The following is a 72,089-nucleotide window of genomic DNA, read 5'->3' as shown; positions in this document are numbered from 1 at the left end:
GAGAATTTTGCTTGCATTTACAGTCTCATGAACGCATTTAACATGCCCCATTTTGCTGAGTCAGGTTACTGGGCCTCTTGTTTAGTACATTACCATGCAAAAAACAGTAGGCAGTCAGCATTTTCTTGATTACCCTCTGTAGTCAGGAAAGTGACCAGGTCTGTCCTAACCCTCCCCAAGACAACTAAACGACAAGAGGATGACCTCTCAGGTTAGGTTGGCTGTTGATTTGCGCCTGCATTGTTAGAAATGTTTCCATAGAGAAAGGGAGTAGTTGGCAACGATCATCTCTCTGGGTAGTTCATGGACAGCCCCGTATTCAATATGCTAGTCTAATTTTGGAGTACAAATTCCAGTTTTTGGACTTGAAAAGAGAGTTGCAATCATTGTAGGGTGGTGCACCATGGCAGCAGGGTCTGTGGGTGTTCACCCAGACTGCCACCAGTGCTATTTTAAAGGCCGTTCAAAACAGCTGAGTGAAGACATCCCCATGACATCTGTAGCTACTCCGTGTGAACTAAACGCTTTGGCAGATCAAGGGTTGGCTTTAACAAAGTAATATTCATTTCTGATTATAGTATTGATATGAGTCCAACGAGGAAAATTAGAAGAATGTGTTGAAAGATGTAAAGGTCACCTTCAGCTTCCCATCTCAGCAAGCATCACTGTTTTGGTATATTTTCTCAGTCTCTGTTCCAGTGTTTCATATGTTTTATGATTCTACTCTTAAAACATTTATAGTCAGCAAGTTCCATGATAATAAAGTACTACTAAGAAGCAGGATAGATTGCAATATTTACACTTCAAAATCTTTTCAAATACTGTGACTTGGGAATATTTCACCTATTTCCATGTTTTAGTCTCATAAATAACAAGAAATTTTGAATAAAATTTGTGATTATTTCATCTAAAAGAGGAGCTCTACATACAATGTCGAAATTAGCAAATATTTTAGGGCTCTGCAGTTTCCTGATCTGAGCTGGATATGAGGATTAAATTTTATTCATCACCCTGTTCACATTAAAAAAATTATATATATACATATATATGTATTTATTTTTTAAGGTTATAATATAATTATATCAACTCCCCTTCTCTTTCCTCTTTCCAGTCTCTCCCATATATCCTCCACCTTGGACTCTTTCGAATTCACGGCCTCTTTTATTTAGTTGTTGTTACACACCACACACACACACACACACACACACACACACACACACACACATATAAATATGTAAATACAGCTCTCTCAGTCTGTGAAACGTTACTTGTCGGCATGTTTTCAGGGATGATCACTTGGTCCTGAATAACCAGTTGGGGTGCTCTTGCCTGGGGAAGACTGTTCTTTCTGTTCTCAGCACTTCTTGTTTCCTGCAGCTCTTTGTCTGGGGTGCGGTCCTCTTGAGCCTTCCCTGTCCCATGTCAGCTTGTCTGTCAGTCGGTGTTGTCGTTGCTCAGGTCTGGTCTTGGCAGCCATGCTGATGAGACATCATGGGTGCAGCTACTCTGACATGTCCAGGAACCACAGTTTCACAGAAAACCCCCTGTAACTTTGTCTTCTGCAGTCTTTCTGCCTCCGTTTTTGCAAAGATCCCTGAGTCCTAAGTTCCCACCTATTTATTGTTACTATAATTTATAAAATCATTTTCAATTTGACATTAGGATTACGTCTTTGTATTTATTTTCTTATTTTCTTTCTTGACTATTAATGGGATGAATCTTTTCCAGATTATTGACAGTTTTTTTCTTTTTTTTGTTCATATACTTTGTTTATTATTCTGTGTAAATCTTTGTAAAATCTAAAAAAAAAAACAAAAAACCCCACTAATTAATTGAAAAGGAAGGTTTTTAGTATAGTAGTGAGTAAGAGGGTTAGTGTTCCAGGTATTTCTACTCTATGATTACACTCAGGTGTTACTGTTTTGCAGTGTGGATGTTGTTTTATTGTATTTATGGTTGTGTGGCACTGAAAGCCAGAGTTAGTCAAAATGAGAAAGATCTGCCAGAATTCTGCCAGTTATATATCAAGGCATGAGGCTAAGGCCTTGAGTGAAGAGCTGGAAATCCATAATCCATAATCCATAATCTGTAAGTGCTGGAGCTAGAGTTGTAGTTTTAATTATCTCAGACACATTAAATGTGTTGTCTGCGTCTTTTAATCTTTCGAACAACACTATGAGATAAATGACCCCTTTATCAGCTGTGTGAAGACCTGTTTAGAGAGGAACAGTAGCCTCTCAAGTCACAGGGCTGGTCTAAGGATTTCGATGATAGGTAGAGAGTTTTTCAAAGCATATGGTCTTTTTCATCATAAACCTGGTGAAATTCTGACCAAACTGAACTCAGCACAGCAGGGAGAGGGGTGTTTTTGTTTGTTTCTTTGTTACAGCTTTTTCCTTTCTGATTGCTTTTGTTTTACATAGATTTATACCAAAAGAGCTTAACAATGCAGGACAAGCTGCCTTTGTCTTTCCATTTTCTCTGGCTAAGACAAAGTTTGAGGATTCACAGAGTTCCATTTTCTCTCTCTGTTCTCACTTATTTGTGCATCTCTAGGCAAGGACAATTATGTTGAATGTTACTTTGGTAGACGGAGGAACCAGGAGAAGACATGTAACCTCATCTCCTAAAGTGACTGTGATCATCCTTAGAAGTCTGAGAATTACATTTTTAGAAATATTTTTTAAATTATGGATTTAAGAAGTTCACCTCCCACTCATCAGCTCCCACTACTACCCGTCTTCCTTGGAGATAGGGTCAGGTGCTACTCCCCCTTTGTCTTCAACAGCACAAACTCTTGTGAGGATCCAGGCTAGGTCTTTGAATGTTGGGGTTAACATTGGAAAGAGAGACAGGATCAGCACACACAGATACACACACTACACACACACACACACACACACACACACACACACTACACACACACACACACACTACACACACACACACACACACACTACACACACACACACTACACACACACACACACACACACACTACACACACACACACACACATGCACTTTTCCTTCCTAATCACTTGCCCTCCTCTTCCCCTTTCAACCCCTCCCTTGTCGCTATTTTTAGCTAGATCAACTTCTTACTTGAGATAGCTCCCTTTTATTTCTAGAATTATCTATTCTTCACCATATCTGATCATTATAGAGGTGTACATGCGGATTGTGATGGAAAATTTTTTTGATAAGTGAGCCCCTGAGAACTTTTGAGGACTTTGCTTCCCGCAGCCCTGGAGTTTAACTGTTAATTACCAACTGATCACTTGCCTCTTCTTTACAATTTTAATTGCTTCTTTGGAGCGAGGCAGAGATTCGTTAGTTTCTCACGGTCTTAATCATTGACAGTATTTGAGGTCAGCTTCCACAAACCCACTGCCTATGTGCCGCACACTCCGGTTCCCATTTCCGCACCACACTCTTTTGATCCTCTCCCATTTGGTTCTCGGGTTCTCTAGTTCAGTGGAGAGGGAGAAAGCATCAGGTGGAGACTTCCACAACTTTAGAGACCTAAAAATGATGAATTCTGATGATTGGCTGCTGCGGACCACAGGAATATATCATAAGAACTCAGCTGGTTATGGCAAAGTCACTACCTGGAGGAATCAGGGAGTTCCTCCAGAGGAAGCCAAATTCCAAGGAGTTTTTGGTGTTGCTTGGCTTGTTATATATCAGCTGTCTTCTGTTATGAAAATCATGTATACCTTCATAGTTTTCCCAATTGACTTTTCCCTAAGAAGGGCTAATAGTGTGGACTGATCACTCTCTGGACATACACATTCCAGGCATTTGGAGAACAGCCTCAGGAAAGGCTTTCTCTGGAATCAGATATCTCCTTTGGCCACTTTCAAGGACTAAGGAGACACCACCCAGGTGGTCGCCCAATTTCCGAGGACTAACAGTGATAATAACCCACAATTGGCTTCAGCCTTATTAGGATAAACTCTCGGGCCTACCCCATGGTTCCAAGGTGGAAAGTCCTTGATTCTCTGGTTATACCCTCCCTCACACACACAGCTCTAGTTATATGGTGGCCCCTGAAGCAGCCATCTCTTAGAGTCACAGAATCTTAAATCTGAAGGGCACATTAATGATCATCTAGCAGAATACTTTCTCAGAGTGATTGATATATATATATATATATATATATATATATATATATATATATATATTCCTCAAAGACCATGTGACTAAACCAGGGTTAGAACCTTAGATTTCCTATCTTGACTTTTAACTGCCTTGACTAGCTCAGGACTCCTGAAATGCTACTGTCTTTACATTTTCCCATGTAACATCGCTTGGTGTTGCTCAAAATTGCATTCTGCTGGAGTTGACTTATTGATGATTATTTTCCACTGAGGCAATATTAAAATTGTATATTGGTGTATTCCTAATCAGCAATTTACCATCAATTAAAACAGATGTGATTAAATTATTACTAGTCTGCAATCATTTTTAAAAATGTATGCCATCCTCCAAGTCCTGGTAAAGTGACCTATATGTGTAGGCTGATCGAAAACAAGATTCTGACAGAAGCTTGTGTAAGAAAAAGACAATTGAAATGAATCTAATATTCTAAAATGTAATTTTTGGCATTTGAAGAAAATCTTCAGATAGTCCTTGGTCTTGGAAGAGACCATCCTTAGTCCTGAGATGCATGTCCAGCCTTACCTAGTGGGGACATAAGAGAGGAGGGAGGATATCATGCCTTTGATCCCAGCACTCGGGAGGCAGAGCCAGGCGGATCTCTGTGAATTGGAGGCCAGCCTGGGCTACCAAGTGAGTTCCAGGAAAGGCGCAAAGCTACACAGAGAAACCCTGTCTCGAAAAAACAAAAAAAAAAAAAGAAAGAAAGAAAGAAAGAAAGAAAAGAAAATCACGTGGGGCTCATCCTGCAGTAGTAGAATTCTAGAGTTTCAATCAAGAGAAAGCTAGGGGTGGGTGTCAGACTTTATTTAAAGTTCATATTAAGGAAACATGGGTTTTTAAAGACCTATGTTAAAAGACCCAGGGACTAGGGTCATCTCAGTGACAGCACATTTCCCTAGGGTTCGTGTCTCAGTAACGCAGGACAAACTTAAGCAAAGAGGAAATCAAGCTTGATCAAGACTGATCTGAGTAGAGGTCACTGTAAAAAGTGGCCCAGTGGCCTGCGTACTGTCTCTGCAGCCACTAGGTGGTATCCAGATGCCCCCAAACCATCCCATCCCCGGAGTGAGTCCCTTTGGGCTGGTCTCTGCCGTAGGTAGCAAAGTACAGACTGCAGGATCTGGCGAGGTGAGGGCTGAGAAGCCTTCTCCAGCGCTCTGCAGGGCCGGTGACCTTAGAGGAGGGGGAGGCGGCCTGGGTGCAGGAGGTTCAGAACCCCTCTTGCCGGCCAGGGGAAAGGACTGAACATTCCCGGTGGCACACGCCTGGGGCCCCCGCGGGGGCTGGGACACCGGAGGTGGCGATAGGGTGGGCGGCAGGCTGGGAGTCTCTTCCAGCTGGAGAGTGGGAGTGACAGAAGCCGCTGACAGGGAGGGGGCAGGCGAGACACTCCATGCCCGTCTGGTGGGCGAGGGCTGCCGCGGTTTCCCCGGCTGCTGTGGTTTGCCTGGCTGTCTGACAGCCGCAGGGCTGGAGTCTCTGTCCCCAGCCCTAGTTGGGTGAAGCAATGCCCCACCTCAGTGTCCCAACATACTGTATTCAAGTATGCTTGGTGTAACAAGCCTACCCTTATACCTACTGGGCCGAAGTCCTTTAGGACAAGCCATTAACCTCCTACCTCCCCCACACTCTTCCTTAACCCAGGGCTTGGCCTATGGACGAACAATAATTTTAGAAACAGTTTAACGCTTAAAGATTTAAAGCAGTTCACTCAGAATCTGCGAAGGAGAAATGTCTATCAGCAATACAGTCAATCCACGTGCAAATTCCATATGTATGTCAAATTTAACTGTCCCTGACTGTTAGTAAATTGGGAAGAAAATACTGAATATTTAGAGCATATCTATCTGGACGATTTGCCAAGGTTTAAGACAAGGAAGAAATTTCAAATAAAACACGAGTTTATATTTATAATACTAAAATTTTAAAGAGACCATTACATGTATTCAGATAGGAACTTTATATAGATTTGGGAAAGCCAATAACAGTAGCCATTTGGGAAATGTACAGGCTATGGGTAATTTACTTTAATTTCAATAGTGTCTATATTACTTGACTTCTTTTTGACAAGGAGAAAATATCACTAAAAAAAACCCCAAAACTCATGCATTTGCCTGGAATTCATGATGATGTGGCTTCCACCCCCAGCACAGCAAGAGACATCCAAACAAAATGCAGACAATGGGAGAGAGAAAGCAATAAGTATGTAAGTGGGGATGTGATAAAGGGCTTCCATCTTTACAAAAAGCTCTTGCAAGTTAGAAAAGAAATTAAGATTCACACAGGAGATGAACACAGTAGACCAAAATCTCACCCAAGAGGAAAACCAAATGAAATATTTTAAAAAAGCAAAAAGTTTTTTTTTTAAAGCTTTTAGCCAGGAAATGAAAATTAATATAAGCTACAACTTTCAAGTGTCATCTTATTTAGATTGCAGAGACACAGTGACATGTGTCCTGTGGTGCTTTTGTACACCACCAGTGGAAATCTTAACTGCAACAGCTCTGGAAAGTTCTTTCACAATAGCTACCAAGAATGTCTGATGTTGTAATTCCAGTCTGGGAGTCTTGCCTAGGAAAGGCTCGGTGCAATGTTATTTATTTGAAAAAAAAAAAGAAAAAAGAAAACAATCAAAATGCCTAAAAATAAGAAAATGCTGTCTACTGTCCATTTTCACTGAGGAAAGCCCTGTGCATTCATTAAACGGTGATAACAAAGGCAATATGGTGCTCATGATATTCTCCTGAAGGAATAAATGTAAAAGCATCACCTAAGTTGTGTTTATGGACTTAGGTATGAACAACTCATACGTAAGATGGGAAGAAAACACACCACATAGATTGTATGTCTTTTAGCTTTGAATTCTTCTGTAGTTAGCAGTTCTCTATAATTTATAGTCAAATCCAACTTCATTCTACTTGTATCACACTGCGAGGCCCTGCTGCAGGTTTTGGGCATGGACTTGGATAGAAATGGAGAAGGCCTCTCATTTTGTAACATTTTTATTATATTGGGATAAATATGATAAATAAACTAATTACAGATTTGTGGAAAGAACCAAGAGAGATGAGGAGATTCCTGATTAGGATGATGCTTTGGTGATTTCACTGAGGTGGAGACATCTGAGCTGATGCCTGAAGATTTACAAGAAGGATGAGAGTGCTTCAGGCAAATTGAACCTAGACAGGGGTGGGAAAGAGTCATTTATGAGTCATGGAAAGACCACCAGTGCTCTGAATTTAAAGATGACCTTCAAAAGTCCGGAAGAGGTCAGACTTTTAGCCTGTGAGCCTCTAGCAATTGTTGATTTGCTTTATTGTAAACATAACTGGAGTCTACTGAGCATTGCTAGTCTCCTGAGTAGAGGACAGTACATTTTAAAGGATGGAGGGAGAGGCAGAACTTCCTAAGAGTGTGTCTGAGGAAATGTGGACCGGGAGGAGGGTTGCCTTTGCTTTCAGATGAGATACTCCAGACTGGGTCATTTCCTGAAATGCAAGACTATAAAATCAAGATTTGGTCAGGAGACTCAAGTTAGCATATGCCCCCGCTAAGAAGAAAAGAATTTAACTTACTCTGCACTGTGACCCAAATCAGTCACCATACGGGTCCTACTCTTGCTACTAAGCCTGTTGTCCATTGGTGCCTAACTCACAATGATCTGCAAGAGTGGACTACCATCTCCCCACTACCGGCTCTCCTGTTTTCTCACTCATTCAAAGGAATATTTTAACAGAATCTACACAAAAAAATTTGTCACAAATCAGGTAATTAGGCAATACCCCTTAACTGTTGATTTCTGTATGTGGCTTGCTGCAGGACCTATGAGGCTAACACTGCAGCATTTTTGGGAAAGATCTGTGAAAAGTGAACTATGCCGATAAGCAAAAATATCCGAATGATAACTGTTAAGCAGTTTTTAAATTGCACTAAGAGCTTTATGACCTCATGCCACCATAATTATCCTTCCTGTGCTTTGTAACAACTTTGAGGCTATATGCAAACAACAGATATTTAGCCATATTTAAGCACTTTTTAAAATTTTATTTTATTGTTACTTTGATTGAGTCTTTGTGGATTTCACATCATGCATTCTGTTCCTACTTACCTCCCAGTCTCCTCACATCTGCCCCCTGCCTTTGAAATCCCCCCAATCAAAACTAAACTTAAAAGAAAAACCAAAAACCAAACAAAACTAAGAAATGAAAAAAAGACCAAAACCAAAAACAAAATTTAAAAAAGAAAAATAGAAGAATTTTGTTGTGGAAGCTGTAGTGTGGTCCATCGACTCACACAGTTTACCCTTTAGTCCATTTATCTTTACTTGGAAGTGTTCATTGCCACAGCTCATGAAGCCTCTGGCTTCTGCTACACCTACACCACTGGTAATGGGCCCTCACTGGGGCTCCTCTTGGATATCCTGTTGTTGTCCTGTGTCATGGAGTTCTTGCAATTCTGGACCTGTAGGTTTGTGCCCTTCATATGCTCCAACAGTGCATAGATGAGGCAGATGTTGGGTGGACCAACTCATAGCCCTGGTTCTGGGCCTGGGTGCTAGTCGGGTTGGTCAGCTTGCTAGCTTTCCCTCATCATCATTACTTGGGCAAACTCTCCAGCACTTCCTTGGCTCTCACCTAATGTAGCCTACAGCTCCATAGGGACCAGTTCTCCTGCTCTCTGGCCCTGAGATCTGGGTCCCCCTCACTCACATTACCAGGGCCAGCTCTTCTGTTTTGCCAAGGTAAGGTGCAAGGTCCTCTCTCCTGATTGCTATAGGGGGACTGTGAGGTGAGGATCAGCTTTCCTGCTTTCACCCACTCCAGGCTGGCTCATGTGCACCCTGGACAACAGGGTCAGCTGTAGTGTGCTGCCCAGGCTGGGTGCAGGGCCTGCTTCCCTGTGTGCTGCAGCTGGTGTGGGGCAGGGCTAGTTCTCCCATTCTTGTCATCCCAGGGCCAGCTCTGTCACCTGCTGCAGATGGGAATGGGTGAGGAGGGAAGGGCATCTTTCCCTCACGCATGCCACCACATGGCAGATGAGGGGGAGTGGGGTCAGCTCTCCTGCTCTCATGCCCTCAGGGTTGGCTCAGCTGTGTCCCCGACCACAGGGTCAGCTCCTGTGTGCTTCCTAGGTGAGGTACATGCCTATGATGAGGAGTGGTGTCATCTTTCCCAAGTGCACAGATGAGCTCTCCCCTGAGGGGTAGGGCCAGGTTGCCTGCTCTGTTATCCAGTGAGGTGCAGGACCAGCTATCCCAGGGCCAGCGAAAGGAGGAACCGACTCAGCACAGCGTGGTTCCAATGACCTCCATGCTAACATGGGCCATGGACATTACCACAGACCCTAGTGTAGCAGGACTATGGACTCAGACAGGGCCCTCAGCAGCAGCTAGGGTCTGGATGCCACCATGGCCCTGGTGGCAGCACTGGCCACCCAGATCAGCATGGACCTGGCGGCAGCATGGCCCCTGGGCACCAACATGGTCCCAGGTGGCTGGCTAGACCCTGCGCATCTGAAAAGACCTCAATGGCAACCTGAGACACAGACACCACCCAGACCCTGTCCTCCATAGGACTGTGGACCCAGCCATGGCCCTAGGCAGCATCCTGTGCCCGAATGTCACCATGGCTCCAGGTGACAGCACTGGCCACCTAGATCAGCAAGGTCCTGGATGAAACATGGTTCTTGGAAACCTACATGATCCAAGGAGGCTGACCAGGTGCTAGTCATCCACATTACCCTTGGTGACAACAGAAGCCATGGAGGGCAACTCAGACCCTGGCTGCTGTAGGCCCACAGACCCAGACATGGACCTTTGCACCAGCCCTGGCCTGGGTGATACCATGGCCCTGGGTGGCAGCATAGGCCACTCAGGTCAGGATGTCCCTGGTGGCAGCATGGCCCTCAAATACCCTCATGGCCACAGGTTGAGGCCCAGACCCCAGGTATCTATGTGGCTGTTGGTGGAAGTTTCTGTCACACCCACATCTCCCAAATAACCACTAAGCGGTTTAATATTAATTATAAATGTTCAGTCTATAGCTCTGGCTTGTTACTAGCTAACTTTTTCATTTACATTAAACTGTATTTCTTATCTGTGCTTTGCCACATGGCTTGGTACCTTTTCTCAGTATAGCATGCCCATCTTGCTTCTCTCTGTGTCTGCTGGCATCAGACTCCACCCTTCTTCCCTCCAGCATTCTCGGTTTGGCTCTCTTGCTTAACCTTATTCTGTTCAGCTATTGGTCAATCAGCTTCTTTGTCAAACCAATCACAGTGACATACATTCAGACAGTATAAAGGGATATTCCACATTTCCCTCTTTTTGGCTAATTAAAAAGGAAGGCTTTAACTTTAACATAGTAAAATTATATACAACAAAAACAGTTATCAAGTAAGAATTAGTTACAATATCTAGTCTACTTGTATTGGACAAAATTAGAGAAAATATCCTATTATCTTTTTTATCTTTGTGACTCTAAAGTTTTTTACTTAATTTACTTTTTATCATAACTAAGGGAAACTTTAACTTCATCCAAGACCTCAGAAAGGTGAAATGTTACCTAACCACAAGGATATTTGGCTGCCTAAACAGTCACCCTAAACTCTTCTGTAACATTGGGGCATCCAACTTTGGCCTATAGGCCTAGAATATCTGACAGACTTTTCTGGAAGCAGGGAATTTTGAAGGACTGTCTTACCTTGTCTTGGCAAAGTCTGGTAGTCACTTTTTTTTTTTTTTGCATCCTGCTGGTCCAGTTTGGACAGTATACTGTCAGTAATTGAGACAAGGGCAGTTTCTTTGCTCAAATGGCTAGCTTCTGCCTTAAAGAAGGCACACTCCATATGAAAGTTCTTTGATGCCCATCATCTTCTTTTGAAGTAAATTGGTGCTGTCAGGAGCAGATGTGTCTCATTGTCAAGAAAAGTCTTACATCATTAAAACATTTTTAAATGCCATATTTTGTACATCTCTTAAGTCTTTGAAGACTACCCATCTATCTAAACTATGTCTATTTGACCTTAATAACATATCTAACACGGTTACAAGTTTGATTGTTATAGAAGACTAAATACTAACCTGCATTTCTTTATTATCCTAAATAGTTCGTAATAATAACTTTCAAGGATTAGAAATTTATATTACTTTGTTAAATGAGCTGTATAAGTATAATACCTTAAACAAGAGTAGAAACCCATATACAGAATAACAAAAATAACCCCAAATTTGTATCAATATATAAAAATACCTTAAATAAGAGTAAAAACATATATACAGTATAACAAAAATAACCTTAAATTTGTATCAATATACAAAAATCCACACCAATGTAAAATTAAGACTAGTAGTTGCTTTTTTAGTTTAAAAGTAAATTCAATAATCTATCTTTTTATACTATCATTTCTATATCCCCCCTTTTTCTTTTCAGAATGAGATCCCTGAATCTAATCTCCTTTGCTTAGTTTCCTCCCTGACTATGACCAATAACAACTTGCAACTAACACCCCTAGAAGATGATAAACATCTGTAATCCACAAAACAACCAAAACCTACCCACCCTACCTCTTAGGAACGTGGATGTTGTGTTCTTAAAGTTACTTCTTCTTGTCTGGGGATGATGGCATCTTTAGGGAACCTGAAAAAAATAAGATAATGATCAAGTCCTGAGAGAATTAGCTGTTGTCCAGTCTTGGTGCTCAGATTGGAGGGGTTGCCCAGGCAGCCAGGCAATCCAGGCAGCAGAGTCACATGGGCTGCTACTGTGCAGGCTGAGGGCACCTGCAGTGGCTAGTGTGTAGCTGGGGGTGTAGGGAGTGCAGTGGTGGCAGCAGCAGTAGAAGCCAAAGTGGGTGTGAGAGGGTGTCACTGGTAGTGGGTAGTTGTGACTGTGGCATTTGGGGCTTGGGTCACAAAACCTGCAACTTACAGGGGTTTGGGTGGAGGGTGGGGAAAGCTTCCTGAGCAATGTCTGTGGCAGTGGATGAGAGCTGGCAGCTTTGCCATGTGATCTAATGCCACACATTGGATGCCAGATGAAGTGTTTATCTAATTATTCTTTTATTAATAGAAATTTGGGAGTCTATCAGGGTAAAAGCCTTATTGATCAGAGAAGCTGCAGAGAAGCAACCAGTGACCTTCTCTCTCTCTCTCCTTCCTCCATCTTAGACAAAAGGAAGGAGATGTTACAAAATAATCTTTTTGTACACTATGAAGATGTGTCTTTGCCAAGGCGCATTTGATTGGTTTAATAAAAGAGCTAACTGGCCAGTAGCTAGGCAGGAGGTACAGGCAGGACAGCAAGACACAGAGGACACTGGGAAGAAGAAGGGTGGAGTCTTAGGAGTCTTCAGAGATGTAGAAAGAAGCAAGATGAATGCGCTGTGTTGAAAGAAAGTACCACCATATGGCAGAGGGTAGATAAGAAATATGGGTTATTTTGAAATGTAAGAGTCAGCTAGTAACAAGCCTGAGCTATTTATAATTCGTATTGTCTCCATGTCAGTTGTTTGGAAACTGGCAGGTGGGAAAAAACCTCCACCTACATGTGGCCACAGACATCCATACAGACCCTGGCTGTGGTAGGACCATGGACCCAGATATGGTCCAAGGCAGCAGCCCAGCCCAGATGTCACCATGGTCCCAGGTGGCAGCACAGGCAACCTGGGTGAACATGGCCCCCCACAGTAGTGTGGCACTCAGACACCAACATGGCCCCAGGTGGTGGCCCAGACCACAGCAACCAGTAGTGACAGGTGCCACAGACATCAACACAGGCCCTCTCAACTGCTCCAGTGTCCCAGATCAAGACCCGGCCCCTGGTCATAGCCCATACCTAGACATCTCTCTGGACTTGGTTGGCCAGCTGTCCATTCACTTCAGCCAATTCCTCACTACCCTCACCTCTCCAGATCCTCCTCTCTCCCCAGCCCATGACCCATTCCACCTCTCCCTCTTTTCCACTTCCCCACTCTGTACTCTCTCACCAGAATGGTGCCCAACTACCCAGTGCCAGGGCTCTTGGTTGGATCACGGGTGGCCCTTGGTTGACCATTGCCTGCCCCAGCCATAAGGAATGCCACAGAGCTGTTGCCTTTCCTCTGTCCTGTGCCTGTGCCCAGAGACCTCAGGTAGTACTTGATATGATGATACCTGATCACTTGGCAACCAGGCTCCTGGTTGATTGTGACCTCTACAGACCAAAAAGTCTGGGACCTTAAACATATTATTTGGAAATATTTTTATTTCTGCAGAGAAGATTGTGGGGTCTTCAGATTGCTGAGCATGAAACTCTAGAGTTGCCTTTGGTCCTGTGTGCTTATTTTATCATAGTGGGTATACTATGATTAAAAGATTAATCAACTGTCATTGAACATTTAATATCATTCATAGAGCCTGTGACACCTTCAGGTTTCCATCACCCCTCTTCATTTCCTTAAAATTTCCCAATATTGGAAAGAACAGTATCTTCTCATGTCATTTTACTATTTTACTGTGTAGATGGTCTTTAACATTCACTGGAAGTTTTGGTGGATGGTGAAACAGTAGGATTCTCCCACTACCTGAAATATTAGTGTGTGGTTTGACAGTATCCACCTGTAGCCCAAGCACTTGGGAGGCTGAGGCAGGAGGATTCCCTAAGTCCAGGACCAGCCTGAGCAGCATAGTAACATGGTAATAAGACCAGTCTGAAACGGGGCAGGAGGGGCAGCGGGGCAAATGCTTTGAGGCTCTGGAATCGCTTCAGATTCTCCAGCGCCATTTGTCATTGTGTCTTTTCGGTTCACTTTCAGCTCTTTGATGAGCTCGGATTGTTCTCTTTGTTAATTCAGAAGCCTACAGATGATGAAAAGATCACACATTCAGCAGGTCACACCTAAAACACTTTCCAAATTAAAAAAAAAATAGACCTGATAGTCTAGTCTAAAAGTAGAGCTAGTGGACAACACAAACTCATACTTGGAAAGAGGACCAAGTGTGGAGTCAGATGTTTGACTTGGTCACTAAATAGTTAAGCACATGGCCTCAAGATGTCAGGAACAGGTAAGATAAAGCCAATATATTGAAAGTACTATCCCAAATTATTTGTTGAAAATATTTGTCTTTTTAATGACATAGGACCTAAAGATACACACACACACACACACACACACACACACACACACACTGTAGCTTGATAGTTTTTATACTTCTGTCAACAGAGTGTGCTAGTCATCATGTGTAAACATGGATAAAAATGTACTCTCTGTTTGATTAGGAATGTGCACATCCTTTGGTAGATGTGGGTAACAGATGTCTTTTGGGTAACAGATGTCTTGGCTTTTACAGACTAATTGGCAAAGAGGGAGAAAAAGGGAGATAATTAAAGGGGTGGGAAGAGACAGGAGAAAAGTGCAGTCTTCGTGTTGGGGAAAGATCTAATAGACCTCCTTAGTATGGGTAATTGCCTCTCTCTTCACCCTCATTTACTGTCTTATACCATATGACTTAAGGAGAAGTATAAGATAAAGAACCACAAGGAAGGCCTGCTATCTGCTAACAATCAGCTTTATCTTGCCATGGAGTATTCTAAAACAACTGACTCATTTCACATCAGGTTTTAAAAAACAAAGTAGGAAAGCATAAATCAAATCAATAATGGCAACTTCCATTTTAATTGGCAGCTTATGAATCTGTGCTGAGGATGGTTGGTGTAAACATTCTCTAATTATATAAATGCAACCACTGAGTGGACGGGTGAGAAGCGAAAGATGAGAGATAGAATATGGTATGTGTTACTTTTACATTTTAGGTCTCGTTTAGTTTGCTGGATGCTCCTTGTCCGTTCAGCAGTCCAGACCCAGCGTAAGTGGAGCCATTGAACAGATGTTTGAGCCCATCACCATTAACAAATCCTCAATTTTGTCTGTGTTTTCTATCCTGCAAGGTTTAAGGTGAAGTGGTGTTTTCTATGTCTTACTAAAGTCTAGCTTATCCTGGTTTGTGCCTTTTACTTTAAATTGAAGGAAATTTTATAGTTTGTTAAGAAATCAATAGAAATGGCAAATCACTCTGTGATTAGAAATACTATCTGTTTTTTATGAAGAGCCAGTCAGTGCTTTGAAGAGAAATATAGGGGATGTGGGTGGGAGGTCCTCAGAGGGTTACTTACTGTAGAATTTAGATACACTGCAAAGGCAGATTATTTGTTCTAGTTGCAAGGCACATGGTACTGTGTTTTGTTTGACCACCTGTCCTGTCAGTAGGCTGGTAGATAGAATTTGCCTAAAAATATCCACCCTGCCTTAAATTTCATTGAAATAATACAGATCAAAATTTCAGATATTAGTAATAATGACTAACTTATTTCTGTTATATTAACATTGTATTTTATTTAGCCTCTAGAAACTAGTGGGGTGACCAGAATAGTTCCTAACACCATGGCAGCTTCGGTGGGATAGAAACAAGATCACTTGTGTAGTCTAGAGACTGGTACATTCAGTCAATTACTTGATTTTTTTATGCCTCATTTCATATCTGTAAAATGCAGGTAACTGGCAATCAAGTTCCCCTGGGAACTGGACACCATGATAAGTGCATGTGAGATTACCATGTGCTTAAATGTTGAGTGGTTGATGGCTGTTTTCATTCAGTGGGTCCATACATACCTTAGTTGGTTTCCTTGACTTCCTGGCTTAGCTCCTTCTGGAAACAAAAAAATTAAGATAAAAAAATCTATTTATTTTTATTTTATAAGTATGGTTCTTTTTCTTGCCTATATGTCTGGGCACCATGTGCATGCAGTGCCTGGGAAGGCCAGAAAAGAGTGATGGATACATTGGAACTGGAGCTACACATAATCATTTGGGTGATGGGAAGCAAATCCAGGTCCTGTGCAAGAGAGCCAAGTGTTCTTAGCTGCTGAGACAGCTCTCCAGCCTAGAGAATTTAATATTCTGATGACCTTAGTGACACAGGGTTTGAGATAGTATGTCAAAGAGCTAGTCTACCCACTTTCAGCCCCTTACATATGAGCGTATGGACCAGTCATAGAGCGGCAAGTCTTTTTCATGCTTTATAATATCAGCTTTCCATGAACTGCTAATTTAGAGTCATTGTATCTGTCAAATGCAGATAGTGCTCTACAGGGATGTCAAGATTTCTGGGCTTAGCGCCCTTACTTTGGTTCACTTGTAGAGGACACTGTGCCTCCCCAACGTCAGCCAGAAAGTGAAGGACAAAGCCAAGCCAGAGGTCCTCCTTTCCTGTGTCTACTGGCTGTGGTAAAAGTTAAGAAATGCATCAAAGCTTATCAAAACAGTACAGACCAACCTGAGTTGTTATTCCTTCACTACTAACTTTCTTCTGTTACATTAGATTTATAGTCTATTCCCAGTTGCTGAAAACTAGTGGGATCAGAGAAAAGTCTAGCCTGGACCTTGAAAAGCATAAGGATACCCAGTCCCACTGGCAGAGCAGAGAGACACACATTTGTCAGGCCCTTTAAACGGCTGTTGCCTCCTGCTTCCTGCAGCTATTCTTGCAGGGTTTATGGAGGACTGTTGATGGTTTCTGTAAGAAAACTAGTTTTACTCTTTTGAATGTTAGGAGCGGTGGTTACTAATGCTTGTGTCATACTTCCTATGTGTCAGAAAGAAGCACAACAGATTGATATGATTAATTTACTCTCCACAGCAACACGATGAGGCAGTATGTTGCCATTGTAGTTATCACCTTTCAGATGAGGCCCAGAGGGACTAAGTAATGTCCAAGATGACAAAGCTTGTGCAATCAGGTGTTAAAGACACTTGACAGGTTGGGAAATGCTGTGATTCCACAGTCAGAGACACCCGGGTTAATGACTGCTCTTTGTAGGCTCTCTCTTTTATGTAAGGAACCTGACTTAATATGCTTTGGTGGGTGTTGAAGTTTTTGAGAGAGTCTCACTAGGTAGCCCTGGCTGGCCTGGAACTTGCAGAGGTCCATCTGCCTCTGCCTCCTGAGTGCTGGGATTAAAGGTGTGCTCCACCTTAACACGTGTTTTAGTCTCTTTGGTTGTGAGCCTTAACCTTTCATGGCTGCACCGTCTCTCTAGCCTCCAGAAATTAACACATTTCTTAATCACTAGGTTTTGTACACCTGGCTGTCTGGATTCTCAGCCAACTTAGAATATGTGATTCTCTTACAGCTCATTACTATCAATAAAAAGAGTATTTATTCATGATTACTCATTTATAAATTGAATATTTTGTTAGTATAAAATTAGGTCTAGTTTTAGCAATTAGAAATTTAAAAACTAATTTTATTAACTGATAATATAGCAAAGTTTTGGATATTAAGATAATTGGGGGTAGTTATTATTTAACAAAATATTCACTTTTTGAAACATTTAAAGTCACAATGGAAATATTTAGAATTGTAATATTTAGAAATGATAAGCTGAAATATAAATATGAATAAATTACAACCTCTGGACTCTATACTGACTTCATATCAAGACAGAAATATCAAATCTTTTGGACATATTTGTGAGGGTGTGAGTGTGAGTGGTAATGGAAATGTTTAAGATGATATATTAATAAATATTAATTTATCAACATCAAAGTTTTAAAAGTTTTATTGTCATCATTATAATAAACTCTATTATCAATGTCCTTTATGTTGTGGAATAGGGGTGCCCATTAAAAATCTACATCTGAAGGTTAAAATCTGAATTCAAATGGCTTTCATTCTAAGATATATTCCTTAGTGGAAGGGGAATAGAATGTTTTATCAGTGCCTTCAAGGTGCTTACAACAATAGCAACCTTTAGGTGTAAAGAATATAAACACCACTAGTTTTAGACCTATGTGTTTCTATGATTCGTTTTGTGTTCTGCACATGCATTTAAAGGGTTGGAAAAATGTAAATGAATATAGCGTGCGGGCTTGTTGGGTTGCAGTTGCCCCTGCCTCGAATCATTGTTCTGGAAGCTGTGCCAGCCAGCTCCTTGTTGCTGAGCTACTGTTTCCTAGCATTTCATAGGCACTATCGATTTAGGAGTAAACCGATTGAGCTTGAAAAGGATTTAGAGTGTGGACTAGGAAAACATAGTAACTATAGGAACCACTGTATAAATTATAATAACCATAAAGAGGATAACTGATTGAGTAGCCTGTTTAATGAAGCACAGGATGGAGAGGGCATCTTCATCACATTTTAAAACCTGTCTTCGAGTTATGTTAAGATTGAATATCTGTTCTCAAGTACCACAAAGCAACTGCATGACGTCTTCTACATTTTAAAGCTTCTTGCCTTACTTTTTCCAGGACTGAAGTGTGTGTGTCTTTTGTGTGACTCTTCCAACTTTACCTGCCAAACTGAAGGAGCATGTTGGGCCTCTGTCATGTTGACCAATGGGAAAGAGCAGGTGATCAAATCCTGCGTGTCCCTCCCGGAATTAAATGCTCAAGTCTTCTGCCACAGTTCCAACAACGTGACCAAAACTGAATGTTGCTTCACAGACTTCTGCAACAACATCACACTGCACCTTCCAACAGGTAAGGGGCTGCATAGCCACAATCACTCCTAACTATGTTTTACTCTTGGAAGACGATAAACATGGCAGAAACCAAACCATCTAATGTTTCTTGAGATGAAAATGTGTGTTTTACGGTTCTTCTTATTTTTAGTGGGTGAAATTCTCTAGAGTCTAGCTGAGGTTGATGTTTTAATTTTTGAATTGCACATCACTGTCAGAACATTGACAATAGTGTCACAATCTTGAGGAAATTTGACCATATGAATAACGATTTTTTGACATTAATTAATGGACCTCACGTAAAATGTCAATTTTTCTGAATTCTTTTTATCAAAGAAAAGAAAAGAAAAGAAAGGAGAAGGATATTTAACCTTCAGTGACAGAAATAGATCATCAGCCTACCCTAGGAGATGGGAAGGGACAAGAGAATGTTCTGGAATGATGAAAACGGTCATATGTGCATCAAGCGTCATCAAACTGAAGGGTGTGTGCTTTATCATGTTAAAATCATGCCTCCCTAATACTGATTTTTAAAAAATGTAATCTGGTTCCTGGCTGAGTTTGAGGGTACCACAGAATACATAATTGATCTGGGAGGAATCTGCATTCTACCAACCAAGATCCTTTGATTGCTCAGCCGCATAAGTAGCATCTTGTCCTGAAGAGATGTTGTTCAAGCCCTGTCCTGTACTCATGCTCACTGGCAGAGCATGGCTTTCAAAAAAGACACTGCCACAGCCAATGGGACTTCCCCCTTCATTCCCATGCACCTTTTGTATCTTGTCACAGATAGAACCAACAATCAATAGAAAACCTTACTTTAGCATGCCTCTGGTTCTCACGTAAACTAGGGAAGGAAACTCCCACGGTGTTTCACATCATCACCAAGTCCAGGAGAGCTGTGTAGAAGACAGAGGGAGGAAGTGTGATCTAAACCAACATTGCAGTTGGCTTTAGGACATGAAATGGGCCGACCATAACTTGTCAGGTTGAACCATGGGAAGTAATACTTAGAACAGCACTTCCTAAAGGATGGAATGGGTACCACGGTGGTACTTGAAAGAATTTTGATAATTTTTAGGTGACAATTGAAGTGATAAACACAATATTGGACTTCAAAAGAACAGTTGTAGGTCTGTACTGAAAAATCACAATGAACTTTGTTAGTGTGTGTAACTCACTTATCTTGATCAAAAATTCTAAATACTTCTAAAACAAATGTTGTTAAATAATATGAATTATGTAATTAGATTTCCCAGTTCTCTTGCTTTTTTCCAGATGTCTTATTTCATGTTACTATATCTTTAACATTTAGGGTTTTGTTTTTTCAAGACAGGGCTTCTCTGTATAGCCCTGGCTGGCTATTCTGGAGCTTGATCTGTAGACAAGCCTGGCCTCGAACTCACAGAGATCCTCCTGCTTCTGTCTCCCCAGTGCTGGGATTAAAGGTGTGCACCACCACTGTCCTTATAGTTTTTATATTTAGGGTATGTTCATTTTCAATTTGTGTAAAATGACACAGCTCATAACAGCAAGGCAAAGGCATAATTTTATTTTATTTTTTCCCATGTGGGTAGAAAGTTGTTTTAACATTTCGCATCGTTGAAAGCACTGACCTTGGTGCTGGAGAGATGGCTCTCTGGTTAAGAGCATTGGCTGCTCTTCCCAAAGACGCAGGTTTGATTCCCAGCATCCACACAGCAGCCTATAGCCCTCTGTAACTTCAGTTCGAAGGGATCTTCTGCTGCTGTGGGTACTGCACGTACTTGGTGCACAGATATACACAAAGGCAAAACATCTCTACGCATAAAATAAATATAAATAAATCTTTAAAAAACTAAAAGCCCTGGCATTTCCATGTAGAGTTATCTTGTTACTTTAGTTGAAAGTAAGGTAGATATATGTGTGTATGTGTATATATGTTTAAATGGGTACATTTGTGGATGCTTTGTGCTATATAGTTTTTCTGTGCCTTAAGCTACTACTGAACTGTCTTGATTAAACTACAGGTGTTTAATAAATATTGAAATTAGGATGTGTGACCCTTCTAGCTTGTTTTAAAAAGAGCTTATTTGAGCATTATAAGTAATTTTAATTTTCATTTAAATTTAGCCAGTTTGATTATTTCTGCAAAACAACTCAGAGATTTTGATGAACTGAGCTGGATATATAGGATAATCTGGAGAGAATTGTCATGTTAACAAAATTGATCCACGAACATAGTATGTTTCCCTATTTATTTCATTCTGTAATTACTCTTAGTTATGTTTGTAGTTGTCAGGGAACACATCTTAGGCATAGTTCATTGAGTTTACTAAACTTCTCAATGTGATTGTGAAGGACATTTTTAGTATCTCAGTTTGGAAATGTTAATTTATCCTATGTTGAAAAGCTCACTTGTTAATTGATCTCACATCACAATAGTGAAGATGATATATTGGTTCTAGTGTTCTTTTTATTTTGCTTTGCTTTTTTTTTCTGAAAGATTCTTTGGACTTTTGCATTATTTGTGAATATAGTCATTGTAAAAGTCTTCGTTCTGATCTGTGTTCATTTCGTTTCTCTTTCTTGTGTTTTTTGCACAACTAGGGATGTCTAGGGTGCTGGTTATTGGGGGCCGTGGAAGCAAAGGCTCTTGCTGTCCCAGGGAGAGTGCTTGGTCCCTTATTGCCTTTTACTTCTTAGTTTATGTTTCTGTTTTGAGACAGAGCTTGCTTGGTATTCACTATGTAGCTCAGGCTGCTCTCAAATTCATGGCTATCTTCTTGTCTCCAGTAAGTACTAGGATTTATAGAACTGTGTCTACCACCCCGACCATCAGTCCTTTTACCATCAATTATTCCGTTAACTGTAGGTCCTGGGTGCCCTTTATTAATTGGAAGAAATGTTTTTTATTTTTAATTTGTTGAAATTTGTTTTTAGTCCTAACTGGATATTCATTTTTCAAACATTTAATGACTTTTATTAAGATTATCCTATAACAGTGGTTGTATTAATTAGATGCTAAACATTTATCCATAGAAGAGGAAATATGTGTTTTGTAGCCAATAACTAATATGTCTATAAGAAATGCTATGTATGTCATTGAATTCAAACATCCTTATTTAAACTAAGAATTTGTATCATTTAGTGACATTGTATGGCAAATGGGCACTCAATTGAATAGGGCTACATATAGGACATGTGGTCTCCTTGTGTAGAGTTGTTCTTGAGGGGGGCTAGGAATAGCTCTTAGCTTTGTGTGGAACAGTAGCTATATGGAGGAAGATTTGAAACTTCTTAGCTAAGCACAGATCATGACAACAATGACAGTATTTTCATGTCATCAGAGAGTGTGGTCAGTGACCTTGCTCTGCCTGGTATGGATCTGTCAGTTATAAATGTGATCATGCATATGTTGGAATATAGAAAAGTGCTCTAAAGAGTGGGGAGATATTTCTACAGTACTTGACAGTGAGCTTCGTGTTCATGACCCAAACTATGGAAAGAAAGCCAAGAGTTAACCAGGAGCAGTTATAGAGATGGGAAACTTCCTAAGAAAGCCAAGAGTTAACCAGGAGCAGTTATAGAGATGGGAAACTTCCTTTCAGGATTCTAAGAGGACCCTTGTCCCTCCCATGCTCTCTGCCTTTCTCTTTCTTCCTTTCTTCCTTCCTTCCTTCCTCCTTCCCTCCCTCCCCCTCTCTCTCTTTCTCTTTCTTTCTTTCTTCCTTTCTTCCTTCCTTCCTTCCTTCCTTCCTTCCTTCCTTCCTTCCTTCCTTCCTTCCTTCCTCCTTCCCTCCCTCCCCCTCTCTCTCTTTCTCTTTCTTTCTTTCTTCCTTTCTTCTTTCTTTTTTTAAAAAGACTTATTTAATATATATACAGTGTTCTGCTTGCATGTATGCCTGCAGGCCAAAAGAGGGCACAAGATCTTGTTACAGGTGATTGTGAGTCACCATGTGATTGCTGGGAATTGAACTCAGGATCTCTGGAAGAGCAGCCAATGCTCTTAACTGCTGAGCCATCTCTCCAGTCCCTCTCTTACCCCTCTCCCTGCCTTTCATCCATCATTCTCCAGGCCATTTGTAGATAACTGATTTGATGAAGGACCAAGTCTCTACCTGCTTCAGGTGGCCCTCTTCTCCTCTTAGATCTTATAGTTATGGCCTCTTGGTTTGTTTCTTTGGGAAAAAATTTCTACCTTGAATAAAGCTTGTGCCTCCGCCACCCAGTCTGGTCACAGCTGTGGCCCTAGTAAGGCACAGCTGGACAACTGCTGGCCCTTACTCCTTCTTCCCTCCTCTAAGTGCTTTGAAATGTTTGACGCCAATTTCTAACAGCTTTCCTATGGGTTCCTATTGTGACACAGAGAGAAACTCATTTCGTCTAATTTCTTTTTTCACCTCATGGGGACAGAGAACAAGAATTTTACAAAACATATCTTTAAAATGTGTAAGGTGCTTCAATCGTTGCTATTTCCTGAAAAAAAAGTGCTGGTTGGAGCCCACTGATAGGCTTAGTCACAGTTTAAGAAACACTATTTAAACTGATATTTAAAGGGTAGAATTTGTAAGTGGATCAAGGGCATTTATTATTTCAATTCACTAGTATAAAAAACTATTCAAAATGTTAGTTACTATTTTAATTTCACACATTTTCCTTTCAAATGGCCTAAAATTGATTAGATTTAAGACAAATTAATTCATATCACTGAGACTGAAATTTAATTTGGATCATATTTAAATTGAATCATTTTCTCTTAAAACATACCTTCTGGTTTAATTTTACACATGGGTATACTTTTCAGGAGTTGGTAGTTTTATTTGATAGAAGTAAGCTTATGTTTTGGTAGAAATATAATGCTAGAAAATTTTCTCTCTTCCCTGAAGATTATCAAAACAGATATTGTTGAGACATCACTGAAGAAATAAATAATTTTCCAAGCTCAATGTGAGCACACGTACAGGTTTTTTCCTCCAAAATTTGGAAAGCAAACTTTTACAAACAGAAAACATGCTAGTCCCACAAAACAAATGTGGTCTCATGTCTGAAATTTAATATAGAGTATACAAGTGAATTAAACAAGAGAATTAGGCATGTTTTACGTCTAATCTCTTCTTCCTACTTATTATTAGAGCAGAAAGAGAAAGCCTTTTTAGCAGCTGCCTTTTTATGGAGGTCTCATTCTCATTTTGGTCCAGTGCCCTTTGACCCAGTCCTCCCTACAGTTGTGACATTTGCCTGATGTCCATTCTCTGAGATAAGGAGAGAAGATAGTTTGGCTAGAATATTTCATTTCCAGAAGTCAATCAAGTATTCCTAGCTCTTCAAGGATATTTCTATTTCAAAATGAATATACTGATTTGCGTGTGTTAGGATGCTCTGGGGGGAGCATCTGTATGGAGCAAACAAATAATAAATAAAAATTTTTTATACTTTAGAGTATATTTGTCCCAACAGTGGCTCTGTGAGTCCCATAGTCCATTCCCCTCAGTTTTTCTCACATTTTTTATAAATGTTACTGCGATAACACAGCTCTCACCTCAAAGGGAATAAGAGAAAGTTTATTCTGAAGTCAAAGTTGAGTGACTGTGGCCCAGAAACACAGCTTTAAGTTATTCCAAATTTCCACTTTCCAACATGGAACAAGTTTCAGGAAGGTTTTTTAGTAATTGAACAAAGAAAATTCATAAATCAAGGAACTTTTCCAGTACAGTGGAGGAAACATGAAGTAGGGGTTACTGCACAGTGGAGAAATGGCTGTAGGCCTCAGACGCAATGTGGTAGCATAACTGGTCCTTTGCTTGGTGGGGAATGATACTTTCCAAATATATATATACACACACATATATATATGTGTATATATATACACACACACATATATATACATATATATATACATATATATATTTAATCTCTTTATTAGGATGTTCAGTTCAGCTTTATCTGCTATTTACAGGATGCTAGTTAGGTCCAACAGAGAGGTGAGCAAAGATTGGCTCTGAAGATTGTCCAAGACAAATTGGTTTTAGACTCTAGAGCCGCAACATTCCAAACTTCCCTATGTCATCGATTTCCCAGGAATTCTCCTTCACTCTTGGTATAAATTGTGTTTTGTAAACTTCTACACCCTCCTTTTTTTCCCCTAATTTTTGACCTTTAACCATTTCAATGTCTACAGCTTCTTTGGGTTGATTTCTGCTATTTTCGGTTCTGCTGACTCATCCTTCCTGGCTTAATGCCTTGTTTGTGATTTTTGAATGTGAGTTTGTTTTGGGGGATCCTTATCTGGAGAAATGGTGGAAACCTGGCTTCAATTTGATTCCCCAGAGAAGATTGACATTAATTTTTGCCAAAAGTCTGGGGGTGCAGTCCACCCAAATCCATTCCATATTTTAGGTAAACATAGAGAACGAGTTCTAAGCCTGATTTTCCTTTCTTCCCTCTCCCCTTCCCCTTCCACTTTTCCTTTCCCTTCTACTTTTCCTTCTCTCCCCCCTCTGTCCCTTCCTTTTGTTTCTGCCCTACTGAAAACCGTGGTTGAGATAGAGGTCTGCACACCTGTCTTCCTCTCTTGAAGATTTTCTTTGTTTCGTTTTCAAGGCAGTGGCATACACAGTTGCTTGCTTTACACGGGCATCTCTGAGCTGACTTCTCATTGTTTCTCAACCACATTTTGCGTGGTCTGGATTGTCACTGTCATTTTGGCTGCTGAGAAATTCATTTATTTTTTCCCAACCTTAATCATAAAACAGAAGAAAATCATTTCTATTTTATTTAGCATTTCCATGTGTACTGTACCAGGAAGGGTGCCTGTGGCCATCTAAAGTGGAACTTGGCAAAAATGGCAACTCTAGGATGTCTTATTTTTGAAATGATACTGGCATAAATATCTATCCATCTGGAAGAAAACAGGGTTGTATCACAGTGTCACAACATATACAAAAATAAATTACAGCTTGATTAAATATCTAATTGTGACATATAGAACAATTTAAATGTCAGAGGCAAATTTAGAAAAAAAAAAGATTGTATGACTTTATAGTATGGAAACTGTTCCTAAATAAGACAGGAAACTCAGATCTATAAAAGGAAAAGACAAATATAATTGAGTACATGAAAACTAAAATAAAAATGAATGAGAAAAGAACATAAATAAAACTAAAATATAAATTAAATATTGGGCAGAACTATTTGTAGCTTATATGACTGAGAAAAAGTGACATATTTAGAAGATACTGTGTGTGTGTGTGTGTGTGTGTGTGTGTGTGTGTGTGTGTGTGACTGACTGACTGACTAGGGGAAAGGAGGAAGAGAGAACAGTTCTAAATGAAAAAACCGAGGCAGGAGCAAGCAACAAAACTAGGATTTTCACAGCAGAGCGGCAGAGAAATTCCAAAGTGATCAGTATTGAAATGGTGTTCAACCTCACGAATAGCTGAAGAGATAGACATTTATGTGGCCATATACAATTTTCCACCCATTAGATTAGTCAGGATGTTTTCAACTAAGAGTCATCAGGAAATTAGATAATAGTGTCTTAAATGATGAAAGAGTGCATTGATAAAGATGTCAAGAAATTGGGATGTAATGTGGGTGCGTGGTTTCTTAGTAAAGGAACTGAATGACATCACTGTGAGCACCTTTACCAGTGAGGACATTCTCACTAACCATTCTGATCTTTGTACCTGTACCTTTCTGACTCATGTGGATCTGCCTTCATTAATGAAGCAAATGCTGTGTTTTGTTATGAGTGTGTTCAAGTTTCAAGAGCATAAATGTCAAGAAGCTTAGTCTGCCAAGTTAGGCAATCCAATTGAAGTGAGTATGTTCAAATGAAATAGCAAGTCTCTTTCTTTATTGTAAGTCTAAACCAACGATGTCATCTCATCTCCTTCTGACCCCAGGCAAGACTTTTAGCTTAGTTCTACACAAAGCAGAAAACAGAAATACTAACGTTCATGACCCTCCCCCCCCCCCTCCCCCGCCACCGGCGCCCCCCCCCCCCTCGTGAGCAGGGGCTGGCTGTCTGGCAGACTTCAGGATCTGCTTACTATGGTGGGGTGACATAGGACTCTCCAGATAAAAACTTTCTTACATTTCAGAAAACGTCAATCAGGCCAACTGATTCTGGAAGGGAGTATTCATGTGCTCAGGATGAAGATACTTTCACATCAGGCCTGGAGGAGACAGAGAAGCACACAATCAGTATGTAGTGCAGAATAACCAACACAGGGCACAGAAGAGAGCAAGAGGAGGAACCACGGGCTGTTAATAGCAGTTAAGAGACCTTCTGCTCTTGCAGAGAACTGAGGTTCAGTTCTCAGCACCCATATAGTGGCTCAAAATGGTCTATACTCCAGTTCCAGATGATCTTATGCCTTCTTCTGGTCTTCATGAGCACCAGGAATGCAGGCAGCACAATACATACTTGAAGGAAAATACTCATGTGCATTAAAATTAAATAAATCTTACAAGTACAGAAACGTGTTTAAAGGAACACATATGTAGGGAATTACCAGGAAGAAATGATAGCCTCAGTGCTCTCCTTGGATCAAGGAAACCAAGATAAATGTGAAAATATTCATAGAGAATAAGGAACCATAAAAGAGTGACTTAGTAGATGTGAGCAGTAGCAGAAGAAAAGAGTTTAATAGAAATATACAACTGAAATAAAAAAACTGAAGGAATAGCTTCAACAACTCAAGAGAAATTATAAATCTGAAGTCTGGGCCAAAAGGAATTGTTTCCTGTGTGTTGTGCAGAGAATCAAGGATGGAAATGTGAAGAGAGGTAACAGAAGGATTAGCCTGAGGTCTTACATAATGGTACAAAGGAGCAGTGGGAACAAAACAAAAACCTCTGGAGAAAACACTGTCTACACAGTTAGTTGCTCAGAACCTATGAAGGACATGAGTTCACACATCTCAGAAACTCAGTAAGTATCACCAGGACAAGCGGGAAGAAAGCCCTGACATGGTGTATAACGGTTGGATACCAACTCAAAGGGAAAGCCTTAAATTTGGCAAAGAAAAAAAAAAACAAATTCAGAGGAGACACAGTAAAGATGGATGTTGACCTCTCAATAGTGAAGAGTAAAGAGACAGGAACTTGAATTATGTCACCAATATTCTGAGAAAACGGCCAGCCACACAGACTCTATGTTCAGAAAAGTGACCTTTGAAGCACAGGGGGAAGGGCAGGAAAGATTGACAGCAGTGGACATAGAATGAGTTGGGCCTTAAGGGAACTCTGACTCAGGACATTCTAGAGGACTCACTCCAGTCTAGAAAGAGCACAGCTCTGACACACATGTAGGAAAGACAGGCGAGGGCTATGTAACTGACTAGACATGCTGTTGAGCATCAGAAGTAATGCCCGTGGATCGTTAAGAATAATATAAACCCATCATTATACCTAAAGGTAGCATGCTATGAACGTCAGGAGAAGCATGCACAGAGTTAGTGTTCTGAAGAATTGGTTAGACCTAGACCGAGCATAAAGCTACTAGTAAGCGTTGCTCAAATATGTTTTCCTATTACTGTTGCCTCCTCCCCACACATATAAAAGAATAGAAGGAGAATATTCTTTGTAGTCTGTGAAAATGAAAAATAGAACGTGGAAAACAACATGGCAGATATCAAGGTAAGAAAGACTATAACAGGTAGACAAGTGAAAGCGAAAGGGTAGGTCAGTATTTTAAAAGCAAGTAATTAAAGGTAACTAAGTCAAGCATGCTAGTTAGAATAAAAGATTCCCAAATCAAAGAAAAACTAATTCAAGTAAATCTTTAAAAATATGTATCTGTGGGGCTGGTGAGATGGCTCTGTATGAAAGGTCACTTGCCGCCCAAGTCTACTGACGTGAGTTTGTATTTCTGGAACCCACATAAAGGCAGAAGGAGAGCTGACTCCAGGCAAACTTCCTCTGACACAGTGGTATGTGCACGCTTCAGCCCCCACCATCGAACATGCAAACAATAATAAAAAATACAAACAATAGTAAACAAGTAAAAATTTTAATCTAAACTTATTTGTGTGTGTGTGTGTGTGTGTGTGTGTGTGTGTGTGTGTGTGTGTGTATGCGTGCCTGTCCTTGTACCACTGCTCTCTGGAGGCTAGAGGACAACTTGTGGGAGTCAGTTCTCTCCTTCCACCATGTGGGTCGAACTCAGGTCATCAGACTTGGCAATAGATTCCTTTATTCCGTAAGCCATTTTATCTGGCCCAACTTAGTCAATAAAAATTGACATTCATTTATTTATGTGTATGTACATATGCATGTGAGTTGGTGGCCATGTACTACAGTGTGTCTGTGGTAGTCAGAGGACAACTTGTGGGAGTCTCTTCCTCTATCATGTGGATTCCAGGGAGAGAACTCACTTTGTCACATGTTCCAAGTGACTTAACTGCTGGGCCATCTCTCTGCCTTCTAATGAAAAAAAAAAGACATCTCTATATATGTTTATAGAAACATTAAAATCAGTCTAATGGAAAAGATATAACCTATACATTAAACGAAGGTGATCATTTACTTTTGCTAATAGCAGACAGAATAAACTTCAATGCAAAAGAGAGGTTGGAGTTAAAAATGGTCTGGTCAAAGGGTGTAGCTCTGTAAAAGAGCATGCACTTCACACACACACACACACACACACACACACACACACACACACACGAAAAAGAATACACCTTAGAACATAATTTCTCTCTCCCTCTCTCTCTTTTACCCTCTTTCTCTCTCTCCCTCTCTCTCTTATTTCCCTCTCATGTATCTTATCTGTGTGTGTAAGTGCACTATCAAGCATAAGGAAGAAAAGATATATCCACAATTTCAGAGGTAGATTTGAATTAATATACCTCAAAATAAACAATCAATTAGTATACTTTTACTTATTAATTAATATTAATATGCCCTGGTAACAAGCAGATAATTTCTATAAAATTAAAGTTTACCAATGAAAATAGTCCTGTACTACTAAAGACCTGGAGTCAGTGATTTGAAAACATTCCTTTAAAGAAAGCTTCAGTGCCCTAGAGGATCCACCAGAAAATCCTGCCACACTTCCAAGAACAGGCATTTCCCACCTAGGCTCTTCAGAGCACAGACACAGAGGAAATATCCCATAACTCATGTTATGTTTGTTTCAAGAGCCTAATCCAATAGTGATGGTATCAGGATATGGGGCCTTCTGTGGAATGCTCAGGAGTGGATTGATGTCCTTATAAAAGATATATAAGCTAGCTCTTCTGACCATATGGAATCAGAAGACGGTGCCTGCATGAGCCAGAACACTGGCAGTCACCAAACACAGGGTCTCATAGCACTTTGGCTTCGGACTTGCTAGCTGCCTGAACTATGAGAAATAATTTATGCTGTTTATAAGCCATCCAGAGTTCCCCAAATCAACAGGTTAGTATAATATATTTTAGTTTAATATAGTTGAATTGTTCAGTTTAATGCAATTTTATATCTTACTTTTCTCCCTCCTTAATATTAAATAAAATCTTTTCCAATGTGAACAAATGTATTTTGCTCTTTTGTGGTTAGCCTGCATTTTGGTTTCTAACAGAAATATTCTCTGGTGACTCTCAGTGATGGCGTCAGAGCACCCCTAGAGAAACAGTTGCTATGCTATCAGGCAGTATCAAAATTCATGAAAATCCATGTAGCACAAAGCAAGGGAGCTTGGGCTAGAGGAGCTGGTGATTTATAGGGTTAACCATGAGAGGAATTTCTGTTTGGTGCATCCTTACACTAATTACAGCTCTTCATATGGAAATAGACTATTCAACAACAACCTTCAAGCTATACAATCTTTGTTTCTATTCTGCTAGCAAAACGTACAGTGCAGGATAAGGGTAAGTGGAACTGTAATTTCTCATTTTTTCCCTTCTAGATTGCAACACATTATTTTAAAACAACTATTTTATTTTTCACTAACTTAAATAGTCATTTTAAATGAGAAGTTAAGCACAACATTAAAAGTGGGTGCTTTGCTAACTTTTGCGCAATGCTTATTTTCTGTCTTGTTCTCAGTTGTGTGAAGAGAAAAAGGAAGATTCATTTGCTTGTTTATCAGTTGTGTGAGGTGTTCAACACCCACTCCTAAGGGGCATGTCTAAATAAGACCCAATCAAATGTACAGTTTTCATCTGAAGAAGGAGAAACTGCCCAAAGGATCAATTGATCAAATACCAATAATTTGAACATATACTATAATTTCTGAAAAATGAAGAATCCACTAGCAAGTGTATTCTTTGTGGAGGTGATATCCTGTTTTCTTCATTCCTTTTAAAACATCCATCATTGTCTTTGACTTCCGGTTTGAGAGACAAATTCCTTGCTACAGTTGGAAGGAGGTGACAAGGAAAACCTTCCTGGCCCCTTGTGGGAACGCACTCACAGAAGCAAATCCCTTCACAGCTCTCCTGAAGGACTCAGTGCGCACCTGACAGGTGTGCCAGACAGGATCCCCCACCTCACCCCAGGACGTGAAAGGTGCTATATTTTAAAACTTTTTTGTAAGTTCAATTAACTCTAACATTCAAAGAGAGTTTACTAGAAGAAGCATTTCTAGTCTCCAGGAACAAGTACCCTGATTTAAATTAGAAAATTCCCTTGATAAGGATGTAATGGGAGATTGAACGTAACATTCATAACCAATTTCAAATCGAGCATTTTATATCATGCAAGGCCCTATGCATGTAAATACCTATATGCCTCACTCACATCTGTTTTGGTGCCTAGGATGGGACCTTGAATGAGGTCAAAATGTGCTTATCAATCTTTTCCAAGTGAGCAAGCTGCTTTGTGGGATACATTAGACCTTATACCTGTAAAGACTTTGGGACAAAGACGTGTGGCTTTTCCCTGATCATCAATATTTTAAGTATCTTTTGCTGAGCAAGGCTCTCTGATGTGAGGGAGGGAGGCTTTCACTTTTCCCATAGAGAGGATTTCTTTTAGTGGAGGAAAGCCTAGACTATATTTTGAATAACTGGCATCTAATTTCCTGATACACATGCACCATGGAGATATGTGTCTTGACGGCAGAGATAAGAGACTATTGCCCTTTGCTGTCTGAAATTAAGGAAAATGAACTGTGAAACCCACTTGGGTTTTTTTTTTTTTAACATTTTATATTGTTAGTAATTAAAACTTTCTGTGTATGAAGGTGTGCATCTGCGTGAGTGTATGCCATATGTGGGTGGGTACCCCCTAGAGGCCAGAAAAGGGTATTGGATTCTCTGGAGCTGGAGACACGTGTTGTGAGCTGTGCTTCCCCTGATCTCTGCACCTCCTCATGCATGCTGGTTCTCTGGACTAGCAAGAAGTACTTTGAATCACTGAGCCATCTCTCTTTCCCTCTTCCAACCTTCTGTTAATCTCTCCACTCCCTGAGTGAAGGGTTTGTTATTGTTTGTTTTTATTTTTTAATGCTCTTAGGTCAAAAATTATAATCTTCAACCCAATGCTCCTATTTTTTAAATAAACATAAAAGCACTTGTATTCTTAAATTCAAATGCTAATGGCAAAAGTTTGCAGCCTTTTGGTGCTCTGTATACACTCCCCCAAAAGCCAGAAGCACCAGGTAGAGCTGTACAGGAAATATTTTTATGTGCGATGCCACCTTCCTGTTAAAAGGTTACGAAATTTGGCCAGATGACAATAGTGTGTACAAAGGGCCTTTTCTAGAAAGAGCACTGAGCAATGAAACTTGTGTCAATAGCTCACAGTTCTAGCTCAAAAGCAGAGATACTTTCTGTTAGTCTTGTTGTAGTTAGTTTTTTTACTCTTTGCTCTTTGAGGCCGCATCCCAAATAAACACACAGAGACTTATTCTTACTTATGAATGCTTGATCTTAACTTGGCTTGTTTCTAGCCAGCTTTTCTTAACTTAAACTATCCCATCTACCTTTTGCCTCTGGGCTTTTACCTTTCTGTATTCTATATACCTTTCTTTTTTTTCTTACTCCATGGCTTTCTGTGTAGTTGGGTGGTTGGCCCCTGGTGTCCTCCTCTTCTCGCTCCTAGATCTTTCTCTCTTCCTAGATTTCTCCTATTTATTCTCTCTGCCAGCCAGCCCCATCTATCTCTCTCCTGCCTAGCTATTGGCTGTTCAGTTCTTCATTAGACCGCCAGGTGTTTTAGATAGGCAAAGTAACACAGCTTTACAGGGTTAAACACACGCAACATAACAAAATGCAACACATCTTTGTATCATTAAACAAGTATTCCATAGCACAAAAGAGTGTAAGGCATTTTAAACTAATATTCTACAACATCTTGTCCCTGGCCAGGCTTGGGAGAATGTCTAGATTCATGGTTCAGTGCATGAAGTGTCTGTTGATCACAGCACTTGTTTAACACAATTAGCAGTGTGTGCAGAAGCAAGAACATTTGCTGCTGTGTATAGTGAAGCGTTATGGAGAGATCTGGCTAGATGAGCTTGCTTCTGGCTTATTCCTCCCGAATCTTATCATGGTCATTGCTGTGAAGAAGTAGTGGGTTGTGATGAGGAGATGGAGAGTGGGAATGTGGGTATCTGTCTGCCTGCAGCTGAAGAGTACGTGGTTCCAGTGAGGTCAGATGGAGGGGCTCTGTATTGTGAACTAGGCCCCCAGCTCCTTCCACTCCACGTTCCAGCCCAAATGCAGCTGCACATAATGAAAGGAGCCTTTAATGAGGGGGGATTGACATGGGTTCCTCTACGGGGATTTGGGGCTCTTTTAATTTTCTGTAACCTCTTGTTACCATAATGTTTGACAAGGGAGCACAAACCTTGAGAAGTTTTGTAAAAAAATACCCTTTGTGGAAGCCCTGGTTTGCTCTTGTCTGCCTGAATTAGTTTGAAAATAACCACTTGGCTAGTGCATACCTCTTTGTCTAGTCTCAAAGTGTTTCTCTAGGTTGCCTCACTGTATATCTTCATTTAATTAGGCAAATATCATTTCAAGGTGGGAGAGAAAGGAGTTTGTAATAAATTGGATGTAGACTTGGGCTAAGTTTTTCAAGGTAACAGCAATATGGACTTTTTGAAATACTTGATCAAATACATTTAACCACACTAACTTTACCATAATTTCACTTAACCCTAATCAATCTCGTATAGTAATACTCACTAACCAATCAATATGTACCAAGGAAGTATAAGTTTATTAAGCCTGAGGCCATGTAGATCTAATGAACATCAATGACTTTTTCTCCCTTTGATAAAGAATAAGAGTCAGCAGAAGTTGAGAAAACATGAGACCATGTCCATGTTCTCTCTCTCTCTCTCTCTCTCTCTCTCTCTCTCTCTCTCTCTCTTTTCTCTCTCTCTGTGTCTCTCTCTTTCTCTCTCTGTGTCTCTGTCTCTGTCTCTCTGTCTCTTTGTCTCTCTTTCTCTCTCTCTCAACATGTTGAATTTGTTTCCCAAAGAAAGATATGGGAAGTGGTGGGATGGTAGCTGACATGGAGAACAGTCCCAGGAGAGGATGACAGATCTGAACTCCTTCTATGCACAGGTTGGTGGTGATTGTCACCACTATCTCCAACTAGGTATTGAGGGAAAGTTGCAAAATTCACAAGTTAAATAGCTTCCTTCCTCCCTCCCTCCCTCCTTCCCTTCCTTCTGTTTTGACTCCCTTTCTTTCTCCCTTTTCCCTCTGTTTTCCCTTCCTTTTTTTCCTTTTCTCTACTGTGTTAATACACCTAGCTCTTCATATCTATGAGTTCTGCCTTCACAGAGTCAGTCAACTGCACACTGAAAGTACTCAGAAAAAAAAAATGTGTTTATACACACCGCTACAGACTGTTCCTTTATCCTGAGTCCTCACACCATGTGACCATGACATAGCATTTACATTGTATTAGTTTTTGGAAGTGATCTGAGACAAATTAAAGTGTGTGGAGGAGTGGTGAGTGGGTTATGTAAAAGTGCTATTCCATTTTATATAAGGGACTTGAGTGTGAATTTTAAATTAGTCCCCATAAATACCAAAGGACAGTTGTATTTATTTCCCCAGTTCAACGGCTTCCAGGCACTGTAGAGATGTGTGTGAGCTGGATTCTCACACAGCTGGCCTAGTACCTTTGTCTTTTCCATTCTCTTTCATCTGATTGGCTTAGGAAGGAAATCCTTTGAATTGGTGATACAGGGCTTCCCAGACCCCACTTGTGGGCTGTCACATGTCCCCTCCTGCAGCTACCCTTTTCATGGTCAGTGCACCCCCACAGGCACTGAAAAAACATCACTCATTAGAAATCGTCAAATAATAAGTTCTCCTGTGATCAAGAACACAGAACTTGCTCCAAAAGCAGTATTTACATCAGAGCTATCTTTTATTAAAAACGCTTTTCCTACCTAGCTACTGTTGTCTTCTATTCCTACTCATTGGCTGTAGGCACATTTTTTTTCTTTATTTCTTTCCTATAAGGTTGCAAGAAACATTTGGCTCAAGGCAAGGTTTTACAAACATTTGCTTTTACAATTGCTCAGTGTTTAAGGAGTCCTTTCTGGATGGTGTTGCTAGCTTATTTCTAGCTGAGTAATCTTTTTTTTTGCCCCTTACCAACCTGTATCAGTAGATCTGTTCATAAAGGGAGAAACATTGGTCATCTACGGTAAACATCCCTGAGAGGAGTTGCTGGCGCCATGGTAGGGGACTCTGATTTCAGGTTTGCTGACCTCTATTAGTTGCCATAGTGATGAGCTGAGCTCTGCTTAATAGAGCTTTACCAAAATAAAGACGATCAATAGCTTTTGAAGGCTAATGTTTATGTTGGTGGCTCCTAATAGGAGATATCAAAATTAAATGTAGTTATATGAATGCCTCCAGCGATAGAATTGAAGTTAGAAGATGTTAATGTGTGGAAACAGGTATTTTAAAAAAGACCTAATTCAGAAGATGAATACACTCGGCAGCTTTTTTTGAACACCTAGAATCCTTTGTGAGTATACAGAAAAATAGTGATCCTTATAGAATGGATGGGGATGTTCTTTTACAACAGCAGATTTCAAAAGTCACAAGGACTTGGTTAAGGAGTTCTGAAGCCAAGTTGTCACAGAACACTTTTAGCACCCATTGAAGAACACTCCAGGCCAAGCTTTCTCCATCTACCTGTGTAACCGCTAATGATTCCAGAGGAGTTTGGGAATATACAAGGTATGTGGTGGCCAGTTAAGGTTTACTGTGGAAGCAGAAGGGCCTGGCCTGTACTTGTGAGCCTTTTACTCACTGAGAGCTGATGGCAGCTGCTGGGACTAAGAAGAAACACCTAGGAACACCCTGAGGAGGAGTCTGATGTTTTTACTTTTAAAACTAATAATTTTCAAATGTTTCTCATATATATGTATATATATATTATATTATATATATATATATATTTGCTATATCATGAATGAAATGCAAGTATCATTAATGCACTAAACTCTCTGGTTTTGACAATAAAAAGGAAGACATCTGAGGGGCAGCATAATTCACAAAGCCCACTGTCAGCCATTTATTTGGATTCTAAAGTACAGGTGTTATACCCTCAGTGGATGGTCCCTGAACCTTTCCTAGCTGGACAGAGTCAACTCTGTGAGTGTGTGGGTGCAGTTATCTCAAGGTACAGCATGAGAGGGAGGCAACCCATAACCACGTAGGACTTCTGTTTCTCCAGAAGTTTGGGATGATCTTATTGGTGTTTGAGAACTCACATCTCCCCAATTGTGTTGCAACAATCTGTCAAGTACATATCAAGCCTTATTAAAAACAAAAATCTAGGGCTGGAGAGATGGCTCCATGGTTAAGAGTGCATACCTCTTTTTCAGAGGACCTGGGTTCAGATCGCATCACCCACACTGGACAGTTCACAACTGTCTGTGACTTCAGTTCAGGTGTTCCTCCACCCTTTTCTGGCCTCCCTAGGCAACTGCATGCATATGGTGCACATTTGGTGCATACAGGCACACACACATACATATAAATATACATAAATACAAGTTTTGAAAAGCAAAACAAGCAACAGAAATCAGCACTGCTGGAGAGAAGACATGAGTATAAAATTGAAGAGGCAATCCTCAGCGAGCCATAAGGAAGCAAACAGCATACCAGTCAGTTTCAGGGGGGTGGGGCAAGTGAACTGCTTAACTACAGAAAGTGTCTGTCATCATGAATGTTTCATGTGTCACTGTTTTTGTAAATTTAAAAGAAAAATCTGAAGTGCAAGATGAACTTTCCATTAAAAAGATGGCTACAAATAATTATATCTTTTCCCTTATGTATATATGTGTGTGGTATGCATATGTGTATGTATGCTTGCTCAAATGCGTGCGTGCATGTGTGTGTGTGTGTGTGTGTGTGTGTGTGTGTGTGTGTGTGTGTGTGAAGGCTAGAGGTTGGTATCTGGTGTCTTCTTTGGTCAGTCTCCACTTTATATATTAAGGCAGGGTCTCTCACTGAACCCAGACCTTGGTCACTTGCCTGTCTAGTTAGGCATCCTGCTCCGCGGAGGATCCCGTCTTTGTCCCTTAATGCTGGGGTTACTGGCCGGCAGGCCTCCATGCCCTCTTATCTTCTAGATGAGTTCTGAGCTCTGTTCCTTACACTTGGCAGTGAGGTTTGGCCCATGAAGCCACCTCCCCTGGCCCTAATTATGTCTGTCTCTTACTTGGTTTCAGTGATCACATTGAGGTTTCTATGAGAGAGATCTTACTTACCAGGGATAAACTAGTCAAGCGTTCCGTGACCCTGATGGTTGGTTGAGTCCTCCTTACTGAGGACCTGCTATGTGGCAGACACTGTTGTAAGCACTGGGGATTCAGTTAGGAGTACCGCAGGCCGCTTCCTCCTCATCCTCAGAATCAGATAATAGATGGATGAGCTAATGACCTGACAGCCATGTGGTGATGTTTGCCCAGAAGGAGAGCATAGCAAGTTTCCAGGAAGTGAGTGGAGACTAGGAAGAAATTCTCAAAATCTTTCAAACATTTAAAAAAAATTTTTTTTTAAGTTTTGAGATGATTAAATTATGTAGCCAAGACTGGCCTTGAGTTTTCAATCCTACTGTGTCTGGGAGAAGAGGTTTGTTGCTCGGGGCCCAGCTCCATGAAAGTACTTTTTGGTAGGACTGTTAGATGAGACCGTTGCCTTCCGCCAGGCTTGTCGACCTGGACTTCTGGCAGGGCTCCATTTTCATGCTTCTTACTCCAGCGTCTATTGACACAGTGGCCACTCAGAATAAAAGTTTGACCATATCTCGAAACCTCACCACAGCTTCCTGGTAAAATGAAACCCTTACTCTTTCCCTCAGCCACACGAGGTTTCCCCTTAATTCCTCGATCCCACGTCCTCGTCTTGCAGTCCAGGACATGCTTCTGAGCTGACCACACAGGTGCCCACCTCTGGGTCCCTTGCACTGGCTTTCCCCCACGCTGGCACCATGCATCCCTGCCTGCCATTCAGTCTTGCTTTGTTCCATTGTCTCCATCAGAGAGTCCTGCTAGGACCACTCAGGAGTGACATCTTGCTCTCGCCATGTCGTCTCTGCTGATTCATCCTCGTGGCACGTATCCCCTCTTCCACTCAGGCTACGCAGCCCTCTGCTCAGCTGTCCGCATCTGTGGGAGTGCACGTGGTTGGAGACCAGGGATCGGGCTCTTCACTTACCATTTTATTTCCAGCACCGGGAATAATAGCAACACAGTCCAAGAGCCTGATGATGATTTGTGGAATTAATGAATGAATGGATGGATGGATGGATTTGCTGTAAGGACAAGACTGCAGATGAACAAACAGGAAAAATGAAAGTATCAAATGTTTGGGGGGGGGGGTTTAAAAATCTCCCAAGCCAATGCTTTTTCTAATCCCACCTTGCCTCCCATTGTCGTAGCAAGAGCTGCACTCATCTCTCACTCTTCTGCGTGTCTTTGCTTGCACTGTGGTCTTTGCCAATGAACTTAAATCCATACTTTTATGGCTGCATATTCTAGGTGAGGAATTTTGGTGACTGCACTTGGAATTTCCAAAATATATATTTTAATGTTAGTACTTTAAAACTATTTTCTTCAACTTACATACAAAGTATCGAACGGCCTTCACTGTGAAATGTTCACACAGATATGTCATTATGCCTTTGGCACACGCCTGTACTTCCAGGACTGGTGAGATGGGAGCTGGAGGACCAACAGTTCAAGTTCATCTGTGGGTACAGTTTCAGGCTAACCTGGGTTATATGAGACAGGTTATACCTGTCTCCTCCAAAAAAGTAAAATAATCTTTGGTTTTAGAATTACTACAACATTCTCAAATATTTACTACAAACAAATTCTAGCATTACAGAAAAATACTTTTTTTTTTTTTTTTTTTTTTAAGAAAATGTCAAAAACGTTTTTCCGGGCAGTGGTGGCACACGCCTTTAATCCCAGCACTTGGGAGGCAGAGGCAGGCGAATCTCTGTGAGTTTGAGGCCAGCCTGGTCTACAGAGCAAGATCCAGGATAGGCTCCAAAACTACACAGAGAAATCCTGTCTCAAAAAACAAACAAACAAAAAGTTTTACATGAGTTCATTTATGACTTCTCTCTTTTCTTTCTCCCTCCCTCCCTCCCTCCCTCCCTCCCTCCCTCCCTCCCTCCCTCTGTTTCTTTCTTCCTTTCCTTTCTTTTGAAACTGCAGTATCGCCGAATGCCCCCAGACTCGGCCCCACGGAGCTGACGGTGGTTATCACCGTACCTGTTTGCCTGCTCTCCATAGCTGCCATGCTGACAATATGGGCATGCCAGGACCGCCAGTGCACGTACAGAAAGACCAAGAGACACAACGTGGAGGAGCCTCTGGCAGAGTACAGCCTGGTAAACGCGGGAAAAACACTCAAAGATTTGATTTATGACGCCACTGCCTCCGGTTCAGGCTCTGGTATGTGTATGTTTTCAGTAAGCAAACACTTATTTAAAAATCAATGAACAATCTTTTTGCTCAAAGTGTCCAGTGTGAACTCATCAGCTAAAGTGCTCGATGAGGTACATAATGAATAAACTCACGAATAGAAATCTCCTTAAGGATTACATGCAAATCGTCTACAGGAGCAGATTTTCATATAGTTTTTCAAAAGGCCTTTAGGATTAGCTGTACTTCCACACATTCTCTCCTTTACCCTGCTCCTCCCCCACTTTAATCTTGTTTTAGTTTCTCCTTTATCTCTTCATAAAACTACATTCCGTTTCCCTGACCTCTTTTCTTTTTAAAGACACACACACACACACACACACACACACACACACACGCACACACACACACACAGAGGGAGCATGGAGTTAGGTGGGGAGGAGTTGGGGGAGGAGAAAACATGATTAAAGTATATTGTATGAATAATTTAAAAAATCCTACTAAAAAAAAAAAAAAGCATTGTCACGATAGAGTCTTCTCCAATGTCCGCTGCAGCTTTCTGGGGGCCGATGTCTTTTTTTATTCCTTGGGATTTGATTCTTTGTTCATTTCTCTTGGCTTTTGTGTCGTCCTCTGCCTCCTCCCATGGTCAGAGCGGTCACTGCTGCTTTCTCCAGCTGTTTAATAGAAACAGAGGAGTTAGGGGTGTTGGGTTTAAGTCCACGAGACACAGGGAAATGTGTTAGTTAACAAAGCAGTGTTCCTTGTGGATATTTGTTTGTGGTCACTGAGGCCTTCTGGATCTGGAGGCAACCCCACCCCCAGATGTGCTTTCAAAGCTAACAAGGAGCTGCCCTTTAACTCAACATTATATTCTGGAAGCCAGGAAATGGGAATCTGCAGGAAGCTCACGGTAGTCCTAGCTCGCTCCTGTGGCTCAAGGTGATCTAGTCACTGTTACCGTATTGTTACCAATACCTTTTCTTCTTTAACGGATTCAGACGACTGATGAAGTTCCAAGGGCCAGACTGCATCATGGAATAAAAGAGCCTTTTTCACAGCACAAAACACTTCGGGGAGTAGGGGCAGAGCAGGATTTCTCTGCAGGTACAAGGACTCCTCTCTTCCCATCTGAACTTCTAGAGACTCTTGGCCCTTGGCTTTGCAAAAATATGACCAAGAGGATACCCAGACAAGCCACTTCAGAAGCTCCTACATCTCTTCTTGCTTTAGAGGGATCATTAGTGCCATTCATTATTCCAACCGGGCTTGGATGGTGGTACCTGTCTGTATTCTCAGTATTAGGGATGCTACAGTAGGAGCCTCCCACGTTAGAGACTAACCCTGGGCTTTGTAGCAAAATCTTGCCTTGAAAAACATGAAAAGAAAGGAAATAAAACAAAACACACAGCTTTGAGGAACTCTCCCACTGGTGGGTGTGAGTAGCACCAAGGCAGACACAGTTAACAGAGGCAGGTGGGGAAACAACATCACATTCGTATGGTCACCCATATCTAATAGGAAGCAGTCTGGATACATCAGAAAGGACCACAATTTTGCTGACCAGAGAAGTCTAATGGTCCAGGCTGTCACTGTAACATCAAGTGAGATGTTTTTACAAAGGAAACCATGAAAGAAATATCCTGAAATTACAAGCATTTAAAGTTGGAATCCAAATTATGTCACTGTGTAGAAGGCTTATCTTTAAAGCAATATTCTTCAGTATTTAAACTCAGCTTCTTGGGGTATTACATGTTGAGACCTATTATATCCCAAAATTTTGAGTACTGCCAACATTCTAGGCACAAAGAACTCTGATTTATGCTTAGTTTCTAGAAACACATTTCTTTATCATTCTCTTTTTTTTCTTTTTTTGGGGGATTTTTTTTCTTTTTTTATTATTTTTTAAAATTTTTTTATTTTTATTTTGCAATACAATTTAGTTCTACATATCAGCCACCGATTCCCTTGTTCTCCCCCCTCCCGCCTCCCTCACCTTCCCCCCAGCCCACCCCCCATTCCCACCTCCCCCAGGGCAAAGCCTCCCCCGCAGACTGAGATCAACCTGGTAGACTCAGTCCAGGTAGGTCCAGTCCCCTCCTCCCAGGCCGAGCCAAGCGATCCTGCATAGGCCCCAGGTTTCAAACAGCCAACTCATGCAATGAGCACAGGACCCGGTCCCACTGCCTGGATGCCTCCCAAACAGATCAAGCCAATCAACTGTCTCACCCATTCAGAGGGCCTGATCCAGTTGGTAACCCCTCAGCCATTGGTTCATAGTTCATGTGTTTCCATTCGTTTGGCTATTTGTCCCTGTGCTTTATCCAACCTTGGTCTCAACAATTCTTGCTCATATAAACCCTCCTCATTCTCGATAATTGGACTCCCAGAGATCCACCCGGGATAAGGAGATTAAGGGGATACAAATTGGAAAGGAAGAAGTCAAGCTTTCCCTATTTGCAGATGACATGATAGTATACTTGAGCGACCCCAAAGATTCCACCAAGGAACTGATACAGCTTATAAACACCTTCAGCAACATAGTAGGATACAAGATCAACTCAAAAAAATCAGTAGCCCTCCTATATACAATGGACAAAGAAGCTGAGAAGGAAATCAGAGATACATCACCCTTTACTATAGCCACAAATGACATAAAATACCTTGGGGTAACACTAACCAAGCAAGTGAAGGACCTATATGACAAGAACTTTAAGTCCCTGAAAAAAGAAATTGAAGAAGATGTCAGAAAATGGAAAGATCTCCCATGCTCACGGATAGGCAGGACTAACATAGTAAAAATGGCAATCTTACCAAAAGCAATCTACAGATTCAATGCAATCCCCATCAAAATACCAACACAATTCTTCACAGACCTGGAAAGAATAATATTCTTTATCATTCTCAAAGGACCGAACAACCTTCTACTTATTACCCACAGAAATATTTTCATTCACTTGATGATATTAGGTCCTATCCTAGTTCATCTTTATTGTCAACTTGACACAACCTAGAGTCATCTGAAGGGACAAGCCTCAGCTGAATGATTGCCTGGTTCATGTTGGCCTGTGGGCGTGTTTATAGGGGAATTGTCTTGATTGCTAAGTGATGGAGGAGAGCACAGCCCACTGTAGGTGGTACCAGCCATGGGCAGATGGTCTTGGGCTGTACGAGAAAGCTAGATGAGAACAGCACAGAGAGTTTCGCGGCAAGCAATGTTTCTCCATAGTTCCTGCCTCCAACCTCCGGCCTTGATTTCCTGCCCTGACTTCCTTCAGTGATGAACTGTGATCTGCAAGTGTAAGCCAAATGAATCCTTTCCTCCCCTATGGTGCTTTTGGTCATGGTGTTTATATATTATCCTACTCTCTAAGTGTACTGAATCTGACCAAGGGTTTCTCCTCCATGTAAAAATAATACAAATTAATACACAGAAAACTAGATATTTAATTTAAGAAAGGAGTAATGAGCTGGCAAGATGGCTTACTGGGTAAAGGCCCTTGCCACCAAGACTGAAGACCTGAGTTCAATTTCCAAGGACCCACATGATAGAAGGAGAGAGCCAACCCCTATAGGTTGTTCTTTGACTACACAGTCCTTATGGTACTCTCCCCCCACACACAAATAAAGAAGTGCTATTACATTTTTTAATAAGCACCATGAGCTGAACATGAAAACCAAAATTTTGGCATGTGGCACAGACCTCGATTAGTATAGTTCTTATCCCTCACCAAGGAAGCATTTTTTTCCAGCAGATGGAGACCATTACAAAGAGTTACAACTGTTCAAAACCCATAAATAACTGATGCCAGGGTGCTCAGCTCTAGGGCATACATCTCTAACACAACTCCTACACCTGAGGCTCAGGGAACATCACAGAAGATGAGGAGGAAAGATTGTGAGAGCCAGAGGACCAGGAAGTCTTCTATGAGATTGTGTCTCCTAGAAATGGCAGGGAAATTTCATATATGATACCTCAACTACATGGCTGCCTGAACAAGATCTGAACAAGGACAACACCAATAAACACGCTAACGTGGAAGGGGAAATCTCATGGAGCCTCAAATCTCTCCACGCTTAGACAAACACCACACGGACTCATTGGGTTGTATTTATATATGTTATATGCATATATTTATATTATACATGTAACAAAAAAATTAAAGAAAAATTCATGTTAAATGTTTTTAAAAGTGTATCTTTGAGCATGAATATGAATCTATTGGCTTCTGGATTCTTCCTTTTGAGATTATACTAAGACATTTTGCTGAAGGAAGAAGAAAACCATGCACAAGGCCAGATAATTTCTTTTTATTTTTGCTGTGAAGATTAAACCCAGGTCTCACACATCACAAGCTGGGGAAGTGTTCTTTCTCTGAACTACATCCTAGGCTTTGTATGTGTGTGCTGTGGGGAGGGGGAGTCACTAACTTGTCCAGGCTAGCCCTGCCTCAGCATCCCAAATAGTTGAGGATACAGGCCTGCATCACCAGGTTTTGCTCCTGAATACATTTCTTTAAGGACACATTCGAACAAGCTTTAGGCATTTTTGTCTCTGTTAAGCCAGTTTGTTTGGCGGTAACCCTTAGCTCAAAGCACATGCCTTTAATCATCAGAGAACAGGTTTACCTTCAGCAATGCTTCTGCCACAATAGCTCGCCCGTGGGGAGGACACTGGACCAGCCTGCTTTCTTTCTGCCTTTCTCAATTGGCTAGTGACCTTGAATCTGAGGCAGCTTTGTCGGATATTGAAAAACCCTGATTACGAAGCTTAGCCCTGACCAGGTCAGGGACAAATTTCAAAGAGATGGAGAGCCTGCAAAGTGAAAATAAATGATGTTTTAGTGGACCGAGCTTGAGAGTGGGCTCTGTCTCAGGCAGCTTTCACGGAAGTAGAAAGCCTGCTTCTTTGTCTTACGGTGGAATGTTCTGACAGATGGGGACACAAGCCAGACATCGGCTGCTATAATCCCTGGAGAAAAGATTAAAATGAACTCATGGCAAGAGTCAAAGTTTCTGTTCAAATGCAGCCTGAAGCTGTGTAGCACAAAAACTACTCAGATTTACTTTGTTCTTTGCTTTGGAAGGTACTGAGTCAGCTGAAGCAGTATCTCCCTGGCTCACCCCACTGGTCCCCTTACATGATGTGATGTCCTTTGTCTGGCAATTGGGTGTTGCATTTGGTGGAATCAGAGTGAGTTATAACACCGTCTTACTGGTTTCTTTCTTTTTTTGTCAATGATGATGTGGGGAGAGTGACACTGAGATTTGACTTAATAATTAAAATAATAATTTTGGGCCAAAAACATTGGCGGAAGCCTAGAAAGATAACCATGGCTATTTGTTGTCAGATGTCTTCCTTCCCACAGAAAGGAACACAAGTCTGTCCTCAGATGGGGGACAAAGCACTCTGGGTCAGCCTTCGGCAGCAGCAGACTCTCTTTAAGTCTGATTGCTGTCAGGCTCCAATGTTCTCATCGATAAATGATGAGGTTGAACCAGATGGTTCCAAAAGAACTTTCGGACTGTGGGGCTCGGTGACTAATTGTTGAGGCTCATACCAGTGAATTTATAGTCTGTGCCTATTTACCATTGTGGGTGGTTCTCCTGGAGATGAGAACATCTGTGTAAACACTGGCTCATTCTTGGATCAGGGGACAATGCCCCCAAGAAGCATGGCATTACTTTCTCTAGCCACCTGAGGACAGTGACAATAACCCAGCTGGCATTCTAGAATACACTCATCTTGTAGCCTCTTTAACTATTTGCTTTCTAACAATACAATTATAGGAATAATAAAACCTTCTTATGGACCTTATGTTGAAAATACAGCAAATGAGAAGGAAGAATATTATAACTCACTCTGATTCCACCAAATGGTTCCGTCTTTTGTCTGTGCAGTTTGAAAAGCTACACACTCATACAGATAAAATTTACTACACTGTTCTCATTTAACATTGTAGCAGAGCAGATTCCAGTGTCATTGGAATGCACTTTATTAGCAGCAGCAGCAGTGTTAATCTTAGATGATCCATGCTGACGTTTCTGTAAGATTGAGGGTGACCATTATTGATTAGGCATTATGCCCGGTACAGTGCTAACTCCTTAACCTCCTTATTAACTCTCAGACTGTCCCATTTCCCAGAGAATGGTGGTGCTAAAGCTCACAGAAGTTAAGTAACCTGACCATGGTGACTAGATGTCATAGGTGAAACTGGAACCTAGGTCTTTACTTATCTGTGCTTGTGTATCTGCATCATATTTCACAAATGTCTTCTTACTTGAAAGGTTTCCTTTTTGTTTATTATTGATAACAATGTTGTATTCGATATTTTTACACGGACTCTCTACATTTTGAGTTAATTTTATAGGATAGAATTTTAGAAGTAGAGTCACTATTTTAAAAATGACGACCAGTCTGGGCATGGTGGTAGGCATTTTTAGTCCCAGCACTTGGGAGGCAAAGGCAGGCAGGTCTTTATGAGTATGAAGCCAGCTTAGTCCATATAGCGAGGTCCAGGGCAGCCAAGGATACATAGTAAGACCCTGTCTCAAAACAACTACAACAAAAAATTATGAGCATTATACATATCCACAGAACAGGTTTTCCTTGAATTTGTTTATTTCACAGATAACATATTCTTACTGTAACATGCTTATCTCACTCAGTCATTGAATTTGATTCCTTACATGCACATTTTAATTTTGTTTTGCAAAAAAAAATCCACAAAAAATTATTTTCCTTTCACAGTAGTACAGGAGCTATGCATTTTATTTTAAATGTTAGCCATGCATGTTTTTCCTTTGAGTCCTTAGTAATCGGACTGGCTTTATGGGAAATTCAAGGGATTTGCCACAATCCTTAGAAAGCAGATATCTGCAGCAGCAGGCTGTGTTCAGAAAGCTTTGTTTGTGAATAAGAGAAGAGAAATTAATAATTTAGGACATTTTATAGGTCATGCCTTGTCATTAAAGTTTGTTGTATTGATGCTTATTTCGTCAACTTTAATACAATTGCTAACGTGCTTAGGTGTTCGCTTTTTATGTAATAGCGGCCATCACTGTGACTTTTGTTTGGAATAACTGGTCTGCCTCTCCCTTGACTAGGTCTGCCTCTTTTGGTGCAAAGAACAATTGCAAGGACTATTGTACTTCAAGAAATAGTAGGAAAAGGTCGATTTGGGGAAGTGTGGCACGGAAGATGGTGTGGGGAAGATGTGGCTGTGAAAATATTCTCCTCCAGAGATGAAAGATCTTGGTTTCGGGAGGCAGAAATTTATCAGACAGTGATGTTGAGACATGAGAACATCCTTGGCTTCATTGCAGCTGACAACAAAGGTAAGGTTGCTCTCACCACAGTCAGCAAGAAAAATGTCAGATTGCATGTGAGATAGAGGGGGGCCATCACATTGACTCCAGAAAGCATACACCAGTCTATCTTCTTTATCAAGAAACTTCTCTTCTCTTTTCCAACAAGTAAATGCTCGTAACCAAGCAGTGAAGTGCAGCAGCAAATGGTCAGCGTGGAGTTGTGATAATGCAGTGAAGCCTGTGTTTCAAAATATTAGATAACTGGTACTGGTCAGGGACCAGCCATCTGCAAGCCGGTCCTCAGGAAACCTACTGGCCTAGTTATCCTGTCTTCAGTCACCCTGGGTCATGCAAACATCTAGAGGCATCTTGGACTGTGGAGGGCATTTGGGTGTGCTGCAGTGGGACGGCATTAGAACTTCGAGTGGCTGCTGTTTACCAGCTGGGATGGAATCTGTATCACAGGCATTGTGTGTACAGTTTTCAGCATACGTCCCCTCCAGACTGAGAGAACGGGGCAGGAGATTGGTAGCGGAGTTTTCTTTCATTGTCAACTTGACCATGCCTCAGAATTTGAAGTTTAACCCTGACAGATAAATAATTGTGGGTTGTTTTAATGTCCTGGAACAAAACAGATCATCTCCCTGGTATTTAAAGTCAGTACTCTTCAAATACTGCACATGCGTTGGGTGGTGAGGAAGGGATGCAGTTAGTGGATTATCTCAAATACTGTGCATGTGTTTGGTGGTGAGGAAGGGATGCAGTTAGTGGATTATCTCCTTCTCTTTCCTCTTCCTAAAATGCTTTGGCCCATTTGCTGTACGACAAAAGGGAAATGCAGACAGGAGTGAGAAAACTCAGCCCAGTCAGGTTGGAAATTAGAACTTTAATCAGTATCTATGAAGAACTTCAATGAAGCCACAGTTACCATCTCATCAAAAAGCACACACAAAAAAGGTTAAACTAAATATCTATGAATTTTACACATCTACTATTTCCTGAGAATTTAAAAAAAATTAGTTTTGTCTAATAGTAACATTATCATGATTTTATTTATTATTAATTAGAGGCTTAGCATTTATTGACCAGAATTATGCTTCCTAGTTATGGTTTGTAAGGAAAGAGAGTAAAATTGAAATGACAATACTAATAAAAATACTACTACTACTACTACTACTACTACTACTACTACTACTGCTGCTGCTAATGATAATAGTAATGATAGTACTGCTACTACTACTACTACAAATTATTATTATTATTTCATGTGTTTGGGTAGTTTCCTTGTATGTATGTCTGTGTCTAGTGTCCAGCAAAGCTAGAAGAGGTTGTTGGCTCCCCTAGAACTGGAGTTACAGATTATTGGGAGCCACCATGTGGATGCTGGGTATTGAACCCAGTTCCTCTGGAAGAGCAGCCAGTGCTCTTAACTGCTAAGCCATCTCTCCAGTCCCTTTTTCCAAGTTCTTAAGAACATATACTTTGACACCATATCCAGAGTTTTGAAAAAACAGACACTGTTCCAAGGTTAAGAACCGCTTCCCCCTGCTAATCTTGAGCTGTGTTATTTCCTGGTAAGGTTAACCAGCAGTGGTATCAGCACAGTGGTGACCAGCCACATAGCTTATCTTGAGGATCTATTTTAATCACAGTGCTTGCTGGCTTACATACAAATCTGTCATAAAGAGGTCATCTTTCATCTTTGCTTCCTTGTGATTTATTTTATTTTATTTTATTTTATTTTATTTTATTTTATTTTATGTGCATTGGTGTTTTGTCTGCATGCATGTCTGTATGAGTGTGTTGGATTACCTGGAGCTGGAGTTACAATGAGCTACATAGTGGGTGCTGGGAATTGAACCTGGGTCCTCTAGAAGGGCAGCCAGAGATCTTAATGTCTGAGCCATCTCTCCAGCCCCTGTTTCCTTTGCTTAACTGGCTTTTCTCAGTCATATCCTTCCTTGTTAGTCACTTTGTATGAATACCAAATGGTCTCCAATATCACATTCATCTTTACAAGTTCTTTATGCATGTAACATTTACAGTTTACATTGCAGCAGAGTGTCTAACAAAGACCTTGTTGTGAGAGAGCATAGCCAGGTGCAGGTGTCAGCAGGGAGAGTCTGAGGGTGAGGTTAATGTGTGGTGGGTCATTAGCGAACTTTATACTATCCTGCCTTTTGTACCGCATGAAGCTTTCTTCCTGCCTGGTTGTGGAAATGAAATCGTTGGAGAACACACAGCACCTGCCAGGAACGCATCTAAGCAAAACGCTCACTGCCGAGTCCAGTTGAGTCCCAGAGCTGGCCAAGGCTGCCTATACCGTCAGAGACACTTGGTATAGAAAGCTACAACTCATTGTTGCAGTGCTGTTACACAGAGGAACTTCGGGCTAATTTCTCATCTGTTAAAAGTCTTTATAAAATGCTAGGTTTTTTGTTTAAATGGGTATGCTATCTGAGAATATCTAGCCATCATATCATAGAACCTAGCTCTTTTTAAAACGGGAGCACATAATTTCCTATTTTTAAAGGCAAACATCATGGACATTGCTAGAACATCAGCACTCCTGTGGTAGTAATAGTAGTTTGTGTAAATTTGTTATATTTATTGTCTTTATTAGTTTAATCTTTCTGAAAAGCTTAAGAGTGATGGACAAGGCTGAGGCCAAACGTGCCTCTCGAAGTTGCTCCCACAGTTCATCTTTCCAAAGTTTCCCATATACTGTGGTAACTCTCACCAGCAACTACTGATGAAGGCAAGCAGGCAACGAGTTTGCTCGTTTGTTAGACCACCTTCCACGACTTTCTGTTTCCATGGAAGCTTCCTCCATACCCACACCTTCAATAACTCATTGAGAACTTTATACTTCTTTAGCTTCAGCTTCCTTGCTGAAAGAATTAACTTTGTTTTGTAAATGGCACAGATGAACTTTAAATGCTGTTGTTGTTAAAAGTGCTTGCTGGCCTTCTCAACATTTACAACAAGTGATATTTTCTCATTAGATAATGGAACTTGGACTCAACTTTGGCTTGTATCAGAGTATCATGAACAGGGCTCCTTATATGACTATCTGAATAGAAACATAGTAACCGTGGCTGGGATGATCAAGCTGGCACTTTCCATAGCCAGTGGTTTGGCTCACCTACATATGGAGATCGTTGGTACTCAAGGTATGTATCTCCTTCCAGAAAGCTGGCCTTAGGATTGACTTTGTTTTAGTTCTTTACAGTCATCAAACACAGAGAAACAATGGAGGTACTTCATAAAAGTGAGGTTCTTGTCATGCTGCAAACAAGTTTCTCATACTCAGCACCACACGTTATTCATGATGTATTTTTATCCCTGGTGGCTCCATCCATGCCGTTAGTCCATAGACCTAAAGGTCTTCTTTTGCTGACAAAGGCTATATATTCACATTCTGCAGATGGTATAAATGCTTTCTTCTGATAATTAAAATATGGCTGGGAAAGATAACATGACCATGGAAGAATATTTGAGGGTGGGTGGGGGTAGCTGAGGCAGAAGGATTTCCGTGAGTTTGACGCCATCCTGGGTTACATGTAAATTCCATACTAGGCTGTAACTGTCTCAAAAAGATTTTTTAAAAAAGAGAATATTTGAATATCCTACTTGAAAGTTAAATAATATCCTCTGCTTTGCCAGTTTACTGAGCCTGTAGGAAACTGACTCTCAAAAGTCATTTGTCTAAACAGGTCACCCAGTTCATGACACCTGTATGCTCTTAGAAATTATTGAGCTCCCCAAAGTTTTGGTAACTGTAGGTTATATTCATTAATCCATTCCATATTAAAAACTTTTCATTGAGAAATTAAAAAATTGTGTATTTCAAGAACTGTAATTATCCAATTGAATATTAATGTGAATAACAGCTTCCAAATATTTTACAACTTTTTTTTCTAATGCAATGTAGTGAAAATAGTGGTTTTGTTTTACATTTTAAAAAATAGTTTTAATATCTAGCTTATTTCACACGTGCTCTTTATCCCATCTGTCCCATTATATGGTTTTGGTTGAAGTAATTGGAGAAATGATGACATGAGCCAGATAGGTAGATATGTAGTAATTTTAAAGACCCTTATGGGTCTTTTGTTCTTATTTGAGAATTGCTAGAGTAGAGTAATAAAATTTTGAGATGTGTTTTATTAGAAAACATTTGCCTTGTTGTGGACCACACATAGTAGTGACCTGAACTCATTTATTGAAAACCTCATTGTTAGTGACCACAACTGTCACATGGTGCTCTGTACATTGGAACTGCTTGAGTATAAAGCAAGAGACTACCCTCACTTAGCTTGGAGTTTAGCCAGAAGACTGCATGTCTCTCCAAAGCAAACTGCTGCTCTTCTGGACTTGGGGGGCAGTCAGGGAAGATGTGTCTGAGGGGAAGACATTTGAGCTAAGTCTTCTAAGGGACTGGATTCAGAAGACTCCATCTTCAGTAGGGGAAAATATGAATACACTTTTCTTGTGTTTTGTAGGTAAGCCTGCTATTGCTCATCGAGATATAAAGTCAAAGAATATCTTAGTGAAAAAATGTGACACTTGTGCCATAGCTGACTTAGGGCTGGCTGTGAAACATGACTCAATCATGAACACTATAGACATACCCCAGAATCCCAAAGTGGGAACGAAGAGGTAAGATGACTTTCGCTGGTAGCTTACTAGAGTTTATATGATTGATCAAACACCATGAGTGCCTACGGTGTGTATCCAAATGTGAAGAACCTTAGGTCTAAAAAAACCCAAGAACTCTTTGTGGAGACATTGAGAAACCATGATGATGACAAAGTGGGAGAGTTGACTTCTTCTCCTGGTGAAGTAGCCATTGATTGCAGAGTCTAGTTAAGGGTCGTGGTGGAAGAGAAGACGGCATGCCATGTTTATGTGACACAGTTTTGGGATGCCTCTTCTGTAGAAAAGAAACCACCTCAGTCATATATAGGAACTGAAGGGACTCTAGCCAGCTTGAGCATGGCAAACATGGCTCTGGCAGGCCTTGAACTTCTTCCCCATTCTCTGGCCTTGCTAAAAACTGTTAGATGACATTCCTGAAGCCAGCCACCAAGGTCTGCTCCCTTATTTAGCCAATCTCTCCTCCGGAAGCTGACTACCATGATCCAGCTATCAAAGTATTGAGGTCCAGCAATCAAAAGCCTCCTTTGGCTCACCTAATTAACATGCCCAATTAAAATTAAACACCACATCCTAACACACGGTTTCCCCTTTACCTTTATAAGCCATCATTTTCCTGTTAATCACATCTGTCCCTCTCTATCCAGACAGAGGCAGTCCTTTGTCCTCCAGGACAAATACCCCTGCCCTTTCCCTTGTTCCCTTCCCCTTCTCCCTCATCCTCTATTTTTGTCTCTTATTCCCTGCCCCTAATGGCCAAATTCCCATAACATCAATCTCCTTTGTGCTGAGAACTTGGCCTTGGGAGTCCTGAGCTGATACTAATCCTTTTAGAAACTCCAGCACTTTCATGCCTCATCAGTGAGCTACAAGTCAGGTCTTGATGTATAGGCTCAGGTTTTAAAGAACACATGCAAAATCAATGTATTGGAGGAGATAGGTTAGGGATACTATATAATAAAACCACATGTGTGATAGTCTATTCCCTTAACACACAAAGATATAGTGTATCAATTTATATCTTACCCATAGCTGGACTTGTTCTTGGTGTCCCAGAATGATGCGCTTGAGATAATATGCATTTGAACACAATTTTTACTTTCAAGGGACAGAAGATAATAAAGCTAGGGGGAAGCATGGAGTGATAAGGAGCACACTCCACACAGCTGTGGCTATGACAGGCTCATCATCAGTCATGAACTTCTGGTGTGTTCATTGTTTTGACCAGCAGGTGGCTCCTTAGCTAGTCTTCTCTCTCTCATTTACCTGAGTTCCATGCTTCATGCTACTTTTTCATAATTCCAGAGCTCTTGAGCTTGAAATCACAATAATCAAAATATTTTCCTGAACTTGTTACATCACTGGAGAATAGAGAACTTCTAAGGAGGTAGAGCTGGCCACCAAGCCAGCCGAGATTTCAGGACAGTGCCTGCAAGCCATTGGCTGTCTGCTGGTAGACATGATTGAGGTCACAGACATTCCAGGGAAGCATGTAAGAATGAGCAGTCTTAACGGACCCCTCTTCTTTTCTCAGTAAGGACACCCACCTGACTATTTCTGCATCAGGGGCCCTCAGGCAGGACTTGGGTGCTGATTTCCTTTGGAGGAGTCCAACACTTTGAAAAGAACTCCAGAGTATATATTCTGGGAAAACGCCCAACTCTGTATGGGCCAGTTGGGCTCAGTCAGGTCCTGTGACTCCAGGACTTCTACCCTTAAGCTTTGTTCAAACAAGGCTATACTATTCTTGGCACAGTGTACAGTAGAATTCTTCATTCTGAGAAGGTATTTGTGGAAGAGCATCTAGCCTTCCTTGTGTTGGAGACAGCTCTCTGTGGTGAGTGAAGCCCACTGCTTGTCAGACAGGAACTTTCTGTGATGACAGATTCTTGGGATGCTGAGTGAGCTCCATCTCTGTTCTTGAACGCTTTGCTCACTGACCTTCCCAGTTTATTCTTTCCAAGTACTAGGCTACTGGCAGTCTTGCTACAATGTAAAACTGTGTGACCTTTAATTTCATTTAACATGTTTAAGAACGATGGTTGAGTCAATAGCTGTGTTTTTTAATTTCACCCTATTATGGTATCTGAGCTGTACCTTTGAAATTTATGTGAGCAATCTTAATTTATGTTTTGTATCACGATGCATTAAAATTGTGGTTTACTGGACCGAATCTCAATGTGCACATTTTTGAAGGTATATGGCTCCTGAAATGCTTGATGATACAATGAATGTGAGCATCTTTGAGTCCTTCAAGCGAGCTGACATCTATTCGGTGGGGCTGGTTTACTGGGAGATAGCTCGAAGGTGTTCGATTGGAGGTAAGATTTTGGAGATATCCTTTTGTTACCCTTCCCTTGACACTGAGTACAAGATGTGATTTTCTGTATTTTCCTGTTAGTACACTGGATTGTTTCTGAATAGTTAAGAGAATTTTTTTCAGTATTTTTTTTTTTCAGGACAGAAGTGAAGCGTCCTTTGGAGAGTGTGTGTGTGGGGTATCATTTGAATTCTGCTTAGATGTGGGTGACAGTTCTGATCATTCTGATGCCCGTAATGATTATTTTAAGTCCCTCGAAAATGATCTGATTGGAGTTTGCAAGCAGCTGGTATCCCTACTCTTATCCCAAAGAAGCTAAGTGACTTGGCAAGGCAGCAGGACTAGCAGCCTTCCGTTGTTCAGGCTTTTCCTCTTTTCTCTCTTGTGATGTAAATACAATACAGGGATGGATAAAATGGAGTGGGGAAGTGAGTGATAGCTCACCTCTTGCCCTCTACTGCTCCCTGCAGCTTAGAAATTGGTAAGGGAACCCCTGCTAATGCAGTCTAATGAAATTGTTGCATCAGTGGAGAAAAAGTTAAATGCTCATATCAAGCAGTTTACCGAGTATCTCTTGTGAGACATACTTAGGATGAAGCCTTCCTTGGTTTAGCAGGTGTGTGTGTGTGTGTGTGTGTGTGTGTGTGTGTGTGTGTGTGTGTATGTGTGTATGTGTCTATATGCTATGGCAATGAGCTCATGTGGAGGTTAGAGGACAGCTTCTGAGATTGGATTTTCTTCTCCCACCCAGTGGGATCTGGAGATTGGATCACTTTGCCAGGCTTGGAAGCAGTACCACATCGGCTGAGCCAGAAACCTAAAAATTTCAAATCCAAAATGCTGTTTTGATAGATAGATATACTTTATTTACAGTGTGCTGATGTTATGCTATAAATATGGCAATTAGGGTTATTTTTGAACCATAAAATGATAATATATGAAAATAAAAGTCACAACATTTTATTGGAGACATATTTACTTTATTTTGTATTATTATAAAATTATATACATTAATGCAGGATTTTAGGTATTACATATAATAACTATATTAATTTTACATTTTATAAAATTTGTTTTATATTATAAAATGTCATAACTTTATATACATATTTAATTGAGTAATTTGAACTGAATCCTGCTTTATAGTGATATATTATTTTAACAAAAGTGAGATTCCACTTTTCCAGGATATGACATGTGCCTCGCAGAACTAAGTGTATTAATTTGAAATACACATCACTATTGATTCTATATGTAGGAAAATTTATTTTGTAAATTTCTTGTAGGAATTGTTGAGGAGTACCAGTTGCCTTATTATGACATGGTGCCTTCGGATCCTTCCATAGAAGACATGAGGAAGGTTGTTTGTGACCAGAAGTTCCGACCAAATATACCAAACCAGTGGCAAAGCTGTGAAGTAAGGCTATTTATTATGTCCCCCCTCCAGCGTCCTCTTCCTCCTCCCTCCTCTTTTTTCCTCTCCACCTCCCTCTTCTCCCTCCCTTCCTCTTGTTCATCCACCAGAGGTCAACACAAGCTATGTTCTTATGTATTTCTTTCCATTTTACTCCAGATTAGTATCAGTGGGGATTTTCAGAGAATATGCAGTTCTTTCTTAACCCAGTTGCGTAATTCATATGGAGGGATGCCTTCTTTTAAATGTCTTTAGAGGGATTTTATTCTAGCCATATTTATTTTAGCAGTATGTGTCCATGGCATGAACCCCTGAAGCCCTGGTGGCTTCTGACAACAGGGCATTAGTGCTTCTCTGAAGTCCTCTGTGACTTAAGTGATACAGTCTGGGACATATGTCTTCACTGAGGTGGCTCAATAGTCATTCTCACTGCTCCTTGGTGTTGCCATCCCCATGCAGTTTCCTGATCTCTGTATCTGGCAGAGAGGAAACAGGGCTGCACACACTGGCTTTTCAGTGTTTGGCACAAGGAATTAACAGTTTCCACTCATGCCTCATAGAACCAGTCACATCATCCCACCACACTGCAAGGGGCTGGGAACTGAGGGACATGGGCCAAACCAATGGCTGATGAATATTGTAATCGGTAACTTATGCTTAATCTCTAACTGTCTGAAGCTTAACCCTTCTCATCAGAAAGGCCCCTCACCTTAGATCCCGTTGTTATCTGTCTTGTCATCATAAGCAATGCAGGACTTAGCCGGGCGGTGGTGGCGCACGCCTTTAATCCCAGCACTCGGGAGGCAGAGCCAGGTGGATCTCTGTGAGTTTGAGGTCAGCCTGGGCTACCAAGTGAGTTCCAGGAAAGGCGCAAAGCTACACAGAGAAACCCTGTCTCGAAAAACCAAAAAAAAAAAAAAAAAAAAAGAAGCAATGCAGGACTGTGACCAAAGCATGGTGGACACAGTCCTCAGTCCTCATTCTGCCTCCCATAAGCTCTGACAGAGAGAGAAAAGGCAGCGTTCTCCCCTGTGATATGCTCCAGCCTCCCCTTCCAACCACTACTGTTTACCTTCTGCTTTCTTTGAATATAACGAATAAGGCCATTTTATGTGACACTGTTACTTTTTATTTCGTTATGTTACAAGATCATTTTATGCAGTTACCTTTTTACCCCATTTGTTTCCCTCTTCCATGATTTTAGCTCTTTTGTTTAAGGCAAGTCTTAACATTTTTGTCTTTTGTGTAGTTATTTCAACTCTGTTTACTTGAGAAGCAGGCTTTGAGCCTTGTATAATGTAAGTGAAAGAATTAATTTTTCTAATATTATTTGTTTTTTTTTTTTCAAGATAGGGTTTCTCTGTGTAGGCTTGGCTGTCCTGGAACTCACTCTGTAGACCAGGCTGGCCTCAAACTCATAGAGATCCACTTGCCTCTGCCTCCCCAGTGCTGTGATTAAGAGTGTGCACCCCCACACCCGGCTACTATTAGTTTTAAGCACATGGGGATATAAACTATTAAAGTTTAAACTATAATAATTAAATGAAAACTCGTGAATACACAGTTTGAAAAGCAAAACATTCCAAAATCTTTGAGGAATTTACTGCCTTGCTGAGTAGCTAATATTAATATTAATAATTTTTTATTATTCCCTGATCTTATTTATTTTGCCATATGTGTGTGTATCTTGAAAATATTTGCATTTATGTACTTATGAAAATTATGAGTAAAGCTTATTACAAATATTCTTTTTAATGTTTTTTTTTTACCATATGTGTGTACATAAGAGAAATCTGTCCATTTTCATTGCTGTGTAACATCCTTCCTTGTGGATACAATAGGATTTCTTTGTCTATTCTAGTATCGGTTATCATATGAGATTTTTAGTTAGCATTATTAAAAGTGCTGTTGCTATATGTATTAGTGAATTTTATGGTTGCTGTGACAGAATCCATGAAAAAAGAACTTAAGGAGGAACAGTTAGCTGTAGCTCACGTTTGAAGGAAAAGGCGTGGCAGCAGAAACACGAGGCAACTGGTCACAGGGTGTCTTAGTTACTTTCCTATTGCTATGAGGAGACATCATGACCAAAAGGCAGCATAAAAAAGAAAGCATTTAATTGGGGTCTCATGGTCCCAGAGGATTAGAGTCCCTGACCATCATGGCAACAGGCAGGCATGGTGCTGGAGCAGTAGCTGAGAGCTGACATCTGACCATCAGCATGAGGCAGAGAGAGAGAGAGAGGGAGACAGGAATGGTGGGAGCTTTTAAAACTTCAAAGCCCTCTCCCAGTGACACACTTCTTCCATGAAGGCCACACCTCCTCATCTTCCCAAACCGTTCCATTAACTGTGGACAAGTCTATGGGAGCCGTTCTCATTCAAACCACTACACACTGTGTCCAGAGTCAGGAAGCACACAGAGAATGGTGATGCTCAGCTGCTTTCTCCTTTCACTCAGCCTGGGATGTCAGCCCATGGAATGCTTCACCTACACTTAACGTAGATCCTCCTCCTTCTCTTAAACCATTCTGGAAATTAATGTGTCACCAAGGTGATTCTAAATTCTGCCCAATTGACAATTAGACTATCCATCTCAGGGGCTGGAGAGATGGCTCAGTGGTTAAGACCACTGGCTGTTTTCACATAGAACCAGAGTTCAGTTCTCAGCTACCATATAGTGGCTCACAACTGTCTGTAACTCCAGCTCAAGAGGATTTGATGTTTTCTTCTGGTACACACACAGACATACACACACACACACACACACACACACACACACACACACACTTAAAAAATCTAAAAAGAGAATTATTCATCACAGTATGTAAATATATATGTTCAAAAAGTTTGGAAGGTATACAGCTCTTTATTCTTTTGTGGTGTCCACTTAGACAGGCACAGCAATCTGCTTATTCTTTCTTACTGTGGTCCTGGGATCTCTGGTATTAAGTTACCTGCAAGTGGTGGTGAGCAACCTTTTCTCCTTAAAACTTCTTTTTTTCTCACTCTTGAATGTGATAACTGCTCCATACAATTTTTTTAGGTTAAATAAAAATGAACTTTGATTTTAATAAATGTTTGCCTCTTAATGCCTTTTCTACTTACTTTAAATTTGTCTTATATTTATGTGAATGAACATTTGTCCTGCATGTATGTATGCATACCATGTGCAAAGCTGGTGGCCAGGGAAGTCAGAAGAGGTCTTTGTATTCTTGGAACTGTAGACATAGATGGTTGTGAGTCAGCATATGGGCACTTGGAATTAAACCCAGGTCCTGTGCAAGAGAAACAAATGCACTTAACAGCTGTGGCTTCTCTCCAGTCCCTCCAATTGCTTTTAAGAACTTCTGTCTTTTGTACTCCGCAGTTTCTCTATTTCATATGGCCAGACTTTTTGTTCATAGGTACTATAGGAATTGTGAAGGAACCTCTCACTATGTAGCCCAAACTTGTAGGAATCCTCCTGCCTCAGCATCTCAGTACTGGCATCACAGCATGCCACCATCACACCCAGCTTTGAGTTTAAACTTGTTTGGGACCAAGACTGTTCTAATTCTAAGGATTTGTGACATTTCTCTCTTCTAGAAAGTTCTGTGATAATATGTCTTCAGATAATTCTTCTCTCTTGTCTCCATTTCTATTTTTGGAAAACTCGTTGGCTGCTATTAAACCTTCCAGGTTCTACTTTGCTTCATGGATATTTCCTACGTTGGCACCTGTATTCATGATCCCCTAGGTTTCTTCCCACTTCTTGACTTCTGCCTCAGTTATGTCTAATCTGCCATTTCACTTATCCACTGGATTCTTTATTTTCATACCAAGAACTTTTACTAGTTCTGAAAGTATTGTTTTTTTTCCTACAGGTTGTTCAAGTTTTATTTCTCTTTTTTGTCTCCTTTTTTTATTAAGAGATTTTCTATTTCTCTTTTAATGCACGTTTCTTATCACTGATGTTTTATGGATCTGATCCTGCTAGTTATTCTTTCGATTGGTTCCTACTTACTGGTACCCCTCCCCGTCTCTGAGTGCAGAATTTTATTATGAGTTAAGGTTTACTGAGAAACTAGGGCAGATTTTATTTTTATTTTCACCCAAAATTAAAGTAAGTGTTTTCCTTACAAACTCGGTTTTGGGGAAAGATTCATCAACATACATTTATTTTTTTATTATGTATATTTTCTTGTATGTAAGTGGGAATGCATTGTGTACCAGGGCACACTCGCTGCAGGCCAAAGGACAACTTGCAAGAGTCAGTTTTCTCTTTCCACCATGTGGGTCCCAAGATCAAACTCAGGTTGCCAGGCTCAGTTGCAAACGCCTTTACCTGCTGGACAATCTTAACAGCTCAAGATTCATGTTTACATTCAGGTCCTTTTTTTTGGGCATCTTTAAATCTTCTCTTTGCTTTAGGCTGACTTTCCTGTCTTTCACACATGGTCCTCATCTCTGATTTTCTAGAACAGATGAGCACATGCCACTTGGAGCTCCCCCAGCTTCAGTGACTCCTTGGGTCTCTTCATGTCTCATGCTTTTACATTGATTGTTCCTCTAAGAACCGTCTTAGTTAAGGTTTCTATTGCTGTGAAAAGACATCATGACCAGGGCAACTCTTATAAAGGAAAACATTTAACTGGGGCTGGCTTACAGTTTCAGCTGTTTAGTCCATTATTATGGACATTATCAATGGACATGGCAGCATGCAGGCAGACATGGTACTGGAGAAGGTGCTTAGAGTTCTACCTCTTGGATCTGCAGGCAACAGGAAGTGAATGAACTATCTCCCACACTGGGGGTAATTTGAGCAAATATGAGACCTCAAAGCCCACTCCCACAGTGACACACTTCCTCCAACAAGGCCACACCTACTCCAACATGCCATACCTCCTAATAGTGCCACTCTCTATAGGCCAAACATTCAAGCACATGAGTACATGGGGACACTCTTATTCAAACCACCACAGTATCTGCCTTCTTTCTTTGCCAGTTCATTCATACTGACTTTTTATATTTATTCTAGGATCGTCAATTGCAACATGTAATTATGAATGGTAAAAGTGGAAGTCTTAGTTTTCAGCTTGATGACTTTTTTCATGTGTGTGCACATCTGATGAAATGTAACTGGAAATTCATACCATTGCCAAACCCTTCCATGGCTCATGCCACTTTTTGGCTGTTTGGTTTGAGACAGGGCCTCATCTAGCTGGCCTGGCCTTGAATTCCTGCTGCTTCTGTCTCTACCTCCCAAGTACTGGTACTGTGAGCTTGCACCACAGTGCTTAGCTATCATTGCTCTTCTTAGAAGAGTTTGGACATTGCCATCATTACGTCTCAGAATCAATGATTTCATTTAAGCTCGTCTTTACAAGGTTAATGTTTGTGCCTTTTAAAAAGATTTTACAGAAGTTTGGCCCAGTTTCCTCAATCACCCCCGATTCGTGATTTTGCTTCTTCTTTTGCACTCTGTTGTGTGCACCTTTAACCCTTCGGTGTCTTTCTCTCCTGAAGGCACTCCGGGTCATGGGAAGAATTATGCGTGAGTGCTGGTATGCCAATGGGGCAGCCCGCCTGACAGCCCTACGCGTGAAGAAGACCATTTCTCAGCTGTGTGTCAAGGAAGACTGCAAAGTCTAGTACCACAGACAGACAAAAGGAAACTGGCTACAGCATCCTTTTGTGTCTCCTGCTTTGTGTAAATGTTTTTTGCTTCTTTTTGCCATGTTTTGTTTTAGTTCTACCTCAATGATGATTCATGACAGTGTTTAGGTGTCTCAAAGGCAGCATGAACAGATAACTCTAAAGTTAAGCATGGGCAGGTCTTGACTTTTCCAATCTCCATGTTGTCATTGATTTTATTTTTAAAGGTAACACAACTCATTTTTTTTATTTAAGGAGGAAGATGTTATGAATATAAAATAAGCTACATAAAATAGTAAAACAAAACAAAATAAATTGTTTTACTTGAACCAGGAGCACACACAAATGTGATGAAAACATACGAAAAATGTGAACTAGGGCATATTATAGGAAAATAGAACTTTAGAAGCTATCTGGACCCTTGAAAAGTAATGTTTGCTCAGAATGTTAATATTGAAAGCCTGAAACGGTGGAGATCACCAGCGGGTTCTGAGAGCAAGGTGATTCTTTCTGTGCGTGCGCTCTCCTCCCTGCTGGCCACTCTCTTCATTACCACTACAGCATTCCCAAAGTGGTTAGAAAGCCACCGAGTTGCTGCTTCTGATATCATAAAGAAGTCCCTGATGTCTTGAACACTGTGAACTGTTTCAGAGTCACGGAGCTCATGCCAGAGATGGTGACGAAGCCTGGGACAACAAACACTGTGAAGCTGGCTGGCCCTCCACATTCTCTTCAGATCCCACAGTTCTTTTCTTCCTAAGCGGGAGGGAGCATCTTCAGTCATGATATTTTTAATTTAGTCATAGAGACACTGTATTGAGTATTTTGTAAGACCATAACGGATTTGCTAGAATTTCAAAACCAATCTACTATCATTTCCTCATAAAAATGTCATCGTTATCCCATTCTTTAATGAGAAAAATGTTTTCTGAACATTGCCAAAGACTGACCAAGTATAAACATATATTGTTTAGAGATGTATATCTTAAGATGTAATTACTTTGGGGTACATATTTAGAAATAAAATGATGAAAAGATAAACAAGGAAAAAATTTGAGAAAAACTAAGAGAACTCTTCCAGAAGAGTTTAACCTCTGACTGGTACAGAGAGGACCACATTGGTTATTAGAAGACATTCTTGGCCTTTTAAGAGAACTGTGAGTAGAGAGTTTTGGAGGCTCTGCCTCTATTCTCCTTTTTTGAGGTATGAAATATTTAACAGGACACCTGATATTTCATTCCAATGTACTATACTGCTTTAGTAAAGGTGATTTAGCGTGTCCTTCAGTGTTCCCAAACTCCGTTACTCAGAACATTCTTCTGCCTAGATGTGTTCTCTGACAGCGTCTTGAAGAGGGATGCTGCACACTAGCACATCCCATTCTTTGAGGGTTCTGGCAGTAAAGACACATTACCTGGATATCTTTAAGGCCAAATATTTGATCAAGCATAGTGCAGTCTTTTCATTACAGGTAGGGCAAAATTTTACTTTCCAGCGTTTAGATGTTCTATATAGTATAACATGGAGGGTCCCGTTCTGAAGGATGCACCTAAGTTTTCCACAAGAATACAACTTTATGTGTACATTTCACCATGGCAATATGATATGGGATTCACTTCATTTGACTAGGTTGAGATAAGAGAAACAAAATGCCTTGATGACTATGGGGTTTGCCTATATTTCCATTCTCAATCATACATTCATCCATTTATAAGCACAGAGCACCCCATAACTCACTTGCCACAATATTGGGTACAAGAGGGAATAAAAAGATAGATAGGTCCTGCCCTCAGGGATTTTAAAGTCTAATTTGGGAGTGGGAAAAAGCATATGAGTATGAGGGAAGAAAGTAAATTGACAGATAAAATATGCAGTGGGATGTCTTGAGTTCTGTGTGACAATGCTTTCTAGAATAGGTCTGAAAAAAATCACTTCCAATTTGCAACACATTTAGAAAGGATCTTTATTTAGATATTACAGTCTAATTATATTATCAGTATCGAAAAGGTGCGCCTATGTGAATGGATGTTAAAAGGAACTGTGTGAAGGGGTGATCTGGCTTGTGTTTATTATCTTATTTCACACAGTTTCTGCATGAAGGAAATGAAATGATTGACTTAGATGATTATATTCAAATCTTTAATAAAAACTTAATACATCCTGTTCTATTTACCACTGCTTTGTGAATATACTTACTAGATTTTTAAGAGAGGGTGTTTTAGCATCTTTATTTTTTTGTCGTTATGTTTTATAATTTATTTGAGAGTATGCGAATGTAACTTATATTTTATTGATTCAGATTTCACTGTGGAGAAATCTGCACATTGGTGTGTTCTGAGACATTTCGCTTGTTCTTTTGCTGCTGAACTGTAATTCCTAAGTAAATGATCTTAAAGGACAGAGCAGCAAATGTGTAAGGGAAACAGTAGAACTCATAGTTTTTCCTTAACTCTCAACACAGTTAGACATAGAAACTGCTCACTTATTAAAAATAGAGTAACATTTAGAGAATAAGGCAGATTTACTGTACATACCTATGCAGTTCAATTTTATACTACATGTTTTAAATGGAATGTCATGTAATAATTGTTCCTTTTAAATATTGTTGGGAGCAAAAGTATCTCCTTAGGCTAGGTGCACAGTGACATCATTGTTTTGCGCCTTATGGATATTTTGGCTCCGGGTATAGCATAGAGCTTAGGAATGCTATTATGAATTTTAGTACTGTATGCAGAAATGATGGAACTTATACACAGCATCACTCCTTGAAATATGAGGCACATTATTTGTTGTCGACATTTGAGCATGAATTTCTTGCCTTATAAGTCGTGCGTTTAAGTTTGTAATCAGTACCAATTCTGTTGTATGCATTCTTCTGTGTCTAAAATATTTGGCATGTCACATCTAGAATTCTTAATTTATGTTCTGCCTTGAGAGTTAAGTGAAACATGACTGTCGTGCTCTATTTTAAGCCTAGCACTTGCTTTTCATCTTTATACTTTCAATTAACTTTGCATTTTAAATTTCCATAATTGTATGAAAATAGTAACCTGATTGCAATGTCTGAAGAATTTAAAATCAGCTTTTATTTTCAAATGAAAAATCTACAATACATTCATTAGATCAGAAGTTTCACAATAACTTATCATTTCGAATGCTTCTAGTGTTGCAGAATGATTAAACAAAGGAGAAGTCTACTGTCCTGGAATTTCGCCACCATGTGACTTACTGGGGCAGAGCAAACTCAGGGCAATCTTGGCATCTAAGCAAAAGTCCCAGGGAACCGCTTAATGCATTGTCTGAAGGCAGGGAGCGGGCATCTGCCACCATACAAAGACCAAGAGAACAACTTAAAATTACATGACAGGGAATAGTTTTTGATTGATTCTTGAAAGTAAACGTGAAATTTTCCATAGCTAAATAAATTCATTTAAAATGTGGAAATTTTTATTTCCTATCAAGCAGTTAGGGGGAAATAACAAATGTATCAAAATTGGTAGCTGAGATCTTCAATAGTCATTTCCTTTATATGACTTTAAAAACTAACATTTACCAACTCCTTAGAAATGTTGATGCTTAGTGTCCTAAAATGATGTCACTGTAGTTTTTGAAGCTATTATTTCTTTTTATTTGTGAAATGTAATACTTCACAGCTAACAATGTTGTGTTCTAGTTTCAGCTGTTGATACTCACTTGGATTTTAGTCACTATCTTATTGAAGACCGTTACTAAGAAAATAGTGACAGTCACAGTGAAGAAAGAGCTTTAAGGGCTTTTAGAGTTTTTTTTTTCTTTTTACAGGATTCTTTAAAACTAAACCAAAAAAAAATCTAGAATGCAAAACATTCATTAAAAATCTAATATTAATCAGAATTTATAGTGCACACATTTTTTTCAAAGAATTCTAATGCAAATTTTGAGGTGCTTGGCTTTCTTTTTGCCCTCTAACTTTCCTTTGTTTCATTATTTTTTCACCTTCTTTTAAATTTAATGTTCTTTCACCATCTCCCAAAATTATAGTTACTTTTTAATTATTTTTAAGCATAGCTATTATTTAACTTAACCATCATAGAATTTTACATTTGTGATGGAAAAGAAATCCCTTAGTGATCTAAATTATTTCATATATGCCACAGTGAAAAATGAAAATGAGAATTTTAACAGTTAAAGTGACTCTGAGCTTCATAACTTGATTCCAATATTTTGTAGATGAAGAAACTGAAGATCAGACATAGCATGGCTGCTAATTATTGTAAAATGTGGGAGTAACATCCACTTCTGCAGCCCTGCTAACTTTTTAATCAGCACATGTCTAAACCTGCTGTGTACGTATATAATTGTATATTAACATAACATGTCGTTCAGTGCTGATGGTCAAATCCTACTTCCTTGTGCATTTCCATGAAAATAATTTGCTCAGGTCTAAGTCAGCAGGAAAAATGAAAGTAGGCAAAAACAAGGGTTTTAAAATAGTCATCAGGCTAGGTAGACCAGCCCTGGAGTGCTGGTAAAATTGAAGATACAATTGAAGAGTGATGAGTGTGTGGAGGTTCTCAGTGCAGGTTGGAGATGCAGGTCCGTGGCAGAGGGCTTGCTTAGCATGTGCAAGGATCTGGGTTGAGTCCTCAGGGCTGAAAAGAGGAAGAAAGAGCAGGAAGGAAGAGAAGGAGGGAGGGAGGGAACAGAAAAAAAATATTCTCAGTGTGAGTAATGACTACAGAAGCTTCCAGACTCTTCTCCTGCTTCCTTCCTACGCACATTGGTCATCTCGCTTGTGTTGGCGTAGGTGGAAGATGATTTGGTGCATGAATTGGGGGCTGTGTTTGCTGTCATCTATCCACCCTTTCTCTCCTTAGCTTTGTCTTTGGCATTGCTTTTTTCCAGGGCAGGTTTCTTAAAACCCAAGTCACTCCACAGCTCTGTCCTTTCGTGTGTTTGAGTACTGTCCAGATTGTTACACACTGAACTACTTAACAAGGCTTTAATCTCCCCACCGTGTATAAGAGGTTTCGCCTCATCAATTCACTGCTGATTATTCTCTTGGCACTGGGAAGAGGGCTTTGTTAATGGCAGACATGACTTTCTCTTAAACTTTAGTCAGATTGTCTGGTTATATTCTAGCTTTTAGCTAAGGCATAAAGAATGCCTGCTCCTGCTTTAAGGCTGAATTCTGCTTGAGCAGTGACTTGAACAGACTGTGAAATACATGTCCCTCTGATGTGAGTGCTCAAGTTACTTCTGTGGTAATTGGTGCCACTAGATCGTTTTACTTCTGCCATCCTTTTAGAATTATTTATTTATTTATTTTCATGTGTTATGGTTGGTTTGATGTGTGTGTGTGTGTGTGTGTGTGTGTGTGTGTGTGTGTGTGTGTGTGTGCACCATGTGCATGCCCAGTACTAGGAGAGGCCAGAAGGAAGAGTCAGGCCCCTGGAACTAGAATTATAGGTAGCTGTGAGCTGCCACATGGGTGCTGGAAACCAAGCCTTGGTTATCCGGAAGAGCAACCAGGGTTCTTAGCCGCTAAGCCATCTCTCCAGCCCTGCTTCCGCCAAGTTTTTAGACTAAGCCATGTGCCATGCTCTTTCAAATGTAGATTATACTGGAGTTAGGTGACAATCTCCACTTTAAAATTTGTTATTGAGGACGGCCAGAATTCTTCTCCAGTTAGCTGTAAATGAACATAACATTTGTGGAAAAAATGAGTTCCAGCTCATCCTCATTTTAATACTGCCAGAAATGCACTTTCTCCTTGTTGGTCTATGTTATACCACAAGAAGTATCTTCCTGGACCCAGCACTTTCCACTGGAACACTTACTTCCATCCTGGGCTTTAGGAATCTGATTATTAACACATTCACTAAGAGCCTGAGTGTGGTAGGAAATTCACCTCCTTTCCAGCGTCCCACATGTGTATTCTCCACAGGGGATGCACAGCACAGGCTAGCTGAGGACTCTGGTGAACATTGAAATGGGCTCTTCCCTCTAGACATAATTCTATAACTCACAGAAAAGGACATGATGCATTTCTGTATCAACATAAAATGCCTGGGTTATCCATCATTAAGAAATTGGAGTGAAATGTAAAAATGGTTCTTGACATACGCAAACTGAACACATGATTTTGAAGACTAAATACTTTAACTCTTCATCTCAGTATTCCCAAGAGTGGATGAGGCAGAAGGTTTATTCTGTTGATAGATTTTTCTTTCCCTACCCCAAATCATCTGCAGCAAGGCATGGGGACCTTGATTTCTAGCCATCCATTGAGTTTTCATTCCATGGATGAATCTATTTATTTGCTTTTCCTGTGAAGGGAGGCTTGTATGTCAGGCTCTAAGAAAGCCAAGCATAGACAGAGATTTATCAATATACTCAGTTTTTCATTGGCAAAATAGTAACAGCATTTTTAAGGATCTGGCAGTTTTCTTCTCTCTTTATCAAATGAGGGTATCTGAGTAAAATATTAGACTCCAGCTCATCTCTAAAACGGCTTATGTCAAGTCGTGTACTCTCCTGACCCTCGGCTAGATAAAATTATTTGCACTTGATTGGGGTTTCATGTTTTAAAAATGGCCTAAAAAGAGAAAATTAGATTCAGATCTTTTTTAAAAAAAGGATTTTGGATTGATTTTCAAAGCACTAATACTAATTATACTTTTCTTTGGGTAGTGTGACTCCTCTTATACCTAAGAACATATCACACATGTCAAAACCATTGCATTTTGACATTGCAAAAACATGCCTTGAACTCTTGAACTACTGTGAACAGAGCCACTGTTGTAGAGACCTTTTGTAAGGTAGCTGATATTTCTAAGTATGTAAAAAGCTGTCGCTTTCTAGAGACAGGCTCAAATGAATGTATATAAGGACTGTGAAAAAAAAATAAATTGGGTTTTAAAATAAGAAGTGGATGGTAAATTGTATCCAAAATGTGCAGATGGGAATTGTAGTGTGTAGCTGTGTTTTCATTGTTGAAGGCTGAACAGAGTTCCACGGAGTCATGGATGACATTCAGATGTTTCATGAATTTCGAATCTGTGAACATATGCATTTTATAGTAATATATACTTATATTGTTTAGAAATAATGGTATTTTAGAATTTAGTAAGAACTCAGTGATAGCCTTCATACCAAAATGTTTAACTTTGCCAACAGCAAGTCATAAAAGTATTTATTTTAAAGCTTTTTAATATTACTGCATAACTTCCTGCTGCCTCCAGGTGTACATACTTCTCTGCCTAAATGTTATATTTTTATGTATGCATTTTCAGAAAGCATATTGTTTTGTAAAGTGGCAAAGACAATAAATTAAGCACTCCTTGCACTTGTTTCTGTAAGGCATAAAGAACTCTATTTTAAATAAAAGAAAATGTGTCATATGTTGGTATCCATGTGCTCATACTCCATTTCACAACTGTGTTTATATTTGTATGCTGAGTGCAGGCAGGGTACTGGCGATTGAGTACTGAGTTCTGGTTGCACTGGAATTTCCCCCTCCCTTCCCTCCCTTCTTCCTTCCCTTCTTTCCCACCAAGTTATATAGAATTCCAGAATTTCAAACCCAGAGACACACTTATTTAAAGCCATTTTTCTGAATGACATTTAGGACAATATGTTCTTAAGGGTTTTATCTTTTCAATATTTTGCATTAAATTTTTCCAGTTTTTAATTTTATGTGCATATTTTGCCTACATGTGTACAAAGTACATACAGTGTTCACAGAGGCCAGTAAAGAGCATTGCATCCCCTGAGGCTGGACTTTCAGATGGCTGTGAGTCACCGGCTGGGTTGTGGGAATTGAACTCAGGTCCCCTGGAAAAGCAGCCAGTGCTCTTAAACTGCTGAGTCCCCCCTCCATCTCCCTAGCCCATTTTGCATTTTAAACATAATTTATTGAAGGACTACCAGCTTGACGTGCTCTCAAGCCTAAAGGAGCTTCTATCACACTTCAAACTCGTAACCACTCAAGCCATTGACAGCCTCTCCAACATACAGAATAAACTCTGTCTTCACTGCTGGTGTCCCCACCTTCTTCTCCAGACTCTGGCTTCCTGCTGTTTCTTGGACTTTCAAATATATACCTGTCCTGGGTGTTTGCCTGGGATGTCCTTTCCCTAGGTGTATATGCACTACAGGTATCTGGCAGGGTACCAACTTTCCTGCGCTTCCCTCACCATCCACCCCGAACTTGACCTTCCTTCCCATTTTTTTAAATTGCATTTATTGCATTTAGCACTAGTTGGCTTTACTTTCCAACCTATGGATGGATATAGATTCACGGGGTCTAAATCCCTGAGTATTGGATTAAGGTATTTGAAGATACAGTTGTGGTGAGCGTGCGTGCGTGTGTGTGTGTGTGTGTGTGTGTGTGTGTGTGTGTGTGTGTGTGGTTTTCAAGACAAGATTTCTCTGTGTAGCCCTGGCTGTCCTAGAACTCACTTTGTAGATGGGCTGTCCTCAAACTCACAGAGATCTGCCTGCTTCTGCCTCCTGAGCCCTGGGATTAAAGAAGTGTGCCACCACGCCTGGCAAAGATACAGTTTTAAAACCTTAAGAGCAGTGCATTGTTTGCCCAATGAGACCTACTATCCCTAATGGTCTGTAATTAACCTGGAGAACATTTTATCCTAGCTAATGATTATTTGGAAGCAATATCACAATTTTGATGCTTTGGGGACTTGGTAAAAGAGGCAGAATACTATGTTGGTTTTACTTTTGGTAAAAGTCCTGAAATTCTTTTACTTCTTTTTAGTTTTCTTTTGGGGGAAACAGCTTTGTTAATAAGCACCCCAGTGATTTTGTATTAAATTAGTACTAAACAGATTCATAAGGAATTTTTATTTTACAACAATTTTTATTTACTTACATATTAAAAACATTTTGCTAATTAAAAAACAAAAAGCAAACAAAAAACAACCACACACCAAAATTAACAAGACCCCAAGTCTATGTAGCTCAATGAATTTCTGTCTAGTTAGAGTGGTCAATCTGAAGCTGTGGAGCTTCTTGGAAGATATGCACTTTCACTGACCTGGGACCAGCAGGTGGCTCTTGTGCAGCATGCTCCTGAGAGGGAGGACTAGGAGAGGAGAAAAAGATGGAGACAGGAACGCTGCGGTCAGGAGGTCTTGCACAAGCTGTGTCTTATGTCTAGCAAGTTTATTAAGAAGTACAGTATCTTATATACAGTTTGCAGGAGGAAACAGAGCAGAGTCAACGGAAACTATAACACAGTCGGATAGAGTCAGTAGGAAGCTGATCAAGCAGTGTTGCTCGAAGGGAACACGGGATGTTTCAAGTACTCCACAGAATGCAAGCTCCCTGATGGCCTTGAGACTGATAACCACAGCCCTTCAATGGGGGGAGGGGAAGATGAGTTCCTGGGCTCCCAAACTGTAGCTTCCTCAAGGGCCTGGCCCCTGGCCTTTACTAGCTTCGCCAAGCTAATTTCTCCTCTGTACATCAGGGCCTCAGGGAAAGCCCTAGTCAGGCCTGGCCCCCAACATTTCACTATCAAATATAATTTTTATATACTTACTTTCCATAAAAAATAAAATGAAATAAAACATTACTTTTGATTCATGTATCTTAGGCTGGCCTTGAACTCACTGTGTTGCCCCAAAAGTAACAGCAATTCTCTGGCCCTTCAAGTGCTGGGATAATAGATAGGGTCCATCATGCTAGGTAAATTGCTTTGATTAGCAATTCTTAAGTCAATTCTGAACTGGTTTCAGCACCAGCTGTGTCCTGTGGCTGGAGAGACAGGCAAGTTATTTATTTGAATTACTGTCAACTGTCATGAATATGAGATAAGGCTTTTTGCTTCCTCAGGCCATCATTTTTCAATTTCAGTGTCTTAAGTTTTAAACAAAAATTTGTGGAGATTCATGCTAATTAAATAGTTTATCTAGAGTGTAAACTTGAAATTGGATACATGCTTCGCCCCCCCCCCCCTCCCCAATTAGGATATATTTCTAGCCATTGGGGAACCCTAAACCTAGATAGGAAGTAAGATTTTCCAAAGGGCTGCTTGACTTCTAGGGGCAATAAGTGTTCTGAAAATTATTAAAGCTTGCATTGGGTAGTTTCCTGAAAGTCTGTTTAATTCCAATGGTTTCCTCTGAGAGGTTTTTCACACACCCCACGGTTGATAGTTAATACTATATTTAACAACATTATAATTATGATCACTTCTGTAATTAAAATATTTTATTATTATTTTCTTTATCAGATATTTTTGCTAAATATACAGCAATGTAAGAGTCATTGTCAGTGATATTTCAATTCTGACTGATGAATTAAGTACGTGTCATTTAGAAAGCCACCCCAGGAAAGTATATATTGTTCTATGTATTATATAATCTGAAAATGATATAATACCCACAAGAGATACCGAGCAAACATTTGTTTAAAGAGAATGGTTTTCAAGAACTTTCAGAGTAAATTAAATAACTCCTAAAAGCTTGAAGTAGTAGTAAATATTTAATGGCAAGAAAACAAGACAGTGGTGCATTTGAGAAGAAGACAAGGCAGGAACATAGAAAGCAATCTCCCTTTAGAGGGCAGAAATAGAGCTATCCTAAACAGAATCAAAAACATGCTTGGTGTGGATACAAACATTAAATGTCAGCGAAGACATAGGACCTATGTGTCAATTCAGATAGAAGATCAAGGAAGTTGACAAGCTGAAGCTTCTAGGGCAGGAAATATTTGCATGAGTCAAATGTAAGGGGGAAAAAAAAAACTTATAGGAAATTCTCCAAACAGGCAGGGATGCCACTTATGGCCCTGAGTAACCTGCAGAATGAATGGTGGCAATGTATAAGGATCGGCTCTTCATGCTGATGCTGTCCTTAAGAGAGCTTCTGAAGGTTTTAAGGCAGCACTAGTTGCATGGAGTTTAGCATTTAAGGCAGTACTAGTTGCATGGAGTTAGCATGTAGTAAAAGCAGATGGAAGCATTACCTTAAGAGTCTTGTCAAAGTAATGTGAAGACTCCTCAGTATCCTATCTCCCTCCTTGGTAAATGTTGATAGATGTTGTCATATTGGTGAAGGATTTCAAGATGGCCTGCTGTGTCTCACAAACAATGCAACATAGTATCACAAGGGGGAGAAAAAGAAATGAAATATTTCTTCTTTAATCAGTAGCATAATAATTATGACCCAGGCAATTTTTTAAAAGCACACGCATGCACGCACACCATTGTAAAAGGTCTACCTTGTCGTTCTCTTTCTGCATGAAGAAATTTCCAG

At 40.4% G+C, this 72,089-nt stretch overlaps 1 protein-coding gene across 1 annotated transcript; it reads left to right on the top strand.

Moving 5' to 3' along the window:
- The first annotated feature begins 18,450 nt into the window (after positions 1–18,450).
- Acvr1c (activin A receptor type 1C) lies at positions 18,451–61,811 on the top strand. Its single transcript, XM_059260484.1, has 8 exons — positions 18,451–18,679; positions 39,284–39,523; positions 46,601–46,831; positions 49,810–49,977; positions 51,307–51,463; positions 53,657–53,781; positions 55,067–55,197; positions 60,702–61,811. Exons 1-8 carry the CDS (start codon positions 18,526–18,528, stop codon positions 60,825–60,827), a joined length of 1,332 nt encoding a protein of 443 aa, XP_059116467.1. The 5' UTR covers positions 18,451–18,525; the 3' UTR covers positions 60,828–61,811.
- The last annotated feature ends 10,278 nt before the right edge of the window (positions 61,812–72,089 follow it).

This window comes from Peromyscus eremicus, chromosome 4, assembly GCF_949786415.1.
Source record: "Peromyscus eremicus chromosome 4, PerEre_H2_v1, whole genome shotgun sequence".
NCBI lineage: Eukaryota > Metazoa > Chordata > Mammalia > Rodentia > Cricetidae > Peromyscus > Peromyscus eremicus.
Note: the sequence above shows the minus strand (reverse complement) of the source record. Positions and strands in the feature narration are given on the sequence as shown.

Coding starts and splice junctions, on each gene's coding strand:
- Acvr1c (XM_059260484.1), top strand. CDS start 18,526: ATGTTGACCAATGGGAAAGAGCAGGTGATCAAATCCTGCGTGTCCCTC. Junction 18,680..39,283: donor CACACTGCACCTTCCAACAG/GTAAGGGGCTGC, acceptor TTGAAACTGCAG/TATCGCCGAATGCCCCCAGA. Junction 51,464..53,656: donor CCCAAAGTGGGAACGAAGAG/GTAAGATGACTT, acceptor ACATTTTTGAAG/GTATATGGCTCCTGAAATGC.